At 40.3% G+C, this 61,593-nt stretch overlaps 3 protein-coding genes and 1 pseudogene across 3 annotated transcripts; 1 reads left to right on the top strand and 3 right to left on the bottom strand.

The window, feature by feature from the left end:
- Window positions 1-7,215: 7,215 nt before the first annotated feature.
- Window positions 7,216-8,985, bottom strand: LOC125289080 (annotated as a pseudogene).
- Window positions 8,986-16,752: 7,767 nt separating this feature from the next.
- Window positions 16,753-20,576, top strand: LOC125289650. Its single transcript, XM_048236604.1, has 2 exons — window positions 16,753-19,774; window positions 20,537-20,576. Exon 1 carries the CDS (start codon window positions 17,048-17,050, stop codon window positions 19,373-19,375), a length of 2,328 nt encoding a protein of 775 aa, XP_048092561.1. The 5' UTR covers window positions 16,753-17,047; the 3' UTR covers window positions 19,376-19,774; window positions 20,537-20,576.
- Window positions 20,577-30,692: 10,116 nt separating this feature from the next.
- On the bottom strand, window positions 30,693-38,581 carry LOC125289695. The gene is made up of 3 exons (XM_048236665.1): window positions 38,552-38,581; window positions 38,196-38,267; window positions 30,693-33,200 (listed from the first exon to the last, which is right to left on the bottom strand). Exons 2-3 carry the CDS (start codon window positions 38,204-38,206, stop codon window positions 31,409-31,411), a joined length of 1,803 nt encoding a protein of 600 aa, XP_048092622.1. The 5' UTR covers window positions 38,207-38,267; window positions 38,552-38,581; the 3' UTR covers window positions 30,693-31,408.
- Window positions 38,582-42,689: 4,108 nt separating this feature from the next.
- LOC125289081 (low affinity immunoglobulin gamma Fc region receptor II-b-like) lies at window positions 42,690-44,854 on the bottom strand. The gene is made up of 5 exons (XM_048235754.1): window positions 44,467-44,854; window positions 43,800-44,063; window positions 43,409-43,651; window positions 43,003-43,110; window positions 42,690-42,718 (listed from the first exon to the last, which is right to left on the bottom strand). Exons 1-5 carry the CDS (start codon window positions 44,852-44,854, stop codon window positions 42,690-42,692), a joined length of 1,032 nt encoding a protein of 343 aa, XP_048091711.1.
- Between the last annotated feature and the right edge of the window lie 16,739 nt (window positions 44,855-61,593).

A 61,593-nucleotide genomic window follows, 5' to 3' on the forward strand; every position in this document is an offset into this window, starting at 1 on the left:
TCAAAATGCCACAATTCACCACTTATTCACTCTCCTTAATGTACAAACACTCATTACTTTACTGAACACCATCCGATCATTGCCTTAGTATAGTCCTATGAATAGATATTTATATAAATTTAGGTATATACCTTTTCAATCTGATTTCAATCAGATTTTCAGATGAAATGTCCAGAACCAATGCAGATACTTTGAAATGAAAATTAATTGGACTTTAGCATAATGTTCTACAAAAACTTGACTTTACGTAAAACTTGTCTTTTGTCCCCAAATTACCATTAGCTCAATGTTGTTTCCTGTGCCTCTGGAAATGCCTTAGGAATAAACATGTTTGTTGCTGCCCCCTCCTTTTTTTCTTGTTGGCTGTAAAGTATTGTATTCACAACAGCAAATTATTTGGCAAAAAATCACTAGTTTTTGGTTTCAATATTGCTTGTGACATTTTGCTGGATATTTGAGACATTTTGGATTTGGATTCTGGTGAGAAATTGTGGGTTTTGTGTGTAGAGTTAGACACATAGTTTTGAAAATGTGTGTAAACAGTTGTAAAAAACTGGATATGTCAAGTCAAATCAATTTATTTATATAGTACATTTAATGCAACTTAAGTGTACCCAAATTCAAACAAATGATTTACAAACATGAGGCATTCCATGAGTTAGGAATCAGGAGTGGGGTATCCAACCACAAACCCACTAAAGACTTTTTATTGCTAGTAATCACTCTGCATATTGCATTGAATTATCCAACATGAACATTCCATTAATTCATACAGAGTCGGAGCCACGGGGTAGCCAGTGGTAGCCATGGCCACCACCACAGGTCACTCACTGGCCACCCCCACAACTGGGACATTATTTTGGTGCCACTTAAATCTAAATACAAATAAAAGACATCAGAAAGAAAAATAAAAGACATCGCTGCATGTCATGAGTCATCTCTAACGTCTTGCTCTGATAGCACCACATCATATACAGTTAGCTAACATAAACATTTCAAGATGTAAGCTTAAAGCAGAGGAGTGCACCATATAGGCTAGCAGATCTGTTTGACAGCTTGCGTGGCCCGATATGCCAAGCAGCCTACTTTAAAGCAATAGATGCTGTTGTCAAAATCTAGGAATAACCACACACAAGCAAAAGGCTATGAAACAACATCAACAGCCTAGTTTACACAAAAAGCTTGCTAATGCCGTAACTGGCATCTATTTGAAATGTTATCAGCAAAGTTGTAGCCTAACGTGAAAATGTCTCTTTTGTTTCACAGTGTGTTCAAAACTATAAAATGGCATTATGACATTCATCTTTCATTTGCATGAGGCCCATATAGCATCACAATGAATTTGAAGATCATGCTAAAAGTTTGTAAGAACATAAATATGTAGGTTACAAACATACAGTACCTCTGTATTGATCACCCTGAGCTGTGAAAGGGCTTATGGCGTTATTTTAGTGCCAAATATCGAGAGCTCAGGGAAACATCTTCACGAGCAAATAATATTAATTTACACATGCAGATGTTGTTATTATCAATGAGGAGTCCAGTGAGGTGTACATTTTGGAGGTAGGCTGCATACGTTACTTAGATTGAGTAACGTAACGGAATACGTTACAAATTACATTTTTGGGCATGTATTCTTTATTCTGTAACAGATGGTGAGGGTGGCGCAAATCGAGGTCAGGGGTACGCAATGCACTTTTCATTACCGTTATGCATTCAAATGTATAGATATTGTAAAGATTCAATTTCTTAGACATGGTTTTGTTCATTATGTTTTAATATGTTCCTGAATTGTGTACAGTTTGTGTCTTTGTTGACAATTGATTAATAACACATTAATTATTTGAAAAATAAAACTCTACAATACATGACATATATTGGTAATGAGACTTAATTAATTTAAAATAGAATAAAAAATATGTAAAACATTAATTTTAACGCACTGCACTGTTCATTTGATGTGCTCATTTCGGTAAATGGAAAAAAAAGTCTGCAATTTTTTTGCTAATTTATGGTTTCTCTTCTTCATTTACCATAATGAGAATAATTCTGGATCATGCCACAATTACATTGGAATAGACTTGTATTCAATTATTTTACTATAATTATTTTATTAAAAAATAACAGTCCACATCCACAAATGTAAGGTCTGGGCACTCACCATTGGCAGTGCTCAGTCCGAGAGGCGGGATAATCGGTTGTCTTTCAAATTCCCTCTGCACGCAATAGGACAGCGCTATGAGTCCCATGCGTTTTCCCACCAGCGGAGCTAGTTGGCTAGTTCAAACTTTTGCGTACTTAAAAAAAGCTTGTGTCACGCTGTTCGCCAACAGCAACATCCATCTTTGTTTTCAAGTAGCAGGGAATTCAAGCCAAACCGTTGCAACTCTGCCATCAGTCATTATGTTAAGCCCGCCTAACGTCTCTATACACGATTTGATTGGCCTGATAGAAGTTTAATTTTTCCAGCTCACAAGCCAACGGAGAGTTACTAGACTAGCCCTGGCAGCTAGGGTGCGTCTAGATTTCTAGGCTACAGTCCACATTCTATTTTAGCCCCTAAAGTAAAAAAACAATGAAATTAGGTCAATAATATTTTCATGTCAGTTTAACAGGCTTTGTGAGACTCACCCTTCAGAGTGGCTGGCTATGGGCATACCCAAACATGTCCTTAAAACAACTCTAAACGTTTATTTTCAAAACTGTGCAACTCACCGAGTGGTTAGTTAACGAAACAGAGTTTGCCATCGTTGCGAGAAGTCGCCAGATTTGTCACTAGTCGCTAGATGCCATTTTCTGTCATTAGGGATGAGCCCCTGGACCAACTGCGTCCCGCACACGCGGCACTGGTGAGCGCGTGACGAGAATTGCGTCATTTTTACAGCATGCGTCGCGTCTTTGAGTCGACCGAAATTTAAGACCGCACGTCAAAGTGACGCGTAGACTGCGCATGTGTGAAACGGAACTGCTGTAAACACTCCCCTCCAGTAGGTGGACCACATAGAAGAACAACACTTAAACCTAGAAACAAACCTAGACAGAAGAAGACTTGTTTGGTTACCATAACGACGATGGAGCAGAGAGAGCGCCTGTCCTCAGCTTGCTTGGCTTTGAGTTACGTGAGACACCATGACATGGAGTCAACTTCGACCGATTAAATCCACAATCCACAGATACATATATGCACATACAGATACATATTTAACGGTAGAAGATTTAAGAAATGCTGCAGCTCCACTGAGCCCTGACACCCATCGTTCTCAATGGCTTGCGTGACGCATGAATGGCCGTCGCTGCACCAAGCAAGCGCAACGCAGATGACCTCGCCTCTCTCGTGTGCTCGTGTGTTCCACTTTGTAGTTCAACCACGTCAAACTTGATCACAGTGCACCATAAATCATAGCTATATTTGCTGAGCCCAGCAGCAAGCACAACACAATCTTGGCCATCGCTCAAAACGTCGACCTCACTTGCACAAATTCTGGAGGCACACTATTCCTCCACCTGCTGCATTGATGCAATCATACTTGGCCAGCAGCACATGCACGGATGCACACACAAGAACATGCTGCCCCTAAGCTGCTCTGATCACTCACAACCTGCTCATGATCTGGAATGCAAAAATTCTACCTTAAAGTTATGCAGCAGGCACATATTTAATCACAGCAACAGATTCTATTCCAGGCTCACTAATTCAGCCTCTGGTATTTGCCCGTTGATATGTAGTGAGGTAACATGGCATAGTGAGGTCAATAAGGCGTAGATCTGCATCTACGTGTCCTCATCTACAAGCAATGGATTATAGTAGCCTATATATATGGCCTTATCAAACAGAGCAAATTGACCAAATCAGTAATGCTAACTTGAATTACACTTAATTGGGCCTCTCCTCCACTCTTCTAAGTCATCTTCCTGTTGGTTTATCCCCATGTCTAGAACATACTTACCATACCGTTTTCAGGGCCAAAAATGGGCAACCAATAGGGCCCGATAGTCCCCCTTCGTAGAGTAATTAACACCCAAATAGTTAACACTCGGTAGAGCTGTAACGCCCGAGCCGTAAAGAACAAGCCATTACACTCTCAGACGGTGCCTGTTCTGTCTATTCTGTTTAGAATGACAAGAATGAGTTTAGAATGACTTATTCACAGAATCCCCTTTTGCCCAGTTAAGGACAGCAATAGGACTACAAGGAACAATATACTCACCCTGAAGAGTGCTCTGAAGACTGGGTAATGAGGATCTTACCACAAACCGCAGAATTTCGGACTATGTCAAATAATACACTGCTCAAAAAAATTAAGGGATCCACAATTGTTAAAACACATTTTTTTTAAACCTTCCACCCTTTTCTCTATTCTCAAACTACATTCACAGAATGTCTGACAGTTCTTACAAAATAAAACACTCGCCTCAAAAGTTTTACTTGTGCTCAGAACCAAAAAGAGCACAAGTAAAAAGAGTACCGATCCAGTGTATGATTGAAGTGTTCCCTTAATTTTTTTGAGCAGTATAGTTCAGGCAGGGACAGGTACAAATGGCCTTTAACAGTCAATCACAAAGCAGCACAAAATCACACCCAGGATGTTGTGACACACATACACACAACCCATGGGTCAGAATTTAGCTGAAAGACTTTCCCAGATTAAAAAAGTGTAACTCAGTGATAATAATCCTAGTCAAACACCCAGTGAACAGTAGCACTCTTAATGGAGATTCTTGAAGTAGCCCTGTTTGTGCGTGCACACACATGTTTCCTTTCAGGGCAAAAGATAGGGCAAGGTTTGCAACTTCAAGAGAATGTCTATTGGCACTGTGCCTTCGCAAACTTGTCTGTGCTGTAGCATTTGAAAAGGCCAAATTACTGTGATGCCATCAGATTAAATAAAAAGCCTTAAGACTAACAGATATACTGTTTTTCCATGCATTTCAGCCGGAATTATGTAAATTATTATTTTGTATTTGTATTTAGTTGCTTGTAAACTGATTATATGTCTGGTTTCCAGCAGAGTAGTGGTGCTTTACAAGTACAGAGGTGAAAGCTCCTCATTTGAGCAATTTTCTTGTCCAAAAAGATGTATTGTTCCTAACATGTTTTTGTAAGTGACACTGTTGTTAAGAATATGTTGTCCAACGGTGAGTCATTTTTATATTCCCAACAATATAGTGCAATGACTTGTGGATTTTAGGGTTCCCCAAAAAGTATTGCTACACCTGCCAAATGTTGTCCAACGGACATTTAACCACTGGTAATAGACCTACATACTTCAAAATAGCAGCACACATAAACACTGGATAGCCCTGAAGAAGCAGACACCTAATTTCTTCCTTGTTGGTGTGATTGATTGATTGTTTGCCTCTTCTTGTTTACCTATGACTCCCAATGTGTTTTTTCTAAATATTTGTTTGCATCATTATTTGGTTCACGCTCCAGCCTTTGCCTTCTATACGCTCACAATATTAAGAGGGTCCTCATACTCTCTTAAAAACACTATATTAGAGGCTGCAACCTTACAGGTTAGATAGAATTTTTATGACGTGAACTAAGCTTTACGACTCACATAGGCTACATTCCCCTTGGGGATCAATAAAGTATCTATCTATCTATCTATCCTTTCACAACTCGCATACAGACATTCTAAACTGGGTTGTGTTACAGTGATGATAGCGACCCCAGTCTTTTCAGACAAACTCAAGGACTTTGAATGTCTATTTGCAAAAAAAAACTTACAAAGGGCTTGATTTATTTGTGTCAAATTCATAAACTATTAAGGATTCCAAATTACCTGTGGGAACCCTGTGGGTTATGATCAGAGCAGATGTTTTGCCATTATTCAGAAATGACAGTGAAGAGTTGCAGGAAGAGTGAGACAGAGAGAGATGGGGTGAGTCAGTAAATGGCTGTGGGGTTGGATACAAACCGAGGTCCTCATGTGGTACAGAAGCCTCGGCCGCTTGCACCACAGCTTCCAAGGAGAAATGATTTAAACCTCTACAAAATATCTGCCATAGATTTGCATACCTCAGAGAGACACATCTTGACACACATACACACCCATGGGTCAGTCAATTTTAGCTGAAAGACACTTTTAATGGAGATTATTGAAGTAGCCCTGTTTTTGTGAGCACACATGTTTCCTTTCAGGGCAAAAAAAGGGCAATGTTTACAACTACAAGAGAGACAGGTGACACAGAGAGACAGGTGACACAGCTTGTGCTTCTGGGAGATGTATGTATCCACAACAGCAAAAGTACACTTTGGAGACACCAATACACACAACGGTATGGTTCAGCTTTATCCAGAGAAGTATACCCAATACTTTAGGTATAGTACAGGCCAAAAGTTTGGACACACCTTCTCATTTCAATGAGTTTTCTTTATTTTCATGACTATTTACATTGTAGATTCTCACTGAAGGCATCAAAACTATGAATGAATGCAAAGTTATTTGGCCCACAGATGAATATTTGTCAAGTTATGGCTTGCTGAATATGGTATTAAATTAAACAAAAATAGCAACTTTGAAGAAACTAGAATATAAGACATGTTTTCAGTAATTTCACACGTTTTTGTTAGGTAGATAATTCCACATGTGTTCATTAATAGTTTTGATTAATGTACAATGTAAATAGTCATGAAAATAAAGGAAACACATTGAATAAGAAGGTGTGTCCAAACTTTTGGCCTGTACTGTATGTAAATCCTGAATAAGGGGCCCCTCAGTGAGTGACTTGCATTCGCTAACATTGCTCTGGTTAATGCTACCTATGCTATGCTAGTGTAGTTCGTAAAATCTGCTAACATTTCACCTCTTTGAAATATCCTCCTGTCAGACAATCATACACACACACACACACACACACACACACACACACACACACACACACACACACACACACACACACACACACACACACACACACACACACACACACACACACACACATACCCCTTGGTGCATCATTTCATTAACAGGTCATGACTGACAGTCATGACTGAAAAAGTTTGCACCGGAGCAGCAAACATAGCAATAACAATTACTCTATGTATTCTCTTATACACATCATATTTTACATAATTTATAAACATGACAGTCACATGGAGACGGGTTCTTGGTCCATCTTGGCCATGATCTTGCTCAGTTTGCTTTGGGTCAGGGTACGGAAAGGCTTCATTTTACTTGCACTGAGGGTCTCGTATGGCTTTGCCTTAATTTAGGCCAAGGCTTCAAGGACACTAGGCTGGACATGAGCTGTTAGGGAAGAAAAGCACCATAAGTCATTTCAAACACTTAAACGGGTAAAGTCCAGATTTGTTACTTTCCTTCCTGAGTAGTGTAGTGTTTGGATGTCATTATAACAAATATTAGTGACATGTCTGTTACTCTGGGTTTTCACTGCCATCAAATTGTAGTGGATAATATAACAATACACTTTTTTTTTCATTAAAATAATGTTTTGTTTCATTGAGACATATCTAATCAAGAGGAAGACATGTGTTTATGTAACTTTTTTGCTATTATTTTCTGCAATTTTCAGTTCAGTCACTGGAAGGGGATTTGTTCTTGATCCTTTCTAGCCATACTATTGTTGTGTTTTTATTTGAGTGAGTGTCTCAAAGACATTTTACCTGCACTGATGATCTCATAGGGTTTTGGTTTCATTTGGGCGATGTTGTCAAACACAATATTCTTGCCTTGCTCTTGCTCAGGGAAGTTTGCATCATGGCTGGCTGCTTGGGCACCCCTATCTGCTCTTCCCAAGCCTACCCTTAAGTAGACCATGGCAGCGTTGTTGGCCTCCTCAGTGGTCTTCAGCTCCTGTAGCGACTGGACTTTCTCTGAGTTTCCTGCTTCCTTCAGGATGTCGATAATGAAGTCCAAATGGAGCAGTGTGGAGAGGGAGTCGCTCTTGAGGGCGATCCTCTCCAGGGTGAGGATGCTCTGGTAGGCCTCCTCCATCAGCTGTGACTTCTCCTCTTTCAGGGCATCGAGCTCGCTTTCGACTTGGTTCTTCAGCTCCACTTTCTCCTGATATTCCTCCTCGTTCTTTGTTTTGAGCTCTTCATTGATTTTCATCACCTTCCTTGTCTCGGATGTACATCTTGGCCTCCTTTTTGTGCTTAGTGTAGTGGCACTTGCCAGTCAACACAGTGCAGTACTTCTTCTTCATGGCTTTACACCATTTTAACATTTCTGAACATCTTGGGAAGTGGCAATTTTCCTGGAATTCCTGCAATTTTCCTCCAAGAAGTGCTCAGGTTGGTTCTGTTGGTTTTGGCACACAGAATATTCCCTTCAGAAATGGCAGCAAGTACATTTTTGGGGGACTTACCATTTGAATGTGTGACAAAAAGCACTATGTTTTTCTCCAAGTCTTTCCCGAAAAGTGACAGAATTGCGTCAAAGATGTAGCGCTGAGAGGCTGTCGGTTCTGAGTGGACCTCACCACAAGTCCCATGGCATTGTTGCCGTGGACCTCATCCTCAGATCTGAACAGCTTGTTCAGATTCTCGGCTATCAGAAGGTCATACTCCATCCCTCTCGTATAACCATACCCAGGTGTGTCAATAATGGTCAGGCAGATGGGGTTCTCCTCCACAAAGACCTCATAAACCGTGATGTTGGTTGTTTTGGTTTCAGACAGTTTCACCTCCTCTGTGATATCAAACCAAACTTTATCCTCCCACTTTATGCCCAGGAGGTAGTTGACCAAAGTGTTGATGATGCTGGTTTTCCCTGTACCAGTCTTCTCCACCAGGAGAATGGTTTTGTTCATTTTCCTCATGTCTCTCTCACCAAATGTCCATCTTTGGACCATTGGATTCTCATCCAGGTATCTCTTCTCTGTTGGCAGTCGGTAGGCTATTGGGGGTCCAAGCCTTATCTGAATTTTCTTTTGCACCAAGAATCGCAAAGGGGATGATGTACCACTTGTTCTGAAACATAGAACCGCAAGGGTGATGTACCACTTGTTCTGAAGCATAGTTCACATGGTGGCTGCTAATAGGAACAATAACATATCAGGTTTAGAAAGGTTAAAAGGCGCACAAATGTTTATCAGGGCGAATCACACGTTAAAATTAGTATTTGATTATATTATCATTCACTGAATACACACACACACTAACACACACACACACACACACACCTCAGTGGTATGTGCATAATGCAGTGTTTTCCTTGTTTTAAAGAGCAGAGTATGTCCAAAGAACTTTTATAAAAAAGACCAGGGTATGTTTTGAGCCTAGATGTAAAACTAGTGATGGAGAAAGCATCTCTGATGGAAGGTGGCAGCTGATTCCAAAGGCCACAGCAAAAGCTCTATCGCCTCTCTGTCTGAGTCTGGTGTGTGGAACATGCAGAAGACCCATCCCAACGTCCCCCGGACCTCATGCCGACATTCACAACGTCCCCGATTGGTCCCGAACGTCATGTTCTTTAGCGGACGTTCCGGTGACCTTATTGACGTCCGGAGCAAGTTATCGCTTGGTTATTGGCGTGGCGTCCGTGCAGGACTTTCTGGGGGCGTCACCGTCAGGTCCCTCGGATGACATTTGCATTTGGTCATTTCAAATACCGACAATAACGTTATACCGGGGACATGGGGAAACGTTTGTTTATTCACACATGGCAGCGGAGTTGAGAGCGCCTGCAGAACGGAGACATCACATCCATGCACGACTTAACGTTACACGTCTGGGGATGACTAAAGTATCTATCTAGTCTCTAGCAGTACCTGCATTAGCCTACCGTAGTCTAAGGCAACATATCATACAGTTTATGAAGTTGTGCGTCTATGAGCAAAGTAGAACCATATGTCTACTTTGCTCATAGACACAACTTCATAAAAAAGGTGCGTTAGCGTTAAACTCAAATATGTATGTGCCACATAATTCATGCAGACATGCTGAATTATGTAGCACATACATTTTGAGTTTAACGTTAATTTATAACTTATTAATAAATTATTACAAACTAGGGAAGGGATTTTATCAAAATGTTCGCTGATGTGATGCTTGGTGTAACGTTAGCAAAGTCGCTGTTCTTCTAGCTTAGCCTACAATGCGCTTTTCTTCAGATAACTGTCATTACGTGATGCATGTAACATGCTCTAAATAGGCAGTGGTCTATTTAACATAGTCACTGTGATATCATGAGAGGCTACACGGCTCTCGGCGGGACAGTTCAGCAGCTAAGGGACACAAATTTAGGGTATAACGAAGGTTTTAATCAAGTTCTGGGAATTAACAAAAGGTAACTAAGGATAAGGTTGATTGTTCAACCGTCAAAACTTAAACAAGGTCTCTTCAAACGAAAAGTCATAGTCCCGATTCCCTCAGGTAAATCTCTTTGAAAAACTGTCTTCAGCCTTACTTTTTAGACAGCACCGCAGCCCGTGGCCAATCCGGGTGGTAAGTATTCCAGTCTTCTTGGTAAGTATTCCAGTCTTCAGGTAGAAAGTGCCACTTCGACCGCCTGTAGCTCCTCTGAGCGCACAACTTGAGCTTGTGTCAAATCCCACTCCCTCCAACTGTGTCTCTGGGCCTTAAAAGCCCTTCAGCTCATCAGGCCCTGATCGGTCTCAGGTGTGTTGGGATATCGTGTGTTTGAGGGGTGGAGTTTCCAACTCCCCCAGCAGATGGAAAGCCAAAGCTGTCCGACTGCAGCCATCTCAGGGGAACGAAGCAGCCCTCCAGAACGCAGCCTCTCGTGACATCACATCAATGTGCTTATTATCTGTTTTATTTTCAGAAACACACACACGGGCCGAATTGGGACTGAACCGGCTTTTGAGCTGAATACGATGCAATAAAACTAGAGAAATTTTAAAAACAGACCATGTAGCATTTGTTTAGGGTTGTCTAGCAACAGAAGTGACTACTTAATTTGTAAAGCAAAACGATCTAGCTCTACATTGCAGAAGAATTAAGGATACTGCTTCTTCATGACTTGTTTAAATGTCATTGTAACTTATTTGACGCATGCTTGCGTTTAAAAGTGTCACGCATAGCTGTCCTCGATGTTACAGCAGCTCCTTGCGGAAACAGCAAAGAGTGCACATCCGATGAGATTTCTGACGAGGAGCAAGCTCTCTGCCTCACCAGAGCCTTACTGTTTATTAATAAAACAATGATATAGAATAGAAACATCTGGAATTTATTTATTTAATCTTAAAGTTGGCTACAAAGAGCATTCATAGCCTAGAGAAAACGATACATTTTTCTTTATCTGCAATGTTCCAGGAAGATAGGCTTACATTTATAGGCTGTCCCTGTTTGATCACAGGTCCAAGAAAACGAGTGGATATAACGTCAATGCATTCTAGTTATGTTTCATGTACCCTACTTTATTTCATGTTGAGTTTTGCTTCCCAGCATGCATTGCGTGCATTTTTAGTATTTTTTGGCTATTATTAGTTTTAATATTTTGAAACAATATGGTTTGAACAATTTATCTTAGGCTAGCCTAGGCCTACTCTGATGATGTTTTGAACATTATGCTACCCCAGCTAGCACAGTTTCGTTGCCAGTACGTTGCTGCAATGTAACTGTGACGTCCACAAAAAGGTTACCTTTGTTTTGTGAATTGTAATTTACTTTAAATATATTTTTCTGTGAATACAAGGTAATGTTCTATTTTGAAGTAACAAGGGTTGCTGAAAATACATGTAAAATGTATGCATTTAAAAAAAGGGTTATTTCCTTTGTAAAATGGACTTGTCGCATTGAAGTTCCATACCAGCAGGGGGGCAGACCTGCAGTAGCGATTTCCCTGTCGCAAGAGTTTGAAAAATTCTCATAACTCCAGAGACTTCGAACGACAAGAAGCTGTTGCCCTGTCTCATCCTTCTTTCCTGATTTTCAGGTTGGTAAAGTGTTACACAACACTAAAATAGTATGAAAACCATGTTAGAATGTTAGCCAAGTAGTTTTGTGATAAGAAGGTGGTTTTGTCTATGTTTGATATCCTGAAACGGAAATGCTAATTCTAAACGATTGAGCTAGCAAAGGATCGCTGATGCATTCACTTTAATAGTATCGGATTACTATCGTGTACACGCAGTGTTCTCCCACTTTTGTTCATTTAATATAAATATGTGCCTTGTGGTTAATGTTCATATGCTCAAGCAAGATGAAGCCTTTGTTAAACCAACGCAAATGTGTATGTGAGTTTATGTTAAGATGGTCAGTAGTTAATGTGGCCATTACACGTATGAAGTTAACTGAACATGAAGTTGTCAATAGTGGCTCTGAGCATTTGATTCAGCCGGCAGTGTTAAATTTGTACTTTCATGACATGTATCGTCACATCCTGATCTTAAAAGCCAATGAATGTATTTAGATTTGCTATTGGGTTAATTAGACCATGATTTATGTATTTGATATTAAGCACAATGTAAAAGAGAGAGACAAAGGAATAAGAACATGTGTTTAATACTGTATAGAATATATTGCTATGGGATTTTGTATTAAAATTGCAGTTGGAACTCATTCTAATGTGAACATGGATTTAACAGATGATTAATGAAACAAATGCACTTACTGAAAGAAAAATGTGAAATAAAAGATAACCCAGAGACTTCAACGTATCAAGAAGCTGTTGCCCTGTCTCATCCTTCTTTCCTGATTTTCAGGAGCTACTATCTGCTAGCACGGTGCCGCTACTGCGGTACCCGTTACAGATTTTTGGTGGCCCGTACGGGGACGGCAACAGATGCGCAGGCTACAAGCACAAGCAGACTCAACCGACAACTGACTGAAGCCGACACGTCCTCAGTCCATGCAGCTGGTGGAAGATTGGGTGTGATGACCACAGCGCTGGTGTTCCCTCTCATTCACTGATCACGAAGAGACGACGACCCACTTCATCCAACAACCAACCTCGATGGGCAGACCCTGCCTTCAACATCCTGAACACCTGTGAGGAATGGAAAGCTGAGACCGTGCTGGTCGTGCCGAGCAACGCCGAGAGCCGAGGGTGAAAGAGATACCTGGAAGACAGATCATCCGTGAGGAAGAGGGAAAAGCAGTCATGGCAGACGGTGAGAGAAAAGGCTTGATCTGGAACATCAAGAAGAATCTGCTCACTCTGACATCTGATGAACTTTTCCAATTGGCTTCACGTGTTGGTGCGGTGCCAGGGAAGGATTCATCTGCGCTTCGGGTTGAAGATGAAGAGGGTTGCTTCGAGTACATTTTGGCTTTCATGAACTGTAAGACTTTGGTAGAGTCCGAGGATTCAGGTATGGCAGTATTGCTAGAGTTAAATGATACTGTTAATAATGTGATTCAGAGTCATGTTGCTAAAACTGTAGTCGAGGGTGTTGTGTCAAATGATAATGTGACAACAGCTCAGCCAAATGCAGACACAGAAAACAATGCAATTAGTGCCCCTGATACTAATGCAACCCACACGACCACAGTTAGCCTAGCTAAAGCTTCACCAGTCATTGATTTAGTACCCTCCACAACAGCCACTGCTGTTGAAACTGCACAGAACAATGACACAGAGTTACAGAGAATGCTTTCTAACTATGCTGAGCTTAGCAACAAAGTACTACAGTACATCAACAACCCCACACCATCACCCACACCATCACCACTACTACATAAACTACAACCTAACAACATTCAAAGTAACACCAAAACTGAACAACATTCACGTGATACACCTGACAGAGTGGTCCCCCTCCGAGATCTTTCACTACTCCGACGTGAGTTCAAGATTCAAGGCGGACAAATCAGTGATCAGACATCAGACATAAGCTACAACAACATATGTAGACAAATTGATGAAGGCGTTAAAGAACGATTCAGTGAGGCTGAGATCCTGAGAGGCGTTCTCAAAGTCATAAAATCAGGAAACTTCAAGGACATGTTAATGCACAAGGATGATTTAACCTTAGATGAGCTAAAAGGCTTCTTACAGTCTCATTTAGGTGGGCGAAGTAACACAGAACTATTTCAAGAGCTGATGTGCACTAAACAAAATGACAATGAAACACCACAGCAGTTCTTATACCGTGTTATAGGCCTCAAGCAAAAAATCCTGTTTGCTTCTAAATATGCGGACACAGAAGTGAAATACAATACAAACACTGTCCAAGACATTTTCCTACACACAATATACCAAGGCCTCACTCACAAACATGATGACATACGAAGAGAACTGAAACCACTGCTCTCAGACAGCAATGTGTCTGATGAGACAATCCTAAAACAAATGATGAAGATAACAAACACTGAAAATGAACGGCAAAGACGTCTAGGAGCTGTCTCACGACAGAAACACGCAAATGTACATAGCACTCAGCTGGACGTTGCAGCAGCACATGACAGTAGTGCAAGGAAAGATGTGTTAGATAAAAAGCCCAAGCCCGATGCACTCCAACAGTTAAATGAGAAAGTAGAGAAACTGATGAACAAAGTTGAACTAATGCAGCAGCCGGTGCAGGTCAAAGCAGAATCCTGCCACCATTGCCAAATCAAAGTAGACCAAAAGAAAAGCAAAACTTACAGCTGTGCCAAGTGTCTTGAACTGAACCGCTCAGGTTGCACTCATTGTTTTCACTGTGGTCAAGAAGGCCACAGGGCCGTAGGATGTCTGAAGAGACCCAAACGTCAGGAAAACTGGAGCCGGTCCCTGCCAGGGGACAAGCAGTGACCGGGCTCCACGTTCAGTCCCAACCGCGTCCACACCATGCTGCTCATTGTAACACAGTGAGTTTCGAGAATTCTAATGATAAACAAAATGGAGTGAAACAAAGACAAAAAGATCACAAGGGGCCAATACCTCATCACAACACTCTTTCCATACCCACTCAAATGAGTAGGCGCATGGCCAAGTTCATAGGTTCTAAAGCTCTTATGAAATGCAACCTTAGTGGCTCAACAGTCAATGCCTTACTCGATACTGGAGCTCAAGTAAGCATGATTGACAGGGGCTGGAAGGAACAATACTTACCAAGCATACCAACTAGGCCACTCAGTGAAATATTTGATGATAAAGAAGAGTTAGAAGTGCATGCAGTGAATGGCGACATACTCCCTTTCGATGGCTGGATCCTCATCACAGTCAACTTGAGTGGAAATGGCAGTTTTGGCCAGCCTATCACCGTGCCTTTTCTCATCTGCAATATCAAACTTGAGCAGCCAATATTAGGATTTAACGTGCTTGAGGAAGTTGTTCAAAGTAGTCCAGCAGAACTCGTACCAGCTATTGCCATTCTTCTCTCTGAAGCAATGTCAATACCTACTGAAAAGGCTGAACTGCTGGTGAACTTCATCCAAGCTGACAAGTCATTTGTGCATCATGGACGCCTAAGAACTGGTGCTTATAACACTGTTATTCAAGCAGGACAAGTAGCTTGGATTGGGTGCCAGGTCCCACCTTGTGTAGATTCATCAGACACTATCCTGTTGTTTGAACCTGACGAAATGAATGCACACTTGACAGAATTAGAGATTGAGGTTGGCCTGCTGGAGATAAAGAATGCCTTAAAGAGACCTTATGTCACAATACCAGTGAAAAATAACATGAAACACCCTGTCACTATACCAAGGAAGACGGCCCTGGGTAGTGTACAGACTGTGGCAAAGGTGATTGAGACAGATCCACACGAGAGGTCTAAGCCAAGAACAGTGGTTAGTACAGCATCAACTTCAGCCGCTAAATCCAGTCCAACCTTATGGCAGCCTCCGGTGGACCTTAGCCATCTTAAGGAAGAAGAACAACAAAAAGTCAAAAAGATGTTGTGGGAAGAATCATCTGCCTTTGCCAAAGACAGCCATGACATTGGATGTATCCCTAGCTTACAGATGTCGATCACACTCAAGGATGATATCCCAGTACAGAGAGCATATTCATCTGTCCCCAAACCACTTTTTCAAGAGGTGAAGGAGTATATACAAGACCTGTTGATGAAAGGCTGGATTGTGAAATCGAAGTCCTCCTATGCGTCTCCAGTGGTTTGCGTCCGGAAGAAAGACGGCACCCTTCGCCTCTGCATAGATTATCGTCTGTTGAACCAGAAGACCATCCCTGATCGACATCCGCTACCTAGAATACAAGACCTGACTGACACACTTGGTGGCTTTTCCTGGTTCAGCATCCTTGACCAGGGCAAGGCCTATCATCAAGGCTTTATCGCTGAAGCCTCCAGACCTGCCACTGCTTTCATTACCCCCTGGGGGCTGTATGAATGGGTGAGGATCCCATTTGGCCTATCAAACGCCCCTGCGGCCTTTCAGCGGAGTATGGAGGAGATGCTAGGCGACTTAAGAGACAATTGCTGTATCCCATACCTCGATGACGTCCTTTGTTATGCAAAAACATTTGACGGTCATGTGGAAGGGGTCCGCAAAGCCCTCCAGGCCCTACAGAAGCATGGGGTGAAGCTAAGGCCTGAAAAGTGTGAGCTCTTTCGACAGGAAGTACGATATGTTGGCCGTCTTGTGTCAGCTAAGGGAGTGAGAATCGATCCTAAAGACCTGGAAGCAGTGCAGTCGTTAGCTAACAGGACACCACAGACGGTTGGAGATGTGAGGAAGCTCACCGGGTTCCTGGGCTACTACCGTTCCTACATTCAAGACTTTTCACGGATAGCAAAACCCATCTATGAGCTACTCCAAGTCAAAACTGAACAGACAGCCCTAGTGCGTGGTAAAAGCAAAGGCCCACAATTGCCCTCCAGGACACCTGTGAATTGGGCTGCTGAACACCAACAAGCCCTTGAACAACTCATCTCACTTCTTGTTAGCCCCCCCGTGTTAGCTTACCCTGACTTCAACTTACCTTTCGTATTGCACACGGATGCCTCTGAACTTGGTCTTGGAGCCATTCTATATCAGCATCAAGATGGAAAGTTAAGGGTCGTTGGATACGGGTCCAGAACGCTAACACCAGCTGAGCGTAACTATCACCTGCACAGTGGAAAGTTGGAGTTCCTTGCCCTGAAGTGGGCAGTGTGCGAAAAGTTTCGAGATTACTTGTACTATGCTCCCCACTTCACGGTATATACCGACAACAATCCACTAACTTACGTTATGAGCACAGCAAAACTAAATGCAGTAGGGCATCGATGGGTTGGAGAACTCTCAGATTTCAGATTTGACTTAAAGTATAGGCCAGGAAAGTCTAATGCAGACGCTGACACGCTGTCGCGTCTACCTTTGGACATTGAAAACTACGCCAAGTCCTGTACTGAAGAATTTTCCAATGATGTGGTACGTGCTGTGTGGGATGGCAGCAAAGTGGCCAAGCAGAAAGATGTGGCATGGGTTGCCGCCCTTAACATCTTGTCCCAAGCATCACCCGCCTCTACTCTTGACCCGATAACAGCCATAAGCCATAATGAACTTGTAGACGCACAGAGAATGGATGGAGCGATCAATGAAGTGATTCAATTAAAAGAAGCAGGTACACCCTTGAGTGATGAAGTGCGTAAAACAGCAAGTGCTGCCGCTAGAAGACTTTTCCATGAATGGGGAAAACTAGGCCTTGAAAATGGTCTCTTGTACAGACGCGCTAATGAAAGGAAACAGCTAGTGCTCCCTGCCAAGTATAAAGATCTGGTACTGAAGAAACTTCATAGTGAGATGGCTCATGTAGGGACAGAAAGGGTGCTTAATCTGGCAAGAGAGAGGTTCTATTGGCCTTTTATGGCAAAAGACATTGAAGACCATATCACAAAGAGATGTCCATGCATAAAATCGAAAAAGCCGGTAACTCATGTGAGAGCCCCAATGGGTAGTATTACATCTAGCTCACCACTAGAGTTAGTGTGTATAGACTACTTGCATCTGGAAACAAGCCGCGGTGGCTTTGAATACATTCTTGTAGTGGTAGACCACTTCACAAGATTCGCTCAAGCCTACCCAACAAAGAATAAGAGTGGCAAGACAGCAGCTGAGCGCATTTTCAATGATTTCATACCACGCTTTGGATATCCATCAAAATTACACCACGACCAAGGCCGTGAATTTGAAAATGAACTGTTTCGCACACTTCGTCAATTGTCGGGTATTGGTCACTCAAGAACATCGCCCTACCACCCTCAGGGAAATCCTGCTGAGCGGTTTAATCGAACCATACTCCAGATGTTAAGAACACTGACTGACAAAGAGAAAGAGAGATGGAAAGACAAGCTCCCACAAGTTGTACACGCGTACAATTGTACTCGGCATGAGTCAACAGGCTTTTCGCCCTTCTTTCTTCTCTATGGCCGCCATCCCCATCTTCCCATAGATCTGCTGTTTGGATTAGTTGAAGAGGCCGAACCAGACTCGCCTAAGGGATATGCCAAGAAGTGGGCAAGACAGATGTCAGAGGCCTACCAGATCGCTAGTGAGAATAGCAAGCAGGCCAGTGCCAAAGGCAAAATACTCTATGACAAGAAGGCTAGAGGTGTAGTGTTACAGCCTGGCGATAGGGTCCTAGTCAGAAATCTCGGTGAACGGGGAGGACCAGGAAAGTTGCGATCGTATTGGGAAAAGGCCATTTACATAGTGAAAGAACAGATTTCTGAAAATCCAGTGTATGTAGTGTACCGTGAAGCCGGGGACAAACAAAAGACGAGAACACTGCACCGTAATCTGCTAATGCTGGTTAATGACCTTCCAATTGATATCCCCCCATGCCCTGGCAAGTCTGTCACTGAGAAAAGAACACAGAGAAGCCAAGGCCGGATGCAACGCACCAGAACCCGATCTGCAAACCCAGCGGAAGAGTCAGATTCAGATTTGGACTCCGATGGAGACTCAGACTGTAACCGGTATTGGCTGAGGGTGCCAGTAGAAAGGACGCAGGAGACACCTGCTGTACCCCTCCACCAACAGCCAATCATCAGTTCAAGTTGCCCAGCTCCAGTACCTGTAGGGAGAGAAGATAGAGTAATAACAGAGTACTTACCTGAGTACTTACCTGAAACAAACCTGAGACCTGAAAGAGAACAGAGAGAGGAGCCAAGACTGGATGAAGGTCCCTCTATTGTTGCTGAACCTGAAGAGGAAGCTGGATATCAGGAGAACATAGAGCTTATCCATGAGGAACAGCACCAGGTCCATCCGTTGTCAGATGACCAGACAGAGGCCAGGAGGTCAAGTCGAGACAGACGACCTAGACAAATCTTTACATATGAGAACCTGGGTCAGCCCATACTGACAACACAAGCTGCAGTTAACTCAGCATACACAAACATTCCATCACCCGCTTATAACTTACCTAATGCACCCCAGCCCCTACACTCACTTGTCCCATACACCACACCCACATACCCACTCAACCCATATGCCACCCCTAATCCCTCATTTACATACATGCCTTACCCATTCACACCACACCCATACATGCTACCATTTCTAGTCACTTGTTAGATAAGTAAAGAGAACACAGAATTTAGACCAGTTCAGAGTTTAGAAAAGATTGGTAAATGGTGGGACCCATTTCTTTTTGCCGGGGAGTGTGTGACGTCCACAAAAAGGTTACCTTTGTTTTGTGAATTGTAATTTACTTTAAATATATTTTTCTGTGAATACAAGGTAATGTTCTATTTTGAAGTAACAAGGGTTGCTGAAAATACATGTAAAATGTATGCATTTAAAAAGGGTTATTTCCTTTGTAAAATGGACTTGTCGTACTAGTTCCATACCAGCAGGGGGCAGACCTGCAGTAGCGATTTCCCTGTGCGTTGTTTGAAAATTCTCATAACTCCAGAGACTTCGAACGTATCAAGAAGCTGTTGCCCTGTCTCATCCTTCTTTCCTGATTTTCAGGTTGGTAAAGTGTTACACAACACTAAAATAGTATGAAACCATGTTAGAATGTTAGCCAAGTAGTTTTGTGATAAGAAGGTGGTTTTGTCTATGTTTGATATCCTGAAACGGAAATGCTAATTCTAAACGATTGGAGCTAGCAAAGGACGTTGATGCATTCACTTTAATAGTAATGATTACTATCGTGGCGACACCGCAGTTCTCCCACTTTGTTCATTAATATAAATATGTGCCTTAGAGTTAATGTTCATGCGGCTCGGCATGAAGCCTTTGTTAAATAGCGTGCAAATGTGTATGTGAGTTTATGTTAAGATGGTCAGTAGTTAATGTGGCCATTACACGTATGAAGTTAACTGAACATGAAGTTGTCAATAGTGGCTCTGAGCATTTGATTCAGCGAAGTGTTAAATTTGTACTTTCATGACATGTATCGTCACATCCTGATCTTAAAAGCCAATGAATGTATTTAGATTTGCTATTGGGTTAATTAGACCATGATTTATGTATTTGATATTAAGCACAATGTAAAAGAGAGAGACAAAGGAATAAGAACATGTGTTTAATACTGTATAGAATATATTGCTATGGGATTTTGTATTAAAATTGCAGTTGGAACTCATTCTAATGTGAACATGGATTTAACAGATGATTAATGAAACAAATGCACTTACTGAAAGAAAATGTGAAATAAAGATAACTCCAGAGACTTCGAACGTATCAAGAAGCTGTTGCCCTGTCTCATCCTTCTTTCCTGATTTTCAGGAGCTACTATCTGCTAGCACGGTGCCGCTACTGCGGTACCCGTTACATAACTGAATGACCCAAAATACATTGCCACAACGTCGTATCCAACGTTGCCACAACATGCAAAGTGAAAGGTGAGAATTCGTAACCGCAACGTCACTCCCCAACGTTGCCAATCCGTAACTGCAACATTAAGTTACGTTGCAGCAACGTGGAATTGAAAGGTGCCGTTTCGTAACCGTAACGTAAGTTACCGACGCCACCAGTCCTGTTCAGCAACGTTGCCACAACATGCAAAGTGAAAGGTGACAATTCGTAACCGCAACGTAACTCCCCAACCTCGCCACTCCGTAACCACAACATCAGGTGACGTTGCAGCAACGTGGAGTTGAAAGTTGCCGTTCCGTAACCGTAACGTAAGTTACCGACGCTACCAGTCCTGTTTAGCAACGTTGCCACAACATGCAAAGTGAAAGATGACAATTCGTAACCGCAACGTAACTCCCCAACGTTGCCAATCCGTATCTGCAACATTGTTGTAGCAACATGGAATTGAAAGGTGCCATTTCGTAACCGTAACATAAGTTACGGACGTCGCCAGTCCTTAACAACAACTGCAGGCAACATTGCGGCAACGTCGCAAGTGAAAGGTTTCATTACATAACCGCAACGTAACTTTCCAATCCGTAACAGCAACAATAATAAAATTATAGTATGTGCCCTACATGACAACTACCCTTCTTACAGCACTTGTACATAGGCCAATTAATACCTGTAGGCACAGCAAATGCTTTAATCCGGGTGATATTATTTTTACTGTGGGAGAGAGACAACCTATGTAACATCAGATCACATCTTCATGGTTATCCATTTTGCTATTAATTGCATACAGTCTATGTATGAACTTACCTTTTGAGCTGATTTTCAACCATTCAGGCTTATGTCCTCCAACAAGATACACACTGGAATTGTCAGCTGGACTTTTATACGGGGTTAGAACTAGTAGTTTCACATCCACGGTTTCTTTTTTTTTTTAAATAAACTATTCAATTTATTGTTCAAAAAATCAGTAAGAGTTGAGCCTAAGCTTAACTGTTTCAACCATATTGTTTCAAAATAAATAACAATAATAGCCTATAAACGAGACAATGCATGCATGCTGGGAAGCAAACCTCAACATGAAATAAGAGACACCTTAGGCTACATTAGTTCCCCCCTCATTATGAAATACTTTTTACAGTTTTTCACAGTTTTTCTCAGTTGCTAAAACACTAAAACCCATTGGCTGAAGAAGGTTCTCAGTTGCCTGAACTCATTTAGCTAATTGTTCAGTCTGTTGTCAATACCTTAAACCATTTCACATGGTAAAACACAATTTGCAGATCCCACTTACACTTTTCGGCAAAACTCTAAACACATTTGCATTCTCAAAACACATTCTGAACTCTAATGCACATGTCATCCATACTGGTAAACACAAGTGACAACAATTACAGTTTTTTTCAATTGCTAAAACACAATTTCTGAAACTTTGCTCCATTTTCTTAAAGCATTAAACACAAAACCCTATTTACAAGCACTATTTACAAAACCTCTGACTCCTCTTGAAAATCAAACTTTCGCCTCAAAACAGGAAACATCAAGTAGAAATTACTACTTTGCTTTGCTCTTTGCATTCATTTTTTTGTTCCTCCTCCTTGTACCTCTATTTTTACAGTATCCTGCATCTCACAAACTTGTCCTTTGATTCTTGTTCTTTGTTGATATGAACTTGCACCAGTCAAAATCTATTGAGCAGTCAGTACAGTAAACAAATGGAAAGCACAATGTTCAGGGCCATATGATTTGTTTACAGTATTGTACAGTATACAGCCTACAATGCACTGTACTACAGTGTCCAATAAAAACTCCTCTTTCTTGCCATCCTCCCCTTCCTCCTCATCCCCCACCTTGCATATGCACTCGTCCTCTTACATAGTTTCTTCTATCCATTTTCATTCCCACCTTCAACAACCTGTTTGCTTTCTGAACTGGCGTATATTGGTTTTGTCACATCATTTGAAACAAGTGAAATCAATTTTGAGTGGTTGTGTTTAATCGATGACATGTGTATGTCTATTTCTATTTCATTTTTGCCACTTGTGTTTACCAGTATGGATACAGTACATGAACATTAGTGCAGAATGTGTTTTGAGAATGAGTGTTTAAAGTTTTTCTAAAAATTGTGTTTTACCATGTGAAATGGTTTAAGGTATTGACAACAGACTGAATAATTAGCTTAATGAGTTCAAGCAACTGAGAACTTTCTTCAGCCAATGGATTTTAGTGTTTTAGCAACTGAGAAAAACTGTAAGTACTCACATATTTTAAATGTTACATGTAATGTACATATACTGTATATATCACCACATATGTATTGTGCATACATTGTATGTGCATGGTCTCATATATACATATATATTTTAACATATATTGTGCATATATGTTACAGTATATATGTACATATATCTTTACAAATATTACCAATACATTTCCCCATATACATCTAAATACATTATGGTGGATATTTCTAACTAATTTGGGGCAGTCATGGCCTACTGGTCAGGACTTGAAACCGATGGGTTGCTGGTTCGATCCCCGACCAATAGGTAAAATGCTGACCTGATCACGATGTTGTGGCACCATTCTTCATGGTAGCAAATGGCAACATCATCAGCTGACCAGTTCACAATGTTGTGGCTACATCACTCACAATACTACATGGCAACGTCATCGGCTGACGTCGCGGGGACGGTTCCCATGACACTAAATGGTAACGTCATCAGCTGACCAGTTCACAACGTTGGGTCAACATCACTCACAGTACTACATGGCAACGTCATCGGCTGATGTCGTGGTGACGTTTCCCACGGCATCAAATGGCAACGTCATCAGCAGACCCGTTTACAACGCTGTGGCAACATCACTCCAAATACTAAATGGCAACGTCATCGGCTGACATCGCCGGTACATTTCCCACAGCACCAAATGGCAACGTCATCGGCTGACCTAATCACGATGTTGTGGCAACATCACTCCAAATACTACATGTCAACGTCATTGGCTGACGTCGCGGGGACATTTCCTGATACTAAATGGCAACGTCATCAGCTGACCTGATCATGATGTTGTGGCAACATCACTCACAATACTACATGGCAACGTCATAGGCAGACGTTGCGGAAACGTTTCCCACAGCACCAAATGGCAATGTCACCAGCTGACCTAATCACAATGTTGTGGCACCGTTCTTAACGGTACCAAATTGCAACATCATCAGATGACCAGGACACGACGTTGCTGCAATGTTACTAATGGTACCAAGTGACAACATTGTCTTGCAAAGTATCTGTGACGTTGCAACAACGTAGCCAGAAGGTAATGTTGCGGTGACCAAATGACAACTTTATGGCGAAGTTGCTGCAACATTATGTGTTAGCTGGGACGGGATATGCCCATTAAAACGTCGTATTAGTTTATTAAGAAAATGACACCGTAGATAAGCAGCACATCCTAGCCCGGTATAAATGTCCATGTCTACTCATCATTAGTGTAATGCATTCGGAGGACGTGATTTCATACATGCGTGAAAATATGAGGTGAGTAAAGTTGATTGCGTAGTTGTAGAACAAGTCATATAATGCGTGTTCATGTTCCATCTACCTCTCTCCTAGCAATGCTGAGATTTACAGGATGTAATACTGTACCAAATCGCGCTTCGTGTTTTTTTTGTTTTTTTTACCATCGCGGAAATATAAACGTCGCGCGCATAACGTCGCGGTGACTATTACAGGACGTCCTCTCAAAGTCTCGTGGACGTCTTTTAGACCTCCCGAACAGAGGTCCGCGGGACGTAAAGGGAACCCTACACAATGTCGAGGAGGTGACGTTCACCAGGGGACCTTTAGGGGACGTCGCCAGGACTTCATTTTGTTTGCTGGGATGTTGCAGGAACTTTTATATTGTTTTGTATTGTTATTGCATAGTGCAACACAAACAAACAAGAAAATAAAAATATAATTTCTGGTTGTTTTTAACACCATTATTTTAATAAAATAATTTCTGTACTCTACTCACACATAGGCCATGTTGATGCCTTCTCTTTGTGACACTCTGTGGTACGTGGTGTTGCCAGTTTCCTGTTAGAATGATAAGAAAGGAATGGAATGAATAGATCATCATGAGGCCCAGAGAGCAGAATGCATTCAGGATCACTTTGACTCTTAAAATGCAAATCACTTTAATTACAGATTTGCATGCCTCATATAGTTATTTTCTTAAGATTGTTTCATTGTGCGATTACATAACTCATAGTTGACTATTAACCCCCCCCCCCTGCTTTAGGCAGTTTATCTCACAGCAAGGCATGTTGAAATGCAGATTCGCATAGGGTAGGGAAAGTAGCTGAACAATAAAAACTTGTTTGAAGAGTTTGGCAGGTAACATTTCTTTCTTTCTGCTTTTATGCATTATTGCAAATGTTTCAACAAGACATTTTATTCCATTATACAAGACACATAAATAAAACAAATAAACAGATAAATCAGATGTCTGAATACTTAAACAGTGAGTCTTATAGCAACATTTCTGAAACTATCCCTTGTAGTCAATCTATTCTCCATGTTTGCCTACCTGAAAGAACATTAACTGCTTTACACTCAATTTTGTAGCACACTTAGCAAAACCATTCACATTGGTGTCTGTTATGTAAACAATTTTGCCAGTTGTGTTCCCAAATTGAAACACGTTTAAACACTTTTAGATAATGTGTTCACTCAGAAATCAGAACTTGAGCACTATAATAAGCTATTAAGATTTTGGTCTACATTACAATGCAGTATGATTTTGGACAGAGAGTGAGAGGGGATAGAATTGGAGGAGGGGAGGCGGATGATCAGGTGAAGAAGTAAGAGAAGGAGAAAGACCAGGAGGTGCCTAGTACAACACAACATTTCATGTGATGTGGATAAAATCTTCTGGCCAGACCTAGGGGGGCAGCCATGACCTACTGGTTAGCATTTCGAACTTCAAAATTCGGAACCGGAGGGTTGCTGGTTCGTACCCCGACTAGTAGGAACGGCTGAAGTGCTCTTGAGCAAGGCACCTAACCCCTCACTGCTCCCCGAGCGCTGCTGTAGCAGGCAGCTCATTGCGTCGGGATTAGTGTGTGCTTCACCTCACTGTGTGCTGAGTGTGTTTCACTAATTCGGGGATTGGGATAAATGCAGAGACCAAATTTCCCTCACGGGATCAAAAGAGTATATATACTTATACTTATACTTATACCAGAATGAAGGCGAGATCTAGCATATTTATTTTATACTATAGTTGTGCTTTGTGTGCTTGTTCACAAGGTGGTTGTGTTAACCAAAGATTCTAGAGTGCTTCTCAAAAAAAACATTCTGTGAACTGTTTTGACACAAAAACACTATTTTTAAAAGAGTTTGAAGAGTTTTGCAAAACATATATAATGTTTTGCTGATTTGGTGTAAGGTTTTGGGATTAGAGTGTAGAGTTTTGCAACGATAGCCAATAGCAGCAAAAAATAGCACCTAAGCAAATAAGCTAAATAAATAATTAGGTCCATATAGACATAGTACAGACCAATACAGTATGTTCACAGAGTTAAAGTCTCAAAAATTGAAATGAGAAAGATCTTAAAACAGTTCATAAATAATCTTTGAAGAGATTTTAGGATTCTAGATCTGTTTTGATAAACCAGAACATTTGGAGGCAGTGCAACATCCTTACAGTAAAAAAGGCAGTGCAACATCCTTACAGTAAGCAAAACTGCAGAGCATTTTAAACAAGGGCAAATAATATGTTGGACTCACTTGTAGTTAGCGTTGCACACTGAATCTCAGCTTGAAAATGGAAACCAGATTAAAACACAACCTTATATACTTGGGGTAAATATAATACACAAATACTTCCTCATTGAAAAAGGTTATAATTAGGTCGTCTAACAGCAATGGTGTCTTAGTCTTGGCCTTGAACTTGCTGAAAGGTATGACAAACTCTCAGACACGTAGCTTCTGGCATTGTTTCAGTGCTGCTGTTACTGTGTATCTGTCGTATGTATCGCCCATGCAAGGACCCACCCATATTGTAAATGTTATTATTGGGGCCACAAAAAGAGCCATGATATGCCTCCCACAAAATATGATAATTAGTGTAATTAGCATCCAACAGCACAAATAAGCTGTTGCTTGTTTTACATTTTAATATGTAATGTGATCACGTGTATAAACAAACCACTTCCAGATTTTGTTCTTTTTGAGTTTTCTTTCTTTCTTTACTATTCCACCTCTTTTACGGCTCCACGTCAGCTCCTAATGCTTTTGAGATAATGACACCATTCCAAAGCTGACACCTCTGATCCTGATCTTGTATAGTGCAGGTGTACAACAATTTGCAATCCATCCAGTCTTCTTTTGTGTTTCCATTTGTTCATCCCTTCTTCCTTACTGAAGACTGAAAATCCTTCTTATTGCAATAAGCAGGCTAAACCCAACTTTATCCTGTAGAAAAAGGGGATGCACATGTGGCACATGATGCAACTGTGCAGAAAGGCAAATGCTCTTCACTGAAAGGTCCCCCATCCACCTCCACTATTATCTATTTCCACTTCTGCCTCGTGGGAGATACAGTACATTACAGTTGTCTTCAGTCTCAAACTATTAGACATCAGGCCACCTCAGGTCACACTCCTAAAGTGTTTGTTGAATCCTGAATAACTTCACTTGTCACAATCCAGTCCAAATCTTCCTGGTGCTGAACCATGTTTTCCTTGCCTTTCTTGTGCTGTGTAGGTCCATAAAAGTCCGCTCCATGCTTTACTCCTCCCCCTGTGATTTTTGGTCCTTGGCTGACAGACAAGAAAACCTGTCACTACTTCTGCCTACACTTTTGACACCTACACTCTTGCTGCCACTCACCAGCCACAATCTGAGAGCTCTTTCAATATTTAAGCTTCTTGCTAGTTTATTACTCGGTTGCCCATTGTGGAGTTTGTTCTTTTGTTCTGTTGTGCAATGTTTGGAGTAAATGTAGTTTAACCATGTAGTATTTAATTGTAAGATAACTTCATTTTCTTGATAAATGAAACAATATGCTAAAATGTTCAGCTATATTAGTAAAACCCATTCTCTGCACTGCTTTCACTCCCATGTCTGATTGTCCTTCTTAGTGACATTCCACTACTGCTGAGCAAATCCTGGGGCAGGGTGTGTTGCATAAGGTATTCCCCTCTCCCCTTATCCGTATGTATAAAAGTTCTCTTGTGTTTTCTTTTCAGAGAAAAAAATAAGATGACTCAACTCCGGATGCATCTCTATTAACCACCCAAATTTGTTCTTACCCTGGTGTGCTGAAACATGATTGCTTATATCTTAAAGATGCTATTTTACAAGCCCATTTCCAACCCTATGATTAGGCTGGGGAATAAAACGGACCATTTTAACTAATGCTTATCTGGCATTGACATGAATGAAGCCAAAGACCATTCACAATAGGCTCCAGCCACTTATACTTGAATCTCCAACTCAAGGTAACATGTTTGGAGGGGGACTGTGATCAGAGGGATGAAGTGGTGTAGTCTATGTGTTATACGCAAAATTATGCAGTATACCCACTTAAAAAGCATCACTATCTCAGTATACCCACTTAAAATAGGCAAGGATACGTATTAACATTTGGGGTTGATCACAGTATACCCACTACAGCTAACTGCTACATCACAGTATACTGACTACAGCTAACTAGACTACACCACTGGAAGGTTTGCGTCACAGTCTATGCATCACACTCTCTTTGTTCTGATTTGCCTGATTTTTAGTGGTCATTTCAAAGTCTGAGAACTGCATCTGAAGGAAGAAACAACTGTGTTTCTGGTTCACAGTAGCTTTATGGCTATGCATGGGACTCTCCTTATTCTCCTTAGTCAAAGCAAAAACTTTTTTTTCCCCATTCTATGTCATCTTTAAAATACTGTTGCCGGTAATCTGACCATATATGATTCGCTGAAGCATGAAATAACTAAACTCTAGTTTTATCAGCACGTCTTTTGTGATATTCATATAACATTCATGCATTTTTATGTTCCAATCCAATCCAAACATTCAAAATCTATTCATTCCTTCCATTGGAGAGCCAATTCTTGGACACTGAAGGCAAGATATATGTTTCTCTTATCTTGGTAAGAGTGCATTTAACCATGCATACAATTTTTTACCTAAAAGAAAAAAACACACTAAACATTGGTGAATACCAGAAATAAATTGGTACTAACAAAACAAAGTGGAAGCAAACAAAAATCTGTATATTGTTTCCTGCATGAAGTCCAATGTGCATGTGAAAGTGTTTAGTGATAGTGTTTTGTAAATTATTTTGTATAAAATGTTACTAAGGAAATGTGTCTGCTCTTGAGGACCGTGAGAAAATGTTATGGCATTTGAGTCTGTTTTACTGATGAGACAACTGTTGGACAACTTGGCAAAGATTTGGGCCTTGTTTATGAAATGCATCAGAACATCAGAAACTTTTCTCAATTGAAATAAATGAATCAACATATATGTGGACGTGTGACCCCTTGTACCCAGGCTCTGTGTAGTCAAGCAGTCAGTCCTAGTGGTGTCCATAATGTAGTGTGGCGTGTATGGATAGGCTACCTGTACTTCAGGGGTTTTACTGTCTTTATTTTACAGAACCATTTAGGTCACTGGCCACCACCATCTCTTTCTTTTCAAATACTGACGCACACATGCACACACACACACACACACACATTGATTACTCAAATAAATACATTAGTTAACTCTTTTCTCCTTCTTCCTCTTCATGCTGTGGTTCCAGCAATGATTGTAAAATAAATGGGGGGTTTGTCCAGGACCTGAAGAACATTTTGGGAGTTTGGACTGCAGAGATTTCGGGTGAGTTGTTGAAAGTGGTCCAGTTAGGTTGCTTAACAGCTTTTCCTGTGGCCAGTGAGATGTTAAGATAAATAAATTAGCCACTCCGCCCTCAGTGTCCCACCAGCGGGACGGTTACCCACCTGCCCCCAACATTCTAAATCATATGCACCATATTGCTATGTAGCATAGTAATGGTATACACCATTTGAAAGCTTGGACTCTTGGGAATCCATACATAACAACCTTTATCATGTACAATCTGTCTAGTGCTTTACATTGTGACATTAATCTTACTATATCTCAATTCAATTTAATAAAAAATGCCCCCCTCCCCCTCCCCCTTGATGCTTTCCTAATTTCTATCTGCAGTTATCCCTTAGCAATGAGTAGATGCAGCATATTGGGTCTTGAAATATTCACAGGAAACCATAGAAATTGAATCTTCATGTTGTTTTATTTCATTCGTTTTGTAGATGTATAGTCCATCTTATACACACACCCATTGAACCAACAAAGTAAATGCAAAAATAGAGACCTTTGTGTAATTATTCCATATTTTGTGTAGCCATTCTATATCAGAAAACCTGACATACAATCCAAATAGTCTTCAAACTTCAGAGTGTTACCTTTCATTTGAGACCAAGATTATGCTTCTACACAAAGGGGTTCATACGCAGTATGCAGTAAGCATTTGACTGTCAGTATGCAATCCAAAAGTCCTATGGGGAGTTTCCATAGGCCATTTTACAAAACACATTAGCATACCTTGGCAAATAATGGTCTAAAGTACACATATTTTCATTCTATATTGATCTATTTTTGCACACAGCTTCACATGATCTGGTGCTAGGGCTCAGTTGTGTTTCTAAGTCATATCAAGTGACCTAGAGGGCTAAAATGTGGTCAGTTCAGAGATGTTTGTAATCCGGCAGAAAGAAAAAAACTATATTCTAGCCTCTGTAGTTCTGTGTTAGTACATCACATAGTTATTCTGATTGTTTTCAAAGAAACTACAGTGTCTCAGCTTTCCAAAGAGGTCAAGGTCATTTGATTATAGGCCTAACTAGGTAAAAAAAGTGTCCTCTGAAGCAGGCGCTTTGCAATTTCTGGCAGCAACTGGCTGGGGCACCTGCACCGTACGCCGGCGGTTCGATTCCGGCCCCGTGGTCCTTTCCGGGTCCCACCCCTGCTCTCTCTCCCATTCGCTTCCTGTCCCTCTCCACTGTCACTATCATTAAAGGCATAAAAAGGCCAAAAAAAAAAACAACTGGTATAAATTGGTATTGAGAACCAATGCGTTAGAGATGGAAAGCTAACAAACAAGCTGATTTTCCTTTTACTGCATAACCTTCTGCTTTCCCTCTGGGCCATTCTCCATTCATGCCCCCGAAGAGCCAGTCTCTCATAGTGATCTAAATGAGCCAAGGGTTTAAGCAATGGGTACAGTTTCGAGCACAAGCAGGCTTGTGACTAGTGATGGCCAGATGCACATAGAATATACTTATTATGCATCATTCCTTGGCATACCAAATGTCACAAATGAGGTTTTAGGCAGTGTGATTAAGATTGTCATACTCTTTTCATAATCCAAATAAATGAAATGAATGTCTATGTGCACTTCATCCACATTAAATATGAATATCTGTGTTTAATAGAAAGGATCAGTTATACAGTCCACATTCCATTTCTACTTGTCTATTCTGTGTAAAATATCATGGTGAATCATCTCTCTGTGTCATTGGAATGTGAAAAATATCATAGATAAGTAAGCCTCAAGTAGCTCTAGCTGTTTCAAAACATTAGGACAACATGGAAGGAAATGAAAAACAGAAACAGCTCTTCATGACCACTCTCTGTGACTCAGGGTTTGCAATTGTATGTCTATCTGATGTAAATTGTACAAATTACAATTCAGTTTGCATTGCATTGCATTGCATTGTTATTTAAAGGACTTTTGTTGTTCTTGGTCCATCCTTGCCATAATCTTGTCGAGTTTGCTTTGGGTGAGGGTCCCAAAGGCTTTCATTTTACCTGCTGTGATGGTCTCAAAAGGTTTTGCCTTCATTTGGGTCAGCGCCTCATAAATCCCAGTCTTGTCTTGCTCTTGCTGTTTTGTCTCTAGGGCATTTGTGTCATGGTTGGCCACCTGGTTGGTAACTTGGCTACTTCTCTCTGTCCTTCCAAGGCCTACCCTTAAGTAGACCATGGCAGCATCGTTGGCCTCTTCAGTGGTCTTCAGCTCCTGTAGCGACTGGACTTTCTCTGAGTTTCCTGCTTCCTTCAGGATGTCGATAATGAAGTCCAAATGGAGCAGTGTGGAGAGGGAGTCGCTCTTGAGGGCGATCCTCTCCAGGGTGAGGATGCTCTGGTAGGCCTCCTCCATCAGCTGTGACTTCTCCTCTTGCAGGGCATCGAGCTCGCTTTCGACTTGGTTCTTCAGCTCCACTTTCTCCTGATATTCCTCCTCGTACTTTGTTTTGAGCTCTTCATTGATTTTCATCACCTTCCTTGTCTTCTGGATGTACATCTTAGCCTCATTTGTGTGCTTAGAGTAGTGGCACTTGCCAGTACACACAGTGCAGTACTTTTTCTTCATGGCTTTGCACGATTTTAGCTTTTCCGAACAACTTGGGAAGTGGCAATTTTCCTGGCACGTATCGCATGAGGTTACTTTTTTTGATTTCTTTGGATTTGACCCAGTGTCGACCTTCTCTTTGTATGGCTCATCAACTTCAAATTGTAACTTCTCGCATGTTTCTAGATCTTGACGGTTTTGTTCCATGGCTGCATCGATTTGTGCCATTTCACATTCCTTAAGGTTAATGGCATTGATCCGCTCTTCAAGGTTGCCGATGCAAATCTCTAGCTGCTTGCGTTCTCTCAGAACACTCCTTGTGGACCGCAAATTCTTCTTGTCAGTTGTCTTCAAAAAGTTGAATAATTTTTCAACACTCTGCATGCCCATGTTCCAGGCTGATTTGTGAAGGCTTTCAAAATCCTTGTCCAAATCAGGTTGGCAGTTGTCAAACAAGAAGTGCTCAGGTTGGTTCTGTTGGTTTTTGGCACACAGAATATTCCCTTCAGAAATGGCAGCAAGTACATTTTTGGGGGACTTCCCATCTGAATGTGTGACAAAAAGCACTATGTTTTTCTCCAAGTCTTTCCCGAACAGTGACAGAATTGCGTCAAATATGTAGCGCTGAGAGGCTGTGAGTCGGTTCTGAGTGGACCTCACCACAAGTCCAATGGCATCGATGCCGCGGACCTCATCCTCAGATCTGAACAGCTTGTTCAGATTCTCGGCTATCAGAAGGTCATACTCCATCCCTCTCGTATAACCATACCCAGGTGTGTCAATAATGGTCAGGCAGATGGGGTTCTCCTCCACAAAGACCTCGTAAACAGTGATGTTGGTTGTTTTGGTTTCAGACAGTTTCACCTCTACCTCCTCTGTGATATCAAACCAGACTTTATCCTCCCACTTTATGCCCAGGAGGTAGTTGACCAAAGTGTTGATGATGCTGGTTTTCCCTGTGCCAGTCTCCCCCACCAGCAGAATAGTTTTGTTCATTTTTCTCAGGTCTCTCTCGCCAAATGTCCATCTTTGGACCATTGGATTCTCATCCAGGTATCTCTTCTCTGTTGGCAGTCGGTAGGCTATTGGGGGTCCAAGTCTGATCTGAATTTTCTTTTGCACCAAGAACCGCAATGGGGATGATGTACCACTTGTTCTGAAGAGGAAAGAATATATCCACTTGACGTTAAAAAACAATTTAAGTCACATGCACAAAAATGCTAAATGACAACAAATTATCATTTGATGAACATAATATCATACATATTGATTTGATGTTGAGAATGTTGAATGAAATCTGGAGTCAAGGCAGTGCAATGATTTCAAATTATAATATTCTTCTATGGGTCCATATCAGTTCAAACTGCTTTGACAATAAGTTAGCTTTTTTTTAGTGAATCAGTCCATGTCATGTCCATGAGCCTGATATCTTATGCCGTTGGTGAGACATGCCTTTTCAATTATGGATACGCTCTAGAACTGAGGTTCCCAAACTGTGAGGCGCGGAGGGGAGGCGCGGACGGTTGATTCAAAAAAGAAGGAAAAACGTTTATTTCATGTTAGAACTATCTATTTTTTTTTTCAATGATTATGTAATTGTCAACATTATAAAATCGAAATAAATCATAGAAGAGATGTATACTAAATGTTTGGGATAGTGGAAGTATTATTGATCCCTTGAGAATGAATGTATTGTGCCAAACTTCATAACGTAATTTAGCAACAGTGCCGCCAGCCGAGCTAGCTGCAAGTTACCAGTGAACGGTAACTTGCAGCTTGGAGCTTGAGCTCCAAGCGGATTTGTACACGCACACTGTTTACAGCTCTTCGAGTTACGGTAAAATGTATTTTTTGGTACATAGCTAATTTAGATAAACTTATGGTGTGGGTGCTTGCATTTCTTTAGGAATCCGCCGCCTTGGTTTATAGAAATTAATATTAAGTGACAGATACACGTAAGAGGTTAGACATACGTGACAGTAATATGTGACGTTCCGATAGCTAATTTAAAATGGACAGATTTGTCACAATTGCTGCACGGCCCGAGCCTGATATGGGCAACAAAGCCAAACGTTGAAAATATGATGAAAACTCATTGCATTGCATTGCATAGTATAGCACCGATTTAAGTGGATTAACTGAAGTGAATATCATTATTTGAAAATGATTGTTGGGGCGCGGAGGTGTCACTGTTTTCAGAGGGGAGGCCCACATTGATGGAGTTTGGGAACCCATGCTCTACAAAAAAAATTACAGCAAATGCCAAGGTTGTCCCATTCTGTGGGCAGGGGGCCCCCATGGGGTGGTCAGGCGTGACTGCAGCCACCCCGCTATGAACTCTGGACATTCCAGTGGCCACCCCTACTGGATATACATTTTTCAGTGGGTAATACTTTTAATTAAATTGCCTAATGTCTAAATAAACAACATGACATGAAATGGCAATATGACAATTTATGACATGAAAGAAAATAAAATGCAGCACCTGCTGCCGCACCATCCAAAGATTGTAGATAGGAGTATCTATTTACAATCTTTGGCGCCACTGTCGTCACTGTCACATATTTCCCCCCTGCCGATTGCTGATCACTGTTACTGCACTGTCACTGCACTTGCACTGGTTTATAAAAATTAATTTCACCAATTACCAGTGAGCTCTCACCCATTTCACCTTGACATAGCTTTTCCTGAACTTTAGGACAAACCCCGAAATGTATTTCTAACTATTCGTCAGTAACCATGCAGTTTAGACTCATGATAGGGCCCAAAAATGCTTTTGCTCACCTATCTTACTCTAGAAAAGATGGTGAATAACCCAATTTCATAAAACAGTGGCGTGTTCCTTTAAGCCCAGTTTGGACGAGATTAGTTTTACGTAGAGACGTGGGGTAAATTAATTATTACCAGGGGTTTTATTTATTTCCTTTCCGAGGAACTTCAAAGTGTGCTTGCTCAGGTGCGGTTCATCAACAGGACCAGGCAGTGAATTGTGCATTGAACTCAACTTGATCCAAGGATTCCAACGGTACCTCATTTTTCAACATTGGGCATACAAGTCAAAGGTTACGTGCAGTAACACACGTCTGAAACGCCAAAACACACTTTTGCTAGTTGCAGCACACCCTAGAGGTCAAAGGGCACAACATTTCATATGTGTCCTCATGTTGGAGTCCCGAGTCCATTTACCAAGTTTTGTTTTGATATGTTAAGGTTTTTGCTGAGATATGACCTTACTTCCTGTTTGGCAGCTTCACGACTGATTTCAATTGGCTTTTGCTCACTTATCTAACTCTTGGGGAGATGGTGAATAACCCAATTTCATAAAACGGTGGCGTGTTCCTTTAATTCAAATGCAAAATTCCATAATGAATGGTACAATATACCGACCAGTGATTTCAGAGCAGCCGCGTAGTGTACTTTCTAAGCTTATAACCAGATATACACCAATTCTGGAAATATGTGTATTAATGTAGTCAAATTGCTACAACAAAATTCCCTGATATTCCATGACTTTGCCCCCAAAATAATACAATTCCCTGACTTTCCATATCTGGAATAGACTTTCCAAAATTCCATGATATTCCAGAAATTCCATGACCCATGGCAACCCTGTAAAATGAATGTTAGCAATGCTAAGCAGAAAAGTTAGCATAGGTTACCACTAGTCACACTGTGATGTGTCAATTTGCAGATGATGGAAGAGAGGCTGGATATTTCTTCTTTTTTTAAAAAAAAAAGAAAAGTTGGAACAAGGGAGATGCAGAAGACAGGGGAGCCACATAGATTTTATGATGCTGAGGATGAGAAAGCACTCAAAGATGACCACCTAACTCAGCCAGAGCAAGCCAGGGGATCATGTCAGAACAGGGGCAGAACACAACGACAAAACTGTGTATCCTTTATAAGAAAATGGATGCTAGGGACAACAATATTATATATTGATACATGTATTGTATTGTATTGTTATAGCATGTCTACACTGTATTATGACTTATGATATATTCATATTCTGATGTTAATTCATAGTTGAGCTTGAAGTCTAAATAGAATTGCCTATATTTAAAATGTTAGCAATTATTACTGTGGAAAAGGCTATTATTATTATGACCGCCGCGCAGCGAAGCGCTGGTCCTATGTCCAACAAAGGTGGATAGGCTGCATTAAAATGTACATTATCTATATGTTAACGTGGTGAATGTGAGTGGGGGGAGAGTTCAGAGGGGGCGTGGCCGGTTGAGAACCTGGTGCAAACGTGACCGTAGGCTTACAAAAGTAAGCCTTTTTTATTTTTGTTTATTCACCAAAGTGAAGTGGTAAACAACATACTACATTGGCCGTTTTTTCACTGCTCTGTATTGTAAAAACAGAATAACTGAAGTTATTTTTTTTCTATTATTGTGTCACCCCAAGATGTGGCTACCCCTGGCCACCCCTATTAAAATGTTCTGGGGGCGCCACTGTTTCTGGGAGGATTTTTTATCCACTATCCTTTCGTATCCTTTTCTTGATCTTTAACAAAAACCTGTCTGACATGGTGGTGCGTCTTTTGGGAAGGAGTATACACTTGATTATCTAGATAGATAAACCCGAACTGGTTAATTATGTGTCTCAAAACGGGACCACATGATGTTTGTTGTGGCTTGCGTGCACATGCCTATCCTCCACATGTTTTACCTCTCTTAGACTGAACTTGAGTAAAGTATTTGCTGATATTATCTTATCCCATCAAAAAGGTTTTGCTGCTGTAATCTCAACAAAAGGTACAGGCTAGAGAAAACACTCATACAACACAATTGCAAATTAATAGGAAGAGGGAGGATTTTGGATGCATACTATTATGATATAGACTAATTATACATTAATAGTCTACAGGTAATAGCCCATTGCAAAAGCCTGTGGTGTATGGTAGTAACATGCGTTGAAATAACTTGCAGTAAAGGGGCAGCCATGGCCTATTGGTTAGCGCTTCGGACTTGTACCTGGAGGGTTGGCGGTTTGAACCCCGACCAGAAGGCACGGCTGAAGTGCCCTTGAGCAAGGCACCTAACCCCTCACTGCTCCCCGAGCGCCGCTGTTGTTGCAGGCAGCTCACTGCGCCGGGATTAGTGAGTGCTTCACCTCACTGTGTGTTCACTGTGTGCTGATTGTGTTTCACTAATTCACGGATTAGGATAAATGCAGAGATCAACTTTCCCTCACGGGATCAAAAGAGTATATATACTATACTATACTATACTATACTATACTATACTATAGAGTATATACTAATATACTTTTTTAATCAAAGAGTGAGCAGAGCAGCAGGAGCATTACCAGGTGTTTGCTTACATCAGGTGTTTTATGAAATAGAAGTGTCATTTAGGCTATCATCTGTATAATTCAAAACAACAGTTTAATTTATTGTGTGGATAAGTTTTAACAGTTAACTGTGCATTTGAGACAGACAGAGGAAAAGAAGACATCTCACTTTAGCATACATGGCATGTAATTCTGCACATGGATAATTTCATGGATAGGGCCTATGACTTATGTTGCTATCTGGTGATTTAGACCTGATCTACCCACAATGAATAAAAAGTCTTGAGGAGGAGAAGAGATCTATAGTGACAACAACTATGATGGCTTCATCTTGATGATTAATTGATGGTAATTTTACCCAGTATACAGACTTTCATTCAATATTCTCAAGTTCCGTTCAATATAGGGATCCATTCAGTATAGACGTTTTAGCCTACAAATTCAGATGTCTTTTGATATATTCAGACATTGATTGAAAATGTTCAAATTCATGTCAAGATATCCAGGGTTCTATTCAATAGTTACACTGATGTTAAAACTTTAAATGGACAACTGTCACTACATAAATAATTGTGATGATGAGTCATCCTACACACTGTACTTGTAATATCTGTCTTAATGGGTAGTTGGGTGTACACAAAATAATTTTAGTTACATCCAGGTAGGCATCCTCATGCTATGATCTTCATATCATATCACATCATATCATAAACTAGGTAGGACTCCAGAGAATGTAAAGTTTAGGAGTGAATCTGACAAAGCATTGTAAACTTCTTGAATTTCCCCTTCAATAAAGTATCTATCTATCTATCTATCTATCTATCTATCTATCTATCTATCAAACAGTACTCACACGTAGGCCATGTTTGATTCCTTGTATTTTTCATGTAACTGTTTGTTTGTGGTGGGGCCTCCTGCCAATTTTCTGTAAGCAAAGTAAGAATGTTAAATCATCTCTTTTGCCCAGAAGGCCACTTATTCAGTTCCAGTTTGAGCATGCATTATGCTTCACTCAGTTCCATTTTCTTGTTTCATTTGGTCACCATATACAGTAACTGTATAGTACAGTAACTGAATATTACAGGGTTCATTTGAAATTTTAGAAAAGCCCAGATGCAACTGGACAATAACAAGTGAAGAAGAACAAGAAAATCTAAATGGGTGTAGGTGAACACATGAAATGGAACACATGAAATGTCTAGAACTTACTTTTGGATGAGTTTGGTGTCCCTCACTGAATCTCAGCTTGAAAATGACCGGACAGGACCAACATGCAACCTTATGTATTTGAAGAAAACTACTTCCTCATTATAACACATTCCTAAGGGTCATACTCAGGTAATTCAGCATTTTTCTATCAGTGTTATCTTTCAACTCAGTGGAAGGTATGACAGTTTTTGGATTGGTTCGGTTCCAGATGGATGAGTGGAGCTAGGCGGAGCGAAATTCATCTGGCGAGGGTCAGGTTATGCATTTATAGCACAAAAAGGGAAATGCAGTTCAGTTTAAAAAGAGGCCGACCTGTTAAATGTGTCGTTCTACATTCATTGGTTACGGAAATGATGGTGGGTAGTATGCCATGTCAGTGGTTCTCAACTGGTCTGGCTTTGGGACCCACAATTTCCCATGTTCATAAAGTCGCGACCCATATATTTTTTAGCGTTCAAGCCAATGGATATGGTGAGCTACATGGTAAGACAAGCGAAGTGCCTGTAGGCCTACTTGTTTGGAGCATGCGGATGTTTGCCATTAGCCTACATTTGTGAAGTCTTCAACGCTTGATGTCACCTTTCAAAGTAAGGTGTGACTTTGACAAGGGTGCCTTGTTTTCATGTGGCATTTTAGTTTTGATGGTTTCATGCTCTCATGTGCCAGCCATCTACTGCACACCACAAAGTGGGGTTTCTGTCCTATTTTGTCCTCAGTTTAAGTGAATCCATATCCGAGCCTAGACAGAAGAGACAGAAAATAGTATTTCTTGTCTCTTGGGGATACATTTTCAATAATATACCTTGTAGTTTCTTTTTAAAAAGTTGGTATACCATGATTATTGTGTGGATATTTTTGTATTTTCAAATTACTAATTACTTGTATTTTAATTAAATACATTTTTCACATCAGTAATTTATTTTGTTACATTTTATGAGCCAGTATTTGTAGTTTGTAACAAAATAGTTTTTGATGTATTTGTGCCCACCTCTGCCCACGGTGTATATTTCTGGCTGAGCTAGTGAATAAATGGGGATGGTACTTCCTTACTTTCTCCAGTTCTATTGCTGCTGTCATGTGCTCCTTGTAAGCAGTGGCATAACTGTAGTAGGTGCAGCATGTGCAGTCGCAACAGGGCCCCTGCCTCCTTTTTTTTTTTTTTTGAACTTTAGAATGTTAGAGCACGGAGAGTGAAGCGTCACTTTGACGATCTATCGGAAGATGAGCGCTTAACCGATGCAGATAGATACTTCAAAGTGCAGGTATTTAATACAACTCTGGGCATCATAATCAGTCAGCTCTCCCAAAGATTTGCAAGTATGCGGGAAACTTGTCGTGTTTGAGTCTTAACGTCCTATGACCCTTCAACTCGCAGGTGATGATGAACTGCTTGAAAAGGCAAGACGTTTGTCAGACCATTATAGCAGGGACATTGCACCGACATTCCCAACACAACTCCTCTCATTCAGGTCTTGCTTTAAAGCAGAGATTTCCCAGAAGTCATCTATTTTTCAACTTGCCAAAATGCTGGTGGTAGATTATGACAGTGTAACATCCACATTCGGGGAAGTGTACTCATGTTGTTTCTGACATTGCCTGTGACTGTGGCAACAGCTAAGCGATTTTTTCCAAACTCAAACTTATTAAGACCTATACCTAAGGAGCAGCATGGGGCAGGAGAGGCTCTGTGGGTTAGCTATCCTGTCCATTGAAAATACGAGAGCCAGAGCATTAAATATTGGGAACATCGTTGACGATTTTGCACAACAAAAGGCTCGTAAGATGGCCTTCTTCTAATGGCCTAATTCACGCATATTGGGGATTGTATGCATATGAATGATTTTATTTGGTTTCTGGACGGTTAAATAAGTTAAGCTACATTAAGTTTTGTTTCTGCACAGTGCGAGTTTATAAGCAAGTAATCTACGCTTGCAGTTTCATCAGAGGGTTGAAGAGGCGCATTGAGTGTTCCCATAATTCCATGCGAGATGTTAATGTAGTAATATTAGATTACCCTGGCCTGCAGGCTGTTAATAAAATTATTATTTTATGTTTTCACATGTAATGGATATGTAGTCGTGTGTTTTTTTATTTGAAATTGTAATCTGTAACTCCTAAACTACTTCGGTGCCTCAGGCCGTTTGCATAAACAATTGAAGTCACCCTTAATGTGTATTGCATGTATCAGAGCTAATACATCCTGGGCCAAACAACGACGGGATGGGGCTCGTGTAGCGCTCTCACACCTGGGCCCAGCATTGGTTTGCTACGCCACTACTTGTAAGATCTGTAGTCTAACACTGGAAATGACGAAGATAGGTGGATCTTCTCTTTTCAACGTGCGCTATACATGTGTAATGATATGAATAGATCTGCATAATATGTGAAAGTAAATAGACATGTTAAATCTCACCAAACACAGAGTTGTGCATGTCGAGAAGGGTATATAGTGGTATGAGGTGGGAAATTAAGCATAACATTCTTGTCTTGTAACATAATTTTTAATTTATTTAAATTATTATTATAGCTATGTCAGAAAATGAGACTGTTTTATAGAACATGTGCAAATGACACCCTCTACTGGACAAATCTGTTCATCATCATATTTCCTTTAACAGCTGTCATAACTCTAGGGTCAGCCCTTTGTGACTCATGCTTACATTAAAAATGCAACACTATGTACTGGTGAACAAAGCAGTCCTCACAGACTCCTCAGTCCAAAGAAATATGAAGTGAAATTGGCATTGATATTAAGTGCCAGAGAAATATGTCATCATTCACATTTCATATTATGTGTCATGTTTTGACCTTTCATTTACATTTTCCTCAAAGTAATGTTTAGTATGTCAGATAAATCGGTCAGATTCAAACAATGTATTCTTGTCATGGCAGTGTTTAAAATAGACTTTTATCAGCACATCCAAATTGATGCCCCTGTCCCATGATACCACAGTACTGGGCCTTTCAATTCAGAATGACCATAATCCTAAATGCTCTGGAATACAAAAGGTATGTTTATTAAAGTGTATTTCAATGTTGATAAAGCAAACACATGCATACTATACACTGTACACGACAGAAATAGCACATAACAAACCAAAATAATATATAATAATATATCAAAATATAAAAATAAAACTTTAAATTACTTTTTATAATTATGTATAGACGACCTCTCTAGTCACATAATGGCTACAGCTGTATGTATATGGCACTTAAGGAGTTGTAGTTAAGTATACAATGAAGCAGATATATTTCTAAATATAAAAATATATACAGTATTTATGTACGCCACATACAAAAAAATGGTATGGAAAACAAAGTTTTACATATTTACCTCACACAACTTAACTTGAAATATGAACAGAGACAAAAACAATGTATACTATTATATAAAATGTGCAAAAACATACTGTAAATCATTATTATCACGATGAATATTACATCTAATGTACAATACAGAAAGCATGTCCAAGTTGTAGATGTGTAGGTGTAGAACGCATGTTCTAAGGTGCAAATAAAGCATTAAAAACAAGCACTAATGCCTTAAAGTGGAGGTGTTTTTTTTTCAATTATATCTCTATTTCTCCAGGTCACTGAATACTGTCGGTACAAATGAAAAGAAACCAATCGGTTCTACCTCGCTCGAGTTGCTGCAGTCACTGTAACGGTGTGGCAGCTTTCACTGTGGGCTGCAGCAACTCTAGCTACTGTAGGTAGAACCAATTGGTTTCATTGTTTCCTTCTTTTTTTCAACAGTACTCGGTGACCTCGAGAAACAGAGATCCATGTGAAAAAACGCCAGAATTCTCCATCAATACATCGGCTCCCCAGACTCCTGTCTGGAGCCAGGCCAAGACCCTTTAGATACTACAGGTCCCAGTAAGATCAATAAACCAACCTCTCTGCAGTGGCATGTATTCAGACTGATCCCCTTCTCTTGTTGTAGATTGGATCTGGCCCTGGGTTGAACGCTGATTGATGCTCTGCTGTTGCCCACCACTAGAGGGGAGACATACATATATACTATGCTAAGCAGGGTGACAGCATGGTGAAAGTACTTTTAAAGTTAGCCGAAGGTGTCAATAATCTTTTATGTGTAAATTAGGTGAACCATGTTATATAGGGTGTAGGAAACTCACAGCAAAATCCTGGAGCACTGAACACCTAGAATAAGGAAAAAAGAGCTAGTGATTGACAACAAAATGAGGATGTGTGTAATCTTCTGTGGAATATTGATGATTGTATTTTTTTTATCAGCATGCTATTATTCAAATTATTCCATCTACTGACCACTGTCATCCTTAATTAACACACGTGTTTATCTAGTGACAGCTTGGGATTTCCCAGTCCTTGTTTTAAAGTAATATTTTTAACCTGCATCTATCTAATGACTTAATTTTACAACAATGAAGTCATTATATAATTTTATAAAATCGCATATTCATTACCTTTAAGCCTTTTGGATCGAAACAGCAGTACGAATAGAGTGGAGAGTATAAAGACCAGACCCAACCCCACTCCGATGCCTACTGCAACCATCCTAGAGGATCCCGAGGCTTAAAGACATGAAAGAACACTATTACAATAGAGATTACCACACACACACACACACACACACACACACACACACACACACACACACACACACACACACACACACACACACACACACACACACACACACACACACACACACACACACACACACACACACACACAAACACAACACACAACACACACACACACACACACACACACACACACACACACACAAACACAAACAAAACTAAGGATGCATTTCAGTAAATGTTACCCTGAACTCTAAATATTGCATGAACAGCAACATGTTTTTACCTCTTACTGTAATCCAGGTCTTTGGTGACTCTGATTGATATGACCTTTGACACCAATATGACCCCTCATGTCCCTTTGAGACGGAATGGATGGTCATCTCTCCGTCTGTCTGATTCAGTGGCGAGTCGTCTTTGTAGAAGTCTCCTCTGAAGCGTAAGGGTCTGTGGCGGTGAATGCAGCGCAGGGTCAGAGGATCTCCCTCCAGCACTGGGTGAGCAGGACTCTCCAGGATCACATCACCATCTGTGTGAACCACATGATGCATTCTTGGTAACACTTTACTTGAACACCATTTTATGCAGTATAAACGGACATTCAGAAGATGTCCCCTGTAAGTGAATCATCAGTGACACAGACAATGACAAAAATGGGCTTGATTGGAAATGCCTACCTTGCACTGTGATGTTGACAGGGTTACTCTTGTTCCCCGACTGATCCTGACACCAGTAAACTCCACTGTCAGATGTATGAAGGGAGGGTCGAGTGCAGGTGTTTCCTTTCATATCAGGACACTTTGATACTGTTCCTGATCTAAACTCGACCACATCCCATCCAGTAGAGTCCTCCTGCATTGTGCAGGTCAGTGAGAGAGACTCAGAGGAGAAGTGTTGATTTCTGTTGGGACTGATGACCAGAGGTGCAGGAGGGGACTGACCTGGATCAACGAAAATAGAGACACAATTGTTCAGTTTCCCATACACAGATGAAGCCTTATCCAAGACCAGTGTTTGGTTTTTAGTTTCAATTTACATTTTCAATAAATATTTTTTTCAGTCTAGGACATGGTTTAGTCCATCTCTAGGGAACTGGTACAACTGCATACAGGTGTGAGTGCTGATGCACAACCAATTGTGTCTTCTTCTTCTTGAATTTCCCCTAGAGGATCAATAAAGTATCTATCTGTATCTATCTATCTCTATCACATCATGGAACAAACTTAATCACAGGTGTTATCCAAATGTATGGTTTTAAACTTTACAACACAGATAATTGTTTTAAATACCCTTGTATATAAACAAGACTTTTTAGTGTATCCCACATAAAAGACTGTTCTTCACCTGTGACCCAGAGAGGCTGAGGTTGGCTGAACTCTGTGTGATAGGCTGACTCTCCTCTCTCTGCTCTGCACACATAAACCCCTGTGCGTCTAAGAGCAGCAGGGCTGAGAGTGTAGGAGCCTCCAGCTCCTCTGATGCTGTATGAAATAACCTTTTCACAGTGTGTGAGGTCCTTACACGTACTAGAGGACATAGTACCACTGTGGGGAATCATTTTGTACCAGTGGAATCTCCAGCCTGTAGTGGAGCCTCCAACATCACAGCTCAGAGTCACAGAGTCTCCCTCAGTAAGCCAAGACTCCCTGTTGATCTTGAGATCTACTTGAGGTTTCCCTGCTTGGCAGAAGTTGAGAGCTGGTACACTATTCAAATATGCACTGCATATCATACAATACTTTGTATACATGTAATGCATATATTTTTATATTCTTAAAATTCCCCCCAAAAAACTAAGGGGTACAGTAAAAAACATTTGTTTACCTGATACAGCTCTAATACTGAAAGATTCAATGGTGCTAACAAGAGTATTTTTATGTGTTTCTTTACATGTGTAGTTAGTTTCCCCAGATTCAACTGCAAAAGTATACTCCTGTGTAGAAATAACCAATGGGCGAAGAGGACAGTCTTCGACCCCAGCCTCTCGCAGTGCGAGCAGAATTGGGGGACCGGCAATGCTGTCCAGGCATGAGATATGCCCAGACAGCTTATACAAATGGAATGCGGGTCCACACCGCTTCATTTGGGCAGGCTCGGGCATATTTTCAGTGTTGTAATGTAACCGAGTATAAATACTTCGTTACTGTACTTAAGTAGACATTTCACGTATCTGTACTTTACTTCGCTATTTAAATTTATGTCAACTTTCACTTTTACTCCATTACATTTCCTAGATAAAATGAATACTTTTACTCTGTTATATTTCCACTAAGCATCTTCGTTATTCGTTACTAAAACATAAAATTAGAAGAAATGTGTGCGACTGCAATAAGGGAGGTTTGGCGAATCACTGCTCCTAGATTGCATTACGCACGCTCCGTGCTCTATTTCAGCGCTTGTTTGTTGCTAAAGGAGGAGGGAGGAGGACGCACAACTGAAACCGCCATGGAAGCACGAGCACCTACTGGAGGACCTCCCGTTATCATAGACGACCACCCCGACGATAGTGGTGAACAGGGTAGTGGTGAAGAGAACGTCATACACCCGTGGCCGTATTTGCAAGAAATGTTTCTGTACATTGGCAGCTTTCTGTGTAGCTGAACACTCCGCTACCTGCCTCAGCGGCCTGTGAAAGGCTATTTAGCATCGCAGGACTTGTCTTCAGTCCAGGAAGAGTAAGACTGAATCAGGCCCGGGGTGGGTAATCGGGAGAATTCCCGGTGGGCCGCTTCAGTTTTGGGCTGGTCGAGGAAAAAAATATTGACATTTGTCACGTTAGTCTATCTTTTCTTAAAGTAGGACACGTTCCGCATTCTGTGCATGACACCAATGCCTCTGCATGGGTTGTTGTAGCCTACGTGAGGGAGTTCTCCCTCCCAAAAAGAGTCCGTCTTTTCCAAAAAGTTTTCTCAGATACGGATAGCTGAGCCGGCCCTACAGTAGGCTAGACACAAGCGTCAGGAAGAATGGATGGTAGAAAGTGGCCAGGAGAGACTGAGCAGAAGATCAACCAGTCGACCACTGAAAATGATGAGCCCGAAATTAGTGATGAGAAGGCCATGACTACAGGGACAAGTAGAGAGGATAAATTAAAGTTATTTAATGTAAGAAAGAGCAATTACCCTACATGATAAACCTATATGCCTTGTTTGCTCTGAAGAGGGTGTAGTAAAGGAGTAGGCTAAATTACCAAACAACAATATAGCCTACCCATGCAAAAAACATGTAGCCTAAACATTAGTTCAATATGCCTCTTTGTGGAAGCGTGGGATAGGCTACATTTTAAAGGCTTTCTTTCTTTCTTTCTTTCTGTTTTTGTTAACTTGTGGAATAGTGGAATATTTTTTTGTTAACTTCTCAGTTTAAGTGAATTATTATATAACCTTTACACATTTGTTGAACCATGGTACTAATAAAAACTGCAGGATAGTAATAGCTGAAATGTTGCCTCATTTATCCAATTTCCACCACTATGGAAAACGTGGGCCGGTCTTGGGCCTGAAACTCCCGGGCACTGAATTCTGGCAACTTTGAAAACCAGCTTCTTTTGAAGATGAACAGACACCTTTTCAGTTTCAATTAATGACTGGCATATTAGTAGCTGCTGGACATAGGTGGCCTGTGTGTGTGTGTGAGAGTGAGATGGTGACCTGGGGAGTAAGCCCTAGAAATGCTCATACCACATGACCAAAATGTTCTCTCTACAAGCAGGTCATTTTTTAAAAAAAAAAAAGAAATAAGTTATTTATTTTTCATTTTTACCTGAAGTTCATACAAAAGTGAAATTTCTTGATGAGTGAGATTAACCTAACCTGGGAACCCTGAATATGCTTTATGCTTTACTATAAAAAAGCCAAAATAAAGTTCACAATAAAAGTTCTAAATTAAACCGCTTGCTTTTTACTTTTACTTCAAATACTTAAGTACATTAAATATCAGAAAATTACTTTTTGATACTTAAGTACAGTATATATCAGATACGTTTTAAGTTCAGAGAAAATCCTATTCGGATCCTACTCTTCTGTTCTCAGACCAGTGGCAATAGACATTGCTAAAGAATCAATGAGTGATTGCTGGCTATAGCCGAGCAATAGAACCTTAACAGGACCTATTAGAGGTCTTCAGTGGCGATCACGTGAACGAGGAGCGTATTCCTATTGGTTAACACCGAGTAGTTGACTCATAGACAACGTGTTCAAATCCCTTCGATCCAGAATATTTGGTTCATATCATGGTGGTTTGTGCAACCGGGCCCTGAAGATCTAAGAAAAGTCTGAGTAAGCCTAGAACCTACTTAGGAATTACGAAAGTATGTGAGAAGTGAGATCAAAATGACTTTGTTTGCTTCTTTCCATCTTTCAGCTCAGCGTGAGAAAAAAACGCATCGCTTCTTTTGTACGGAAAATTTTACTTGGTCGTCAATTCACTGCAATTTCTGTGTATCGTAGCAACGAGCACACGGATGTGCTGTGGTGAATCCGGTGGGGAAATAGATCTCGTTTATTTTTCGTGTGTGTATGTTTCTATGTGATAGAATTATTATTTGATGCAAATAATTCTTGCTGGCTCAGCCAAAGTTTATCAGATGGCGGCTTAATTTGGCTTACAAAATGACTGGCTGACTGCAGCTGAAATTCTAAACGGCGCAAATGGCAGCACCTGGCGGTGGCTTCGGGTCTATGTGGGACCCGTTTTCAATGTTTGCTAAAAGAAAAATTATGCTATTTATTATTTCTCATTATTATGCGGCTCTTCACAATGCAAGTAGAACGCTCCATTGACTTGAATAGGATTTCCCAAAGTTCTACCGGTCATTATTTTTGTCTAAGGACCTCTAAATAATGACCACTGTCAATGGCAACGGATTTTCATTCAAAAGTGAAGGCGGACGGTTGATCAGCTGTGTTCTAAAGAACGTTTGATTCAAGTTCAGTGTGTGTTGCGAACTATTTGTTTCTCAGCAAAAGCTAATGAAAAAACTCAGTTTTGCACTTAATATTAATGTCCAAACATGGCCTCAAAGATAAGGCAGTTCTAAGTGTGCAAAAATGATACAAAATCAAGACAAAAATATTTTACAGGTCTTGCTTTTGAGTCCTGAATAGTAGGTAGACAAACTCTGAACACAATCTTAGATGATGCAGCAACCATTTTCCTGGATTTTGTCTGATATGACCCAATAGTCATATAGTCATACTATATGTTTCTTATGGTGGTGTGAAATGACCCAATATAGTCATATATAGTCATACTATGTGTTTCTTATGGTGGTGTGCTCTGTTCTTAATGACGTTGCATGTCTAGATGAGGAAGCACTGACATGTGCGTGCTAAGTATGGATTCAGTTGGTCTACCATGCCTACTCTCGATATTTTACAAAAATGGAGTTGGAGTCTTCCAATTGTGAGTGCTTTTGAAAGCCGAGAATGTGCACATATCCTGAATACACACAAGGCTTTATCCCTTATCTTGGATTTCTTAATTCTGCTTTAGTTAAATTCCCCTGAGGTCTTGTTCCCTTTTTCATTGAGAGAAGACGGCAATTTCACTTCTTGGCCATTATAATTTAAAGCAGTGCTGAGACACTTCTTAATTAGACAAGATGAAATAAGACAAGTCTGTAAATTCCAATCCAACAGTTGGAACAGTGTGCCTTCCATGGCACACCTACCCCCCTCCCCCACCTCCCCCCAACATTCTAAATCAATTTTATGCACCATATTGTTATGTACCATAGTAATAGTATACACCATTTGAAAGCTTTGACTCTTGGGAATCCAAAAATGAAAACTTTTGTCATGTACAATCTGTATAGTGCTTTACATTCTCAGATTAATCTTATTAGGTCTTCAATTAAATTTGATCCAAAATGCCCCCCTCCCCCTCCTCCGCTTTTGGTGCTACCCTGACCTCTGGCTGCAATGTAGCTGCAGCACAATAAGTACTGTAAATGCAACATATTGGGTACTGAAATATTCACAAGAATCCATATCAATTGAATCTTCATGTTGTATTATCCAATATTAGTTGTACAGATGTATAGTCTATCTTATACACACTCATTGAAGCAAATGCAAAAATATAATTTTTTTTGTAATTATTCCATATTTTGTGTGGTCAGTCTATATCAGAACACCTGACATACAATCTAAATAGTCCACAAAACACCTCAAAGTGTTATCTTTCATTTGAGACCATTTGAGAATTATGCTTCTACACCAAGAGGTTGCCACACAGTAAGCCTTTTATTGTCAGTATGCATTTTGGGAACCCAAAAGTCCTATGGAGAGTTTCCATAGGGCATTTTACAAAACGCATGAGCATACCTTGGAAAATAATGGTCCAAAGCAGTCATTTTTTATTCTATATTGATCTACTTTTGCACACAGCTTCACAAGATCTGAAGGGGTATTTCACAAAGGCAGAATTAAGACATCCAAGATAAGTGATAAAGTGTTTGACATAGCGTTGTCAAAGATGGTTGATTACGAAGATACTTCCTGAGAGGCCATTTCCTGTCCCCGGGAATGTATGCAAATAGGGTAGCAGTAGTTCACACCCCGCGGGGGGGGCCACTATCCCCCATTTATGCAGTGATCGAGGTCTATGGCAGAATCCAATAATTTCCCAGAATTTGTCAAAGCCTTATTTTTCTGAGCAATGGAGGCACATTTCGGACACGGTATCATGATCTCCAAACCCTCCTCCCCATTTCAGGAGAATGTCGTGACAGTATGATCCTCCAGTCAGGAGAAAATCAACATTAATGAAGGTGTACACCAAGTTTGTTTTGTACTCCGGCTTCTGTCTGGCGTGGAACCGAGGAGTTCAGACGTCAGTCATACGTCAGTGACACGCCCCTGTGCAGGCAGGGACTGAACCAGAGCCCGTCTCTGACTGAACTCCACTTTGCCCTCATAGACATGAACTAGGACAACCCATCTTGCTACGCATTAATAATCTTTGCCATTGTCTGGTCATTCTAGCTCAACTCGTTTCACTAATGCCAATCCAGGATGAGTCGGAGCGACTATGTCAAGCCAGGTGTAAGTAATTCAGGATGTGTGCGCGTTCTCGTTTCTGCTCCAAAGTGCCCACGGTTCGAATAAAAAAGACGCGGAAAATAGTGTCATTCACACAAAGTGAACAACCGCTTTTGATATAGACTATAACAATGAAGTAAAGTTGTCCTATTTGGAATGGGGAATCATGCCTATTTCTGTAAAACAGCAGGAGTAGGCGTAGTAGACCAACTGAATGCAAATTTACGTATGCACACACGTGTGAGTGCTTCCTTGTCTCGGCACGCAACGTCATTAAGAAAGATGCACATAGTATGATATACCTTAATATTATAGTTGAAAATACCTTCGAAAACTTGCCCCTCCACTTCCAATCAACTACAGTAGGATATTTATCAAACGTCTATCAATAAAATAAGCAAACAATGAGTACCTAGGCCTATGTTAATAATTGTAAGCCTATCACAATTAAAATAATAACCATATGATAGTAGGCAGACAATCTGTTTTGTTTTGCGAGCAAATACATTTGGCAAATAGTTTATAAAATGGAATAAAGCTCCTTAAAAATGAGCACGGAGGTCTGATGTGAATGACAGCTAGCTGAACCAATAAGACGACATAATTACCATTAGAATTAACTTAGCCTGGCTGTTAGCCTGGTCGGGACCAGGCTAGGTGCAGAGATTAAATCCCCATGGTAATTTATGTGCCATCTCTTTTGTGAAACCAAATCAAAGGCTAAATTCATCCAGGATAACCTAAAAATCGCAGCTTAATCCCTTATCTAGCAAAGATTCTAGAGCGGAGCGCGTAGCGCTCTAGAATCTTTGTTATCTAGGTTCTGTGAAAAACCCCTCAGGTTCTAGGGCTCAGTTGTGTTTCTAAGTCATCTCAAGTGACCTAGAGGGCTGAAATGTGGTCAGTTTAGAGATATTTGTTATCCGGCAGAAATATAAAACAGTATTCTAGCCTCTGTACCTCTGTGCCAGTACTTCCCACAGCTATTCTGATTGTCCCTAAGAAACTACAAGGTCTCTGCTTTCTAAAGAGACCACACATTTGATGGTAGTGTCACGGTTTGGAGTTTGTGTTTTGGTTTTTGGGACTCTTAGGGGGTATTCCATCAACCTCGCTAAAGGCCAAACCTGGGGGTATTCCATCAACCTCGCTAAAGGCCAAACCTGGCTTATTTCGATAAGTCTCGCTAATTTTAGTGAGAATTCCGTTCCATTAATGAGGTTAACGTGAATCCCAGCTTGGTAACTATATGGGAATTTATGCCACAGAACTAACCTGCTCCGTAGTAGGTTAACTTTCAAGCTAAATTAAGCTGTGTTGCAAAAAAAAACAATAAGTCGGAAAACGAGTCCAAAAAGATGATTCCGTCAACCTGTGCTTTCATCACCTGTAACCTACAACTTCAAAAATAGAAGTAGGCTAGGCCTAGAAATGTTTTTCCGACAGTACCACCAAGCATTAATTTACACATTCACTAGCTCCAAAGAATTTATGAAGATTATGCGACTTAAAATGTTTTAACTTTGCATGTGTGTGGTTCTAGGAATCTTGCTCCTCTGCGTCATTTACGTTCGGTGGTGGTGTAACGTGCAGAGCGACGGCACACCAAAGTAGTTACAGTCTTGCGTGTTCACAGGTTCGCATATGAAGTATTAAGGCTACATAGCTTATCACCTTGATAATGGCATTTTTAGTTATACTCTTTAATGAAAGACATATGTCTACTGTTGATAAAGGGTCATGCACATTTGGTAGGCTGTTCAGTGACAGTAATGTGCTTTGCCAGTGGTCTATATTATATCTGATGCAAGCCAAAGGATAATTCTGTAGCCTGTAGGCCTATAGGCAGCTAATAATTAAAACTGCTTCATGTGTCGACGATTGTTCATGAATGTCAAATCAACTGTGTGCTACACCGATTAAATACTAGGCGAAAATGACAAATTGAAAGCCATTGCATTTCAGATAATTATATTTCAAACACTTTGGGACTTATGGGAGACAATAGGCTATATTATGTTGATACTTATTTATTTTATGACCACCTACACCTAGACAATAATTTGGAGTGAACTATTTTAATCTAAGAACGTAGGCTATAGGTTATTTATTCATTCACTCATTTTGTTAGCATAGACTGTATAGGCCTATAGTCTGTGTTCAAGAGTGAAGCCAATCAAACTCGCAATTGATTTCAAACCATTAGCATTGTTGTTTTAAATGTATCCTTTCATTATTCTCCAATTTCTGTAGGCAATCTATTTTTTTCTCTCGATGTTAAATTTGATGACTTTCGATGAAAATCCTGTAGATGGCGCTTGCCAAATCGAACAGAAATCGTCTAGTATTGTCTTAATTTTATGACATATATTTCTTTTCGTCAGTCTACTGTTTTGGTCTACTGTTCTACCTCATGCACGAGCAGAGATGAAGCTGAACTAAACCTCGCTTGAATAAACGAGGCCAAGATGCCGCTAACTTGAGTTAATGGAACGGCTTCAGCCCCAAGTGAAAGTCTACGCTAGTTCAAGCCAGGCTATTTCTGTTAAGCGCCGCCTTCATTAGCGAGGTTGATGGAATACCCTCTTAGTGTGTAGTTTGCTGTGTTCTCTTGTTTACTTCCTGTTGTCTTTTTTACTTCCTGTGTCATGTGCCATGTGTTCCTTTGTTTAAATTACCATGTGGCTTTGTTCCCTGTCTCATGTCTCCGCCCCTCACCTGAGTCTTGTTAAGTTATTAGTCTGATTAGTGCCTTGTTCCATGTTCACCTGTGTCTCCTTGTTTTTTGCCCTATCGTCTGTGTCCTTTAATTACCTTCCTCTGTATTTAAGGTCTTGTGGTTATCTTTGTCTTTGCTTCATCATTATGGTTTTGTCATGTTACCCTTGTTTCTGGAAAGTAACATAGTTTTTGACGAGTTCTCAATACTCGTGCATTTGGGTCCAAACCTACTCAGCAACCTGACAGGTAGGCCAAACTAGGTGGGAACAGTGGCCTCTCAAGTAGGCACAGTGCAATTGTGAGGGGGGGAAGTCTAAAAATGCCCATCCCATATGAAGTTAAGCATATTGACATAGAAACAATTGTGGTAAATCCATTGTTTCCATCATAAGCATCCTTAAAGTAGATAGATAGATACTTTATTGATCCCCAGGGGAAATTCAAGGTCTCAGTAGCATACAGACAACACACACACCAGTGGCGTAACTATAGTAGGTGCAGCAAGTGCAGTCGCACCAGGGCCCATGACCTCCCGGGGCCTGTCGCTACCCCCGCCCTGCCTCCTTTTTTTGAAAATGTTAGAGCACGGAGAGTGAAGCATCACTTTGACGAACTATCGGAAGATGAGCGCTTAACCGATGCAGAGAGATAGTTTAAAGCAACTCTGGACATCATAATCAGTCAGCTCTCCCAAAGATTTGCAAGTATGCGGGAAACTTGTCGTGTTTGAGTCTTAACGTCCTATGACCCTTCAACTCGCAGGTGATGATGAACTGCTTGAAAAGGCAAGACGTTTGTCAGACCATTATAGCAGGGACATTGCACCGACATTCCCAACACAACTCCTCTCATTCAGGTCTTGCTTTAAAGCAGATATTTCACAGAAGTCATCTATTTTTCAACTTGCCAAAATGCTGGTGGTAGATTATGACAGTGTAACATCCACATTCGGGGAAGTGTGTTGCTCTCATGTTGTTTCTGACATTGCCTGTAACTGTGTCAACAGCTGAGCGATCTTTTTCCAAACTCAAACTTATTAAGACCTACCTAAGGAGCAGCATGGGGCAGGAGAGGCTCAGTGGGTTAGCTATCCTGTCCATTGAAAATACGAGAGCCAGCATTAAATATTGGGAACATCGTTGACGATTTTGCACAACGAAAGGCTCGTAAAATGGCCTTCTTCTAATGGCCTAATTCACACATATTGGGGATTGTATGCATATGAATGATTTTATTTGGTTTCTGCACGGTTAAATAAGTTAGGCTACATTAAATTTTGTTTCTGCGCAGTGCGAGTTTATAAGCAAGCAATCTATGCTTGCAGTTTCAGCAGAGGGTTGAAGAGGCGCATTGAGTGTTCCCATAATTCCATGCGAGTTGATGTTAATGCAGTAGCCTAATATTAGATTACCCTGGCCTGCAGGCTGTTAATAAAATAATTTTGAATGTTTTCACATGTAATGGGTCCTATGTAGTCGTGTGTTTTTTTTATTTGAAATTGTAATCTGTAACTACTAAACTACTTCGGTGCCTCAGGCCCTTTGCATAAACAATTGAAGTCACCCTTAATGTGTATTGCATGTATCAGAGCTAATTCATCCTGGGCCTAAGTATGTCAGTATAGGGCCTGCGTAGCGCTCTCGCACCTGGTCCCACCATTGGATTGTTACGCCACTGACATACACATTCACTAACAGCAGAAAAAGTAATTAAAAGTATATAATATAAGAACTCAACTAAGCAATAAGGACCGTAGAAGATAAGAATATACCAAAATACAAATTATGCTTAACTAACACTGATTTCTAAAAACAGTATCCACATAGTGGTGATTAATCAATCTAGAGGCTCTTGCAATGACTGAGGTAGGGACTAAGCCTGTGATTCTCTGTGCATAGTAAGGTAAGGTAAGGTGCTCTGTATGAGTGTCATGGTGATAGTGGTCATGGTAATGGTGCAAATGAGTAAGTCCAACAGTGCAACAGTGCAAGAATAAAGTCTATATATCTATATATAACTATTTTAAGAAAGGTATAAGTGTGGCCACAGTTCGGCTGTGGCATGGAGGGAGGGGTTATGCATATGTGCTAATGTGCTAATATAACTGCCCTGCACAAGGGAATATGGATACCCATTTTCTGTAGAAACTCATAGGACATATGCCTAAATTGTCCTTTTGTGGAAGAATATACTGACAATTAAACTTCTACTATTGTGGTATATGGGTAGTAATGGAAATATACTGTCAACTACTGCACTGTTCTGCAAGGCATGTATTATCTTGTATCTCCCAGTTACTATGTCAAGTGCAGAATTCTCCATTATAACACTAAAGTTCTGCATGTAAACAAAAGTACTAGCCAACTGGTTACAAACTATACGGATAAACACAGAAATTATCATTAGTGATATCATGAGTCAAACATTTGCTTTTCCATTACAGTTTTTTTCTGAATGCTTAAACACAACTGTGATTCTTATAGCACAATTTCTAAAACTATTAATACTTATAGCAAAACCACTCACAGAGTTTGCAAAACTAAAAGCACAAACACTGCTTTGCACTCAGTTTGCTATTTTGTAACACACACTTTGCACAACTGTAGGCACAATCCACTGCACAGCACTCTTTTTGCACTCCTAGCAAATCAATACATATGTATGCCCATTATTTACACTATTTTGCCAACTCTCTGGCACACTTTCTCATGTGAAAACTGTTTTAGATAATTAATTCACTTTGCAATCAGCCTAAGCACTATAAGTCACAGGTCATGTACAATGGAGGGAGCAGGAAGAGTGAGAAGAGTAAGAATTAGAGGAGGCTGAAGAATAGGATGTGGAGGTGAAGAACTAGGAGGAAGAAGAGGAGGAAGAGGACGCAGAGGTGAAGAAGTGAGGGGGAGAGGAGGACAAGGACAAGGAGGTGAAGTTAGAGGAAGAGGAAAAGGAGGAGCAAGAGGAGGACGAGGAGGGGGAAGAGGAAGGGTAAGAAGAGAAAGAAATAGCCCTTTTACAGGCAAAAAAATCTACATGTGGGGATATTGTCATGTCAGGCCTGGATACGGCATTCCAGAATATATTTTCCCCGGTGCCTTGGACTAGGACATTGCATGTGATGTAGACGAACTTTTGAGAGAGACTACACAATGTAGACTGATTTTTTTTGTCTCTGTGAAATTGCTAATTTGTGTTTTGACTTGTTTATTGACACTTGTGTTCGTTTTGATGTGTGTAAATAAACACCAATACTTGATGTTTGGATCCCTGTATGTTTACAGAACTATGACAAAAGTATGACATCAAACTGACATAGTCTACCTTGTGCACAGAGAATTATTATTGTGATGGTGATACGAAAACACCATTTTTACGAAGGTGTGAAGAGTTAAGCAAGGTGTGTTAGCTTTTGCAAGAGAACTACAATGTTTTGCTGATTGGATGAAAGGTTTTCCTATTTGTGTGTAGAGTTCTGCAAAAAAAGCCATAGTTACAAAAAATGTGCTTAAGCAATCAGAAAAAACTGTAATATATTAAATCGCAAGGCTGTTGAATGTTCAAAAACATGTAGTAAAATGAGCAGCTAGGAAAAGTTAAATGACAAACACAGACAACGGCAGCATTTTTATAGGCCTACCATATCATATATTATTACTAAGTATTAGTAAAATAGCAGTTTTACTCACAGATAAGTAAAGAGGTAAGAGTGATCTCCATGGTGTCCTCTTGCTAAGTGAGTCAGAGTGGTTCTCTGGTAGTTAGCTGGTGGTTAGATCACACCCCAAAGAGAGGTGTTTTTAGGAAACTGCTGTTAGGTTGATGACCACTCTATGAAGGAAGATACATTTAATATTTAGAAGAGACTGTTGAAAGAAATAAAACTGGTGGGATAGAAAATACTAAAGATGAGGTAAAACAAAAGGTTTGTCAGAAAGGACGAGGACAAAAGTGAAAGAGGCATGCACCATTTAGCAAACTAGCTGGTGTATTTGGCAAGATATTCTACCAAGTGATTTTGTGCAAGCTGCTCACAGGGTTGCATACCTACTGCCACAAAAGTGCATAGTTACAAGGGTGTAACATATACATAGATACATAGATGTGGCAAGATAATTCCTACATTGTTAAGGGCTTTACAAATCAGCTAATTAAAATCCTGTAACAAATGTGTCAAGAAGAAAGGAGTGATCTTTTAGGCTGGCACCATTTTAGCAAAAGTGACCCTCTGACAGCAAACCTAAAAATACAATTGATTTTCATTGACAAATGAGAATGAAATGTATTTACAGGTGGAATGTTGGATTTCTATGTTTATCACTATAGCTAAAATTCTTCATGACATGTGTCCCCTTGCTGTTTCTAATGCTGGTATTGCTGGATTGGTATTGCCTACAAAGGTTTTATATGCTTTTGAGGTATGTAGTTCATTAGTTGTAGACCAAAACTCCATACTGGTTCTGAAATGATATCTAATGCTGTGCTAATGTAGAACTCTTAGACACATATCACACTTGCAAGTATGCTCAGCTACAGTGCGGATTTCGTAATAATAACCCAGACTCTTTCACTTCTCTTTTTCACATGCCTGTCAGTTGTAGACAATCTCTTTTTGGCATCTCTCTTTGCTGCCAACAACACTCATACAATGTAAAGGAAAAACATACTATTTTATATGTAATAGTATTATTATTATTATAAAAAAATACTTTACAACTATCATGTAGTCTACATCTATAAATATGTGGGTCATATAGAAGGTAAAGTCCAGAAACGTCCCCAATTTACTTATTCATTCAGTCTCCATGCTCCACCACCTCAAGCTGTGTGGTGAGGATTCCGGCACATAATGGCTGCCGTGCATAATCCAGGTGGATGCTACACATTGGTGATGTGACGTTCCCCTTTCACTGTGAAGAGCTTTGAGTGTCTAGAAAAGCACTATATAAATGCAATGTGTTGTCATCTGGAAGATTAGATATTAGGTCATTGCTATGGTTCATGTGCAAGTAACCAATAATCACAAAGTGGTAATGAAGTAAAGTAGCAAAGTTGTAACCCCTGAAGGCAGTCACCAACATGTTAAAAGAACATAACTGCAAAAATTACATCAGCTTGAAGCTGTTCTTTTTTTGGAGCCACCATCTCTGTGAAACAGGATGTGGTGACTTCACCTCAACACGCTATGTGAACCTAAATGTGACAAGAAGCAGAATTAGCTTGGAGAAAATGGTTAACTTATGGTCTGATCTGAAAAAAGATATCCCAGAACAGGCAGTAGAGTTCAATGGAATGTACAGTAAGAGTTCATGTTTATGTTTCAAATACTCCAAATACACTGTGTGTGAGAAATGTTCGAAATGGCTGTGTGGTTGACAGTTCACTAGGGGCAATGGTGTGTCAGATAACAGCAGCAATTTGCATTAACTTCTTACAGTTTTTCTCAGTCGCTTTGGTGCTTTTTTCAGATCAGAATGAAAATTCTCATAACTATTAGTTCAACCTCCACAACATTTAGTAATTTGTGCACATCATAGTAGCAATGTCTCCTTCCTCTGAACAAATTGCAAATACTTTTGGACATGTATCAGTTGCTTTCATACAATTCTCTGCTGTTTTTTAACATTATCATTTGCTTATGTCATGTCAGTCAAAATTAACTATACTTATGAATGCTGAATAGGCGTTCCCAATAAAACTAATAGTCTTCATTTCATTGCTTGAGTCATTACATACAAAATTGTTGAACTAGTTATCAAATTCTGTCACAATGCTGTAGAATTGCAAAGAGCATACAGTAAAATGTAATATTCAGTGTCTTGTACTCACTTACTCACCTAACTACAGCAATGTGTAACTTTACTGTAGTTTTTAAATGGCTGTGCAAGTGCTGTATAGTGCTGTCTTGAGCATGTTCAGGTAGTGTCACCGAGTTCTGACCTTTTTTTGCATTGGAAAACACTGAGAGAACTGTCATAATGAAAACATGACAAAGCCATTTGACTATCTTGTTCATAAACGATGGTGTCAAGACTCATTTTGATGACACTGACAGTTTCATTGACATGAATACCTGCTTTTGAGGAATGGACTATCCATTTTGAGCAAGTGACGTGCTTTTGCAGGTCATCCATTATGTTTTGCAGCTTGCACTAATTGTTTTGAGAATTGCACTAACTGCTGTGCAAATGTTAATAGTGATGTGAGAAAAGCACCAAAGCGACTGAGAAAAACTGTAATGTGTTGCTGAGTGAAAATGATGCACCTGATGCACTGGTGCACCTCCATGGACCTGTTCCTTTGTGCTGACCTGACTCAGTAAATTCAACTCATGAGTACTGGGAGTTGTGCTTATTACACTTTTTGTTGTGCATATTGTGTTTTTTTGTACGCAGACATACTTACATGAAGATTGATTGAATGAGTGAATGGATGGTCGGCTGAATTAATCTCCCATTGATTTAAAGGGGACATGATTCAAGTTGTCTTGAACACATCATTACCTCATGTTTTCTCTCTAAATGAAACTTAATCATGATGCAATAGTGCCCTCTATAAGCAACAGTGGGTAATGAAAGCAGTTAGCCTACTGTAGGATAATTCCATGTCAAATAAACAGATAAACATAAACTTGACATTATGTATGGTAAACAATATAATTTCAAACCTAGTTCCTGACGAACCAGAGGTTAGTCCAGGTAGCAGGTTGCTTTACTCAATATCTGTTCACTGTCAAAGACATCCTTGGTTAGTGGAATTATTACTGACAATCACATAGATGTGATGTGCCTCACTGAAACCTGGCTTAAACCAGATGAATACCTTCCACTAAATGAAAACTAATTTTTTCTCCCTGGCTTTTGACTTGGGATGAGTTTGGTTGTGTTATTTCTGTGTCTTGTACACTTTTCTTAGTTTACTTGTACAGCCCTTTGGTCAACTGTTGTTGTTTTTTACAGTTTTTCTCAGTTGCTAAAACACTAAAACCCATTGGTTGAAGAAAGTTCTCAGTTGCTTGAACTCATTTCGCTAATTGCTCAGTCTGTTGTCAATACCTTAAACCATTTCACATGGTAAAACTCAATTTGCAGATCTCATTTTCAATTTTTAGCAAAACTCTAAACACATTCTCATTCTCAAAACACATTCTGCACTCTAATGCACATGTCATCCATACTGGTAAACACAAGTGGCAACAATTAAATACAAATAGAGCAGAAATGTCATTGATTAAACAGACACTCAAAATTGATTTCACTTGTTTCAAATGATGTGACACAACCAATATAAGCCAGTTCAAAGAGCAAGCAGGTTGTTGAAGGTGGGAATTGTATACTGTAGTACAGTACATTGAACATTGTGCTTTCCATTTGTTTACAGTACTAATTATTCAGTAGATTTTGACTGGGTGCAGGTTCATAATTTATTTTATTTGGATCAAGCCTAATTGCACACCTGGCATGATACCCATAATGCCTTTGTTTGACACTGGATGCTTTACTGTAAAACTGGGCTTGCTAGTATCCACTCAACTTGACAAAGGCCGACAGGCTGAAACGTTGGTGTCAATAAAAAGAAGAGAGAGAGAGTGTGCGGTGACCAAGTTTATAGTTTACAGTTATTTCCCTCACCAGAGCCTCGGAGGGTGCATTCTTTTCATTATTTATATGCTGGGTGCAGGTTCATATCAACAAAGAACAATTACAGTAACATGACAGTAACACAGAGACAAAGGAGAAGTTTGTGAGATGCAGGGTACAGTACTGTAAGGACAAGGAGGAGGAAGAACAAAAAATTAAAAAGAGCAAAAGCAAAGTAGAAAGTTCTGATCAATTTTGAGATACTATAATAGAACATATTTTCATTCATCAAAATATGGTAAAATGATGGAAAAATATGAAATTTGTTTTGAGATTAAAAATGTACAGTACTTCTCCCTGAGAACTATATGCTTTGAACAATGTGTTTTCTATTTTTTTGGTGGATTGTTTACTGACTGCTTGATGGTGTATATCATTTTGATCACTTTGTTTATGATCTGAGAGCAGTGTTTGATTTTGAGCACAGGAAAATCTGTTTTGAGCCGAAAGTTTCATTCTGAGCACAGGTAAAACTGTTTTGAGGTGAAAGTTTCATTTTGAGCACAGGTAATACTGTTCTGAGGCTAAAGTTTGATTTTGCAAGAGGAGTCAAAGCAGAGGTTTTGTAAATAGTGCTTGAAGCTGAGGTTTTGTGTTTTATGTTTTAAGAAAATGGAGCAAGGTTTCAGAAATTGTGCTTTAGCAACTGAGAAAAACTGTAATAAACCTGAACCTGAAACCTGAGTCTACACCTCCTATTTGAACTACCATGTACCACGCCACACTGGCAGGGGAGGTGGAGTGTAGCTACAATTTATCACTCTAGCCTTCTCACATCTCCCAAGCTCACACATCAGTTTAAATCTTTTCAAGTCCCGTGGGGTATACAGTACTACGAATCTCGATTAGTGGGTTAGCGAGGTATGTTGCGCTCAAAGCCAGGGTATGCTGTGACTCCAAATTGAGACCTAGCTAGCAACTGTCAGTACACGATCCATGGGGTGGAGCTCCCCTGAAACTGGTCCTCTTGGAAACAGTGCAGTGCAGCGATAAATGTCCTACATAAATAAGCATATTTTGAAATATGCATTCAAAAATCTTCAGACACACAGACGCTTCTTGATTTATAG

The sequence above is a fragment of the Alosa alosa genome, chromosome 24 (assembly GCF_017589495.1).
Source record: "Alosa alosa isolate M-15738 ecotype Scorff River chromosome 24, AALO_Geno_1.1, whole genome shotgun sequence".
Taxonomy (NCBI): Eukaryota; Metazoa; Chordata; class Actinopteri; order Clupeiformes; family Clupeidae; genus Alosa; species Alosa alosa.

What these genes read in the sequence shown, in the direction of transcription:
- LOC125289650 (XM_048236604.1), top strand. Translation starts at nt 17,048, where the DNA reads ATGAGCACAGCAAAACTAAATGCAGTAGGGCATCGATGGGTTGGAGAA.
- LOC125289081 (XM_048235754.1), bottom strand. Translation starts at nt 44,854, where the DNA reads ATGATATGCAGTGCATATTTGAATAGTGTACCAGCTCTCAACTTCTGC. An exon ending in TCAGCCTCTCTGGGTCACAG is followed by an intron (nt 44,064 to 44,466) that starts GTGAAGAACAGT and finishes TCGTTGATCCAG; the next exon opens with GTCAGTCCCCTCCTGCACCT. An exon ending in TCGATCCAAAAGGCTTAAAG is followed by an intron (nt 42,719 to 43,002) that starts GTAATGAATATG and finishes TCCTTATTCTAG; the next exon opens with GTGTTCAGTGCTCCAGGATT.